Genomic DNA, 72089 nt, shown 5'->3' on the forward strand with positions numbered 1-72089 from the left:
CCTGCCTATGTTGGCTGTTTGCAATATCAAGAGTTGCCTTGGAGCTGTGACCCAGCAATATCTTACAGGCTAGATGCGCTCGTTCACCCACAGCATATAGCTTTAAACAACATGAGGCAAAGGAGGCTGTTGTAGTCTACATTTATTTTCTGCTCTGGCCTCCTGAGCAGTTTGCAAACCAAAACGAGCTGTGTGAGCAAGCAATCTGATTAAAGGCACAGGCAGCTAAAAGAGATTGGGATTAGGGATATCAGGGCTTGTCAGAAGGTAGGCAGAGGGCCTTTGGGTAACTTCTGCTGTCTGTCTCCAAGAAGTGACCATACTGGACTCTTCCACAATGTTTCTGTGTGTTCATAGACCAGGCTAGACCCATCACAGCCCAGAAGTGAGACAGTTCTGGGGAGCAGCGCAAGGGACTATGCACCAGTTCATCCCCTTGCAACACACTGCTATTGCGCTCCAGAGACTCTGCAGAATGATTCATGCACGAATGGAAATTGTTCTTGCTGCAGAGCATGTTGAGGGTACGGTGGGAGGCAGAGACCATTGATGCTGTCTTCATCAGGTAGCCCTCAGAGATACATCCTGCTGGATGTGGCAGCTCTGGGAGGTGTGCTACTGGTGACAGGGTCCCATACAGCACCCCAAGGAGCATCACAAACATCACAAACACCAGGCAGCCTGAGGCTCTCCATGTGAACATTTTATTTTGCTAATTTCCCAGGGTGTGTGGGGTGCGCTGTAAGACCTAGATAATCTGGACAGCCAAGAAACCTGGCTACAAAAGCTTCCCTTTAGCAATGTGGTTTTAGTGCAGCTTGAGCAGCTGAGGGCAAAAAGAGACATGATCTATATGTGTGGAGCTGGATTTACCTAGCTCTGCTGCATAAAGCTTGAACAGCATTGCTAGTTCTTTTTTTCATGGGTTAGGAGCTGCCAAACATCTTTATTTTGCTAGTGATATTAAGAAGGTTGCTGGTTTTCCCCAGCCCTGCAGATCCCATAGATACAGTACCACTGGTCAGATGCATTCACTGGAGGGATCAATGTTTTCACTTAAGAGGTTGATGTATGTGTCCTCTATTCATCAGGTGGAATTAGGAAGGTCAAAGTAAAAAAGTTTTCTGATTGAGCACAATTGAAAGGCAGAATTGGGAGTTGCGCAGGACCATTGTCTTAAGATTTATCTGAGGGTGAGCTTTTAGTTTCGCTTTCATCTTTCCTTGTACACTCCTGCAAAATAGAAACCAGCAACCCCCCTGGAGTTATTCCTCTCTGTCTTAGGCAATTTTGAAGTTCTGGGGTAAAAAAAAATTGTCAGAAATATGGCTTTCAGCCAAATCTCACTGTACTTATGCTGAAGCAGTCCATTCCAAGACTGCACAAACTGTTTTTGACTGTTTTATTAGTACAGGTCAGCTTTGCTGTCACCCCATGACTCCAGTCTGCCTGGGTGCTGTGGTTGAGATGATCAGACTGTGCTTCAGCTGGAGGATGACTCAGAAACTAGTGCATGTGTCTTACAGCTGAGAGTCCAGCCAGGGGCGGGTCTTACAGGGAAATGAAACCAATTTGTGTGAACTCAAAAATTTTGAGTCTTTCCCTAGCCTTAGTGGCAGCACTTGTTTCTGACAAGGCACGGTACTCCCAAAGCAATGTTTGGGGTTAGAGGACAGAGGGGAGGCAGCAGGTACAGGACACCTTCTGCCTCCAGTACCCCATTTTTTTCTCAGGGTTACCTGAGAGGAAACAACAAAACAGAGGAGGCTGAAAAAACCCAGAAGCTGACAACATCTGAAGAGGAGGGAAGCAGCCAAGCGCTGGTCTACCAACAACAGCAAGAGGAATAGTAAGTAACAAGGAGCCCGACTAAGATGGTATTATGTGTATCAGGTGCCTATTCTCCACCTTACTCAAGGTGTGCACCTTCAAAGGTGGAAATACTTTATAGAGAACCTGTCAATGGGTACAAAAGCAGCATGTCCTCATTCTCTCAGAGCCACCTGTGATCAGCCTGAAGCCTACCTACAAATGACGCTTCCTACATGGGACCTGAGTTGTTCTGGCAGGCTTCCTGATAGCATGGCTTACACCTTGTGTAATAGCAGTGGGTGGTTCTATACGTTTGATATTGGCATAAATGGTGTCTGTTTCTCGGCATCTTTTTTCAAAGTGAAATTTCAAATCTGGTTCTAGTTCCATGTTTTCTGTCTCCTAATACTTCATCCTGGGAAGTCTAAAAATACTTCCTTTGGCTTAAGAGATGGATATAGGCTGCATTCCAGCACTAATCTGAATGCAATCTAGGACACAGAACAGTTTCCAATAACTTCATGCTGACAAAAGTAAACCCAAAGCTTTAGCCCTCAATTTCATTTTAGGCTTTATTGGGATCTATGCTCAGTCCATCTCTGGGGTTACAGTGACAATTCTTAGATAGCTTGTATAAGCTCTAGCTTGCAGATATAATACAAAATAAAACCTGAAAGTAGTGTGTGTGTATTTTATGCACATGCTTAATACAAATATGCTTAGCTGACCAAAGATAATTATTTACAGTCTTTTTTCCCCAAATGTCCTTTTCTGACCTGTTGTAACAGTGCATGTAATGCTATTATGATGTGTTGAGTTTGCTTAGCTTGCCTTTTTTCCCCCACCTTTCAAAGTGCAGCTGGAAACTGAAGGCTGTTTCAGTTTCCTTTCCCTTCTTTCTGGATGAAGAAGGTGGAGGCACGCTGTGAAAGACCTGTCAGGCTGCTGGTTGCAAGCAGCAATCAGCAGCTTTCCATTGTAACCTATGAATGCTTGCCTACTAGGTTGTAATGATACAGGGACTATTAAGAGCTGGGTAGCTTTGAAATCCGTCAGCAGATTTCTTTAATGACCAACTTTCAGGAGAGCAAACAACCATTCCTGAGCTACAGTTCATGTTTATTTTCTGCCACTTCCAAACATGAAAGACCCTGTGGCTTGCCTGCCATCATGCTGGCATATATTTACAGTAGAGTGAGAGCAGCCCTAGTTTGCTTATGTATTTGTGCTACTAGCATTTTTTTGTCTTGCTTTTTTGCCTTTTTTTTAGGGATGGTGGGTGGAGGTGGTGGTGGTGGATAGCGAGAATTTTCCCATTGGTATAACTTTGACCAGCTTTTGCCAGGGATGCAAACCCCCTAGTACAGGTTAGGTAAATACTTAATCAGTTAGCCTGAGCTCCCCACTGAATTTAAGGCTAGAGCAAATATATTCACACAGATTCCGACTGGATGATGGGATCCCCCCTGAAACTAAGTAAGTTTTTTTGGGAGAATAATTAAAAGCCCTCTTTCCTTTTTCATCTTTTTATGAAGCTTGCAGAGAGAAAGCTGTTGTGCATCTACTGCAAGGACTGCTTAATATTTTTGCTATGTGATATGAGATTCTCTCTGTCTTCATAAGGTAGTAACAAAGAATTATTCCTAAACCTGGAGTGTACAAATTAAAGTCTGCATTAGTATGTAGTTAATGAGGAGGACGGAGGAAAGAAAAGCATGTCATATGAGTGGAAAATGAATACTCAAAAAAAGAAGTGAACAAGATGGGTTTTCTACCTTTCCTCAAGAAGGGAGATGCTAGCAGTCAGTTTGAATGGGATGAAGCTTCTTAAACTGCCATTTCCTTAACTAATCCAGATTAAAGTGGTAGGTACTGTGTGAAATACTGAAGCAGACAAGGGGAGATCTTTATTCTTAAAACAAAAATTAATGGTTTCATTCATAGTTACTATCTTTATTCTGTTATGTCAAGTTACATTTCAAGAAAGGTCTCAGATTAAAATGTCATTTTAGCAATGATAAAGCTGACTCAGACTTTTATCCATCACTCTTTTTGAACATGATCTTTAAAACTAAACTACCAGGACACCCTCAGAATTGTCCAGGTTTTCAGGCTGTGAGATATCCAAAGGTTTGCTCCAACAGAATCGTTGGAGAGCTGAAGTCATAGGGTGTCAATATAAGAAAAAATGCACAGACTAGCATTAACCTAGAAGGCTTCCTGGAATATGTGTAGCAGAGGGAACATGAGGGGCCTAAGCAGGATACCTCTGTGCCAAGGAGTGGCTCTATTCCAGCATGTGTGTGTGCTTCTTGCTGTTTTTTGGAAACAGCCAACATATGGTTTTGCTGCCAGCAAAGTGTGAGTTGGAGTCTCTTTTGAAGCCTCTGTGTGAGTTGTTTCCATGCAAACTCTTAATCTCAGGCTGTGCTCCAGTGCAACTGGGAGTGGGAAAACACCTGAGCAGCATCTCAGGGTGGGATCAGGTGACCTTACATGTAAACTGGACACAGGAAATATGTTCGGGATGTGGCATGTTGCAGTCTCATCCACTGGCTGATATTCAAACTTGACTGTTAAAAAGTACAAGGCAAGCAACTGGTATTACAGGGTAATTTTTCTCTTGCTTTGGAAAAGCCCTTATATGATATGCTGAGGCTGACAAGTGAGAATAAAATGGTCCTAATTAAGAAAAATACTTGTTCAAATGCAAAATTGAAATCAAACTCTGCACATCCTCCTCCAGTTATATATAGGATGTGGTTTCAGGCCATGGAGAAAAAATCACCAGGATGACAAGCGCTTGAAACTGCTTATAATAATAAGCTTGCATTTGAGTTACTTCACTTTGTCTGCTAAGTGCCATGAAATTAACTTGTAGAAAGTGAAATCCCAAATTGTCCCAGTCCTTGTCTATTCAGAAACAAAAGTCTGTATAGAAGGAAAGGTGGAGGAAAGTGGGAAAATTAGGAAAAAACTATAGCTGGTGCCTGAAAAAGAAATTGCTGCCTCCATTGAGCAGTGTGTCCTTGGTGCCTTTAAAGCTGGAAAGAATAACATTGGTTCTGGTAAAATCCATTAAAAAAATGAAATTCAAAATAATAAAATCTGAAGATACATTGTCGTGCAGCTGGTACAGTCCCTCATCATTTTGTGTGAAAGGAGAGCAGAGTTACTAGAATGCTTGACTCACAAAATTGTATTATTTGACTGCCAGAGCCAAATCCATAAGTGCTTTCTTTCCTTCCTTTTCCAATCTTCATCATGAATTAAAAAAAAATATAATTAAATATATATATATAGTGTAGATATAGACCTCTCAATCTTTTGCTGATAGAATACACACAGTTCTTCTGAATTTTTTTTCTTTCATGATTTGAAATTTCTTTTTAAAAACACCAAATTAATCTATGAAACTGGAGGCAGGTGCTTAGCAAAAAGCTTGTTTTGCTCACTGCCCTGCCACCAGTGGGAGTGCTAGAAGGGTAATTTCAATTATCATAGAATCACAGAATGGTTTGGGTTGGAAGGGACCTTAAAGACCATCCAGTTCCAACTCCTCTGCCATGGACAGGGACACCTTCCACTAGACCAGGTTGCTCAAAGCCCCGTCCAATTATGGAGAATTTCTTTAGAGTTGAGCTCTCCCTTTGCTGTGCAGGAGAAATCTCCCAACTCTCTGTCTGTCAGGCTGATGTACTTAGAGCCCAGCAGGGCGAGGCAGAGATGCCGGGCTTCACTGTGGTCAGTAGCCAGCCTTATCTCCAGCCAAGTGTTTGGTGGCAGGGTCTATGTAAGAGGATAACTATGCATTAAGATATCCATTAGTCTGGATTGTGGGGGTTGGTGTGTTCCTCATCATGCTTGAGTGAGGGAAGTCCTTCTAACTCCTTTAGGAGGCTTTCTTGGAAGAGTTCGATTTGCACAAGCCCCGGCATGTTCCAATCTGTTCTGTGAATGTATCAGAGGGACTGCTGTTCAATTATCATTTTCATGCTTCTTATTTCATTTTCCATAATTAAATGTTAGACTGTCATAAGATACATTATCTCTAAACTGCTAGCATTGCATAGCAGTTCCATTTTATGCGATCCTAATTTGCTGATTATTTTTGTTTTAATACCTTTTGCAATTAATGTATTGGCTTATATTGTGGTGGACTTGGCAGTGTTAGGTTAACAGTTGAACTTGATGATCTTAAAGGTCTTTTCCAACCTAAACGATTCTGATTCTATGATTCTGTGTTCCCTTGCACAGCTTGATGTGGAGCTGTGGTGAGATGATGAACAAGGAATATATGGGAGGATACTGTGTTTGGGCAGGGGCGATACAAGGACAACAAATACTATGGTGCAGAGGCAGAGCAGAAGGAAATGTATTGTTGAAAAGAAAGCGAGGGAAGCAGAGGTGAACATGTCACTAGCTGAACTCTTAATTTTCATGTGATACAGCGCCTGACCTGCTCAGCTCTGCAGGGATGCTGGCCAGCCTGTCTTGCCACACAGACATGTCCACGGGTGCCCATGGGCACAGTTGATGGCCAGCCCAGTGCCCTGCCCACATGCTCCGCACCACTGGTGATTGCCAGGTGCCCCAGACGGCTTGGGCATACTGGCTGCATCCCTGGCACTGTGCTGCACTGAGGTAACTGAGCTGCTTTGAGACCCGGGGACACCATAAACATGGCTGTATCTGACTTCACAGGCTTTGCTGGGCCTGATTTTAGTCTACTACACTGCCACAGCCTCCCGTTGGCATAGTCTGCCCATGAGCTTATGCTGACTAGTGGCATGTTGGTGTTTTCAGGGAAGAGAGAAAGCTGTGCTGCGAGCCACGTCTGGGCTGAAAGCTACCCCTTGGCTGCCTAATTTGTTCCATCACTGTGGCAATTTCCTTGGGGCTTTAGAAGGTGGTTGACGTTGTCCAGAACAGGGTGCTGGCTGAAGCACCTGCTGTCATTCTTTCTGCTGTGCTGCTGCACACTGAGCTCAAACCAAGCTGCTGAATCTGAGCCCCATCTTGGAAATTTAGTTCTGAGTTTCAGTATTACTCCTTGGACCAAATTTTAACTTCAGAAATTTCTCTGCAAGCTTGTGGGTACTGGAGAATTAAGATTTTTCTGCCATCAGCAGAGCAGAACTGCAGGTCTGTGGCTTTCCTGCTTGTTTCTGACTCATACATTCTCCTGGGCCTCTCTTCTGCTGTTTTCCTTCTTGTTCTTTCCCCATGCAAGTTCACTTCTTCAGGATTTAACTCTTTGTCTTATCCTGAGGCATCACCATGGCAAAAATGTTGGCCATTTCAATGAAAGCAGAGGGACCAGATACAGAAGTCAGTTACCCTGGCTTAATAAGCTTCCAGACATCAGCTGAACTGTGGTAATTAAGTGCACTCCTAGCCTGTGGCAAGCACAGGACAAAATCCATGAACGTAGACTTTCGATGATAAACATTTTCTGCTAATGCAGTTTATTTTCTGCCTCTCGTGTTAAGAGCACACATGCAGCTAGGATGAATCAGACAGTGTATAATGTTAAGCCCCGGTAATTCACTTTTGTCTCTGAGCTGCAAATTGGTAAGATACTGCTGCTGATAAAGATGGAAAGCCAGAGCCCCAGGCCTGCACGCAAGGTTTGTAGACCCTCCCAGAGCTCTGCTTGTGGCACCGCTGGGGCACAGAGCGTATTGCTTGACTGAGGTCTCAGACTGTGGCTGTCAGTTGTCGTTAGCATCTGGCCATGTGTGCATTGTGAAATAGGGATACTTACAGGACAGTTGTCTGCTCACTGGGATTTGGCATCTTGTAGCCCTCTGATTTGGCACTTTCCGTGGTGCTTAGTAGCCTGTGGCTGCTCCATCAAGCATGGGAGCCTTGCTGAAAACAATACTTTGTGGTGACATGAACGTGATTGGTCTTAAAATAATCTCAAAGTTAAGGCTAGCGTATCTTTCAAGGAGATTTGACAATCATCTTTGGCAGTTTGGTCCCTTTTCTCTTTTAAATTCAGTCTTAACGTATTATTTAATGCAGTATTTCGCCTATATCTTCCCTTGAGTCCTTTCTCCAGACTGAACCTGCCCAGGTCCTTTCCCAAGCTTCAGTCATTTGTGTTGCTCTCCAACTACATTCTCCTTGGTTTCTGCCTCTTATACAGAGTGTATTGCCCAGCAGAGCGAAATATTTAGATTTCAGCTTTGTGGCATTCATGTGCCAATGCACTCACAGTATAAAACACAGTGGAACTGGAAATAGTTTATAACAGCCATTACTTCTGTAACTCTTTAAACTATTTCACACTTCATTTGGAAAGCTCTCCAGTGGTAGATGGCTGGAGCAGGCTTGAGGAAAAACTGAAGGGCACAACTCTGCAAAAAACATTATTGGTGAATTGCAGTTCTCGTGGTTTTTTTTCAATTTTAGAAATAAAATATTTTATACAAATGTGAAAGAAAGTAGAACAAAAGTTTCTATGGTCTATACTCTGAAAACATTGAAAAGGTGTCCTTGAGTGGTGCTAGTTAGGTGAGTAGAGTATACATGCAGGATTCAGAATTTAAAGATTGCAGACATAGTGTTCTCTGTGTTGCTGATCACTCAAACTGTAAACTCTCTTTTCAGATTTCTGGTGACTATTCACGTTTCTTCTGACTGAAGTGTTTCTATGTCTATTTATTTGTATGTATCATTACGTAGGTATTTATCTTCCCACTACTGTGGTATTTGATGGCTATCTGAAAAATCATTGGAAATTGCTTTTTGTTTTATTTCAATATATATGCATTCTCTGATTGGATTATAACCTTCTTACTCTTGTTAGTATCTGTTCAGTCTGTGTAATTAGTCAACACATTCGCATTTTCTGTGGAGAAAATAAACCAAAAAAAGTCTCATCAAGTTTAATATGATCTATGAAGGTAAAAGACTATTTGCTTCTCTTTTTTGAAGAGCTATAAGTTGTGTAAGATGTTCTCCCTGCTTCCTCCAGTGACTTCTGTATTTTTATTTATGAAAAAACCTTTCCTCAAAGATATACTTAAGTCATATAACAATAAGAATCGTTATTAGGGAACCTGGAAAGTTAAATTCTTTATCATCTTTTCTGGTTGTGGATTTTGAAGCACTTTGTATATTGTTATAAAGTACAAAAAGTCTGCACAGCACTGATAGCTTCAAATCTTCACATTTCCTTAATTGCTACCCAGGTAAGTAGGATAATTTGCTCCAGACTTATGGCTACTGTGGCAACTCAGAAACTGACTGGAATATTAAATTGACAGGATGTAGTGGGTTTTATAGGCTTTACTGGATCAGAGGTTTTGTCTGAACAAAGAAATGACATGCAATATCCTGCAAACTGGCTAAAAACACAAGGTGAAAGCTGGTGGTGAGTTTTTGCAATAACTTTCTCTCCTTCAAAAAAAATATCTCAAGACAATAAGAGATACTAGGTGCAGATTTTAAATTTATCATTAGAACTAGTAGGGCAGGTGGGGTGTCTCAGGCTACAGTTCATCTGGCTCCTCTCCTGCTGTAGGCTCGAAAAGCAAGGACCGGTTCATACCCTGACTTTCACCAACCGCACATGGAGTTTCTGTGTGCTTGCTCATCCTTCCCCCTGACCCAGTACCCAAAGCTACACTTTTACATATCTGTCTTTCTAGAGACCAAGGTGAACACTATATAGTTAGATAAACTCACTAATGCTTTTTTTTTTTTTTTTTCTTCCCCTGTTAACTTGGACTAAAGCAAAGCATGTAGTATAAGAACAAGGTAAAAGACAATCAAAAGTTGGTATCCTTTTCCTGCTTTCCCACCCCCACTGGAGACTTGACTTTTAACTTTGCCTTTATTTCAGTAACATGGAAACCAAACTGGCCTTTTAAGTAAGCATTCTTTTAACCACAATGACTCTTAAACTGCTCTCTGGAAAACAGAGCAGAGCTTTCCCTGGCGCCAAGTGTAGTGTCACCTCTACCCCTTTTGTAAACCGATTGATCTTTGCTATATTTTATGTGCCATCCTTCTGAGCTCCTGGGTAATGACCACAGTCAGATATCACAAGAGTGGCCTGACATGGCCTCCTGGACTCAGCTTTCCAGACAAAAAGCAGAAGCAGATAAAGGAAATGATTCATGGAAAAAGGGCTGGATTTGATACCGTGATTTCTCATACATGTGCAGACACACAGATGTCCCTGCTTTCTTTTTGATTCCTAATTTAAAAATCAACCAAACACACACTGTTTGAAGTCATAAAACTACATCTGATGATATAAAAACTCTTCTGCCCTCTAGTGCTGTGAAGCAGTGGGATGTCGGAGATGCACTGATGTTTTCTTGGGGGGGGGAAATACATAGCCTTGCAACTCTACTATTCCAGCCATTTTTTTTTCACTGACAAAGGGAGGGGAATATAAAAAGTGCTTAATTTTTGTGTATGAGAGAAATATGACCTTAATATCTGAAACAGCCAAGAAAAACTACTTTAAAATGTCTTGAAACCAATAAACTGTACAGCAGCTTGTCAAAGGCAGTTTGGGATAAATTATAAATGCTACTACTTGGTCAAATAAAAAAAAACCAAAACCCTGAAAAAACATAAATGATGGGGAATGTTACACCATAAGCAAGGTGGGTTGTCAAAACTTCTTTTAAGTAACTGTTGCAGTTGAGCCATGAATGTCAGAGGGGCATTGCTGCTGTCTTAGCTCCTGCCTTTGAGAGTCAGGGATTTGGTGGAGAAGTGAAGAACAGTCTCACGGGCACCAGGGTATGCTGGCAGGAAGGGAAGGGATCATATTAAATGGCACCATTAAAGCTCGCAGCTCTATCTTTACTAGTTTAATATCATAAATTAATCCATATCCTCCTAGAATAAGTCTTCAAAAAGAAAGAGGTAATTGGATATAAATACTTTCCTTCCCAAACCCTGAATTACAGTGATATGGTAGAAGGCAGCTTTTTGCACTTTGATCTCTTTGCATGATTTTCATTCCCCTTTTTAGCTTAGTCTCAGGCCTCATTCTCTCATTACTTTTCGACAGCCAAACTGTGCTTTCTCTACTTCCTAGCTTGTCCTCTAGCCACCCCCTGTGGCCCTTTCTTCTTTTAAGAGGCTGAGCCTTCGCCCCTCATTATTCTTTGTTGTCTGCTCTTTTCCTTGGGCCTTCCCCACTATGAAGTCAGATGAAATATTTGTGCCCATGCGTGCACATAAACCCCTGCCGAATGCTGCAGAGAGGTGGGAGCTTGCGTTTCTGGTAAACCTGCAGCCCCATGGCTCAGCAGAGCTGAGCGGGAGCAGTGTAAACTCCTACCCGCATAATACACCGTGTAGATAACCCCCTTTGTTTTCTGCAAGTGGAACTGATGTGTTTTCATCACTCTTTTGATCACCTCGAGTCTCTTACATACTCTGAACCCTGTCCTGCCTCTTTGCCGTCATGTGAGATTGATAGCCCCTTGAGACAGCAACCGAGTTTTGAATTAAGTCTAACAAAACAGGGCTTTTGTCCTGATTCAGTGAGTCGCATCTTAGGCATGACAACAACATAAATACGCCCAAGGAATTCCTGGTGCCTGACAAAGGCAAGGCTGACAAGGAAACTGAGGCTCGGGCTGAAAGCAAGTTGCCTAGGTCCATCACAAACAGCATGATTTTGCACACTTCTTGGACAACTTTTGAACAGGCTGCCTAAATCCACAAGGTGTGGTGCCCTCAAGGTATGGGGTGGGACTGCCAGCACCAGTGCTCTTCCCAGTAGGCAATGGTCTTCCTCTGCTTGAGCAAGCTGCAGAAGTAGTTGTCTGCCGTACAGAACATTTTGGTTCAAGGAAGTGATTTGATTTGAAATGCATGAGATTTGAGGTCAGCGGTCTAAAATGAGACTTGAATAAGAAAAGTGATGGCGTATGCTAAAATTTTCTGAAAATTTTACCTTTGGTATTTCTAGCCAGCTCCAAATACAACAGGTATTTCTAGAGCATTTGCCAAAAATTCCTGAAGAGCTGAATCAAAATAAATACTGGGTTTGATATGAAGCTATTTGCTACAACAGCAGAAAACTGACCTCACTGATGAAGGCACCCCATTCTAATCCTGGTTTTCTGCAGACAGGAAAAATAAGACTTTTTCTTTCCTTTTAGTGTCCGCCCTTATGTCTTGATAACTCCAAACGAAACCAGAAGAAACCAGCTGCAGCAAAGTAAGTTGAGTTGTTTAATATAGTAATACATTATTTCTACTTGAATAAGTTTAGGATTTTGTGCACTTTATTGCCCTAGCAACTTTTATCCTCATTTTTACAGTGCTTTTATATGTGTAGCTGTGACAGTGAAGTCAGTGCTATGAGCATTCTCCATCATCATGTAGGCTTTTCTTAAGATTAATTTCTCATCTGGCTAAACTTCATGCAGAATAAGTCTTGTTCAGGAAAAGGTGCTGGAGCTGTTCAAACTGGTTTCTACAAGACTCGGCTGGAATTAGCTCTATCCCACTTTTACAGGGTTGAATTCAGATTGGAGAATCCAGCTTTGAATGTTCTCCAGGTTAGGGGGGGAAAGAAAAAAAAAAGGCAAGTAAAAAATATTTTTTTAAAATACTCCCATGTGGAGACTAAAGCGACTAGAACCACTGTTGGCTGTTGAATCTCTATTTAAGGATTGTAGGTGGCTCTTTTAATGAAGCTGGTAAAGATAATTTTAGACAGAAAATACATGTGGATATAAGTTCACTTTTGCTTGGCTTTGAGTCTTGCTGGTGAAAGTAGCTAAACAGGGACACCCTGAACCTCTACCAGAAAGATTAAGCATATGTTAAAAAGCAAAGTTACAGCAAGAGTTGGCTGTGAAAGAAATCCCGTATGCAGGGGTGACCAAGCACCGCAGTCCTAGACTCCTGAGTGTTTATTTGTGCAAGATATGAAAGCTGAAGGAGTGTCAGTCAGCACTCATCATGTTTTGAGCCCTCAAGGAAACAGTGCAGTTAAATCCTTTCTTCTCAAACATCGTGAGTTTGGTTGAAATGCTTCACCAGCAGGATGGTGTGGGGCTGGGTTTCCTTTGGTTGCAAGAAAGAAAATGAACTGCTCCTGAACTAAACCGTAATATTCTAGAAGGAGGAATAAAAGCAGATCATCTTAAAGCTGACTCTGACACTAACAGCAAAGGTGCTGCTACTCTAATAAAGATCTGTTTTCACTTTGTGCCACCAGCGTGCAAGGTCTGAAGCGTGCTAAATATTTCTCCCTTGGATACTGGCAGAAACAGGGCCTCACTGAATCCAGTCTCTACCTAAGTGTTTGTTTTAAAGGTGAAATAACAAGCTGGTCTCTCTCTTAGGCCCCTTGCACAGGAACTGGCTTTGTCTTGTTAGAGGAGAGCTGCTGGTGGTGTCAGATAGCTGTAGCCTGCCTTTAGAAAATATGGATCATGTTGGTTTTAGTAAGAGTGAAATGAGCTCCTAGAGCAACTGAAGCACCACTGTAATACACAGCTCCTCTTTTCATAGGCTTTGTTGGCCTGGCTATTGAAAGAAATTGTTGGGTTTTTTTCCTCTGTCAGTCGACTCAAGAGAGCATTTTAATCAACCAGCCATCCTAGAGCATATGGCCAGTGCCCCTGGCTATGTTGACTAGACTTCCACCAGCTAAACTGGGAACTTGCCACCCATCTCACATGTGGACACCTATGTTGAAGTGTCCTAATTTGAAGCTGAATCATGCATTCCTCCTGTTTTTATTTAGGGAGCATGTGGTCGGGAGGGAAAATTACTTACTTTTCATTTCCCTGCTGGGGAGCGTTACACCACAAGCATTTCCCTCCATGCAGCAATAACATCTCAATTGTAACAACTTCTGCTTTACCTGCAGGAGTAAACACTGTGGCATTTACCTACAGGTTCCCAGGCATTAAAAAGCAGTCTATTAGCAGTCCCTTAGCTGTTCTTAGTTTTGCTTTTGGGGTTGAATCCTAGGGTTTGCTCACCATACAGTCTCGAGTTAGTTAGGCAAAACGTTTGCCTTGTTAGTTGATCGTTGCAGTGGCTGTGTAACATCCTGGGGGATGTCTGCATCCCTTGAGAACAAGTTTGTCTGTTACTGGATGGTCTTCAGGGTTACATACAATTAGCGATACTGTCTGCTTTTTAGTATTGCCTCTAACTTCCATATATTTGTTTCTTTTTTGTACCTGCTCAGTTGCTAAGAAAGAGCTAGATGACCTGGAGCGGTGGAAGGAAGAGCACAGGCCAGGGCCAATTAAGTTGGTTCCACAGAGACTGGGTAAGACATGTAAATCAGCTGTTACTAATTGCAAAATTTTATTTTCCAGGACGTGAGACATTTTTCACTTTTTCTCACATGCTACTTAAAGAGATTCAGCATCAATAAGGGCTAACATGAGCCTACTGTATGTGCTCTGTGCTTCTTGATGGTGATGGCACTGAAGAAACAAAACATTTTTGCTCAAGAAATCTGTTGAGATCAGTGTAGAAAATCTATACTAACATTTGGGCAGAACAGGTGGATTATCCCTCCTGCTGGTGACATTGTCTGTGGCTGCCTCTGAGGGGGTGCACACTTGGCATTAGTGTGCAGATGGACAGCATGTGTTGGAGACCCTCCAGTTAACCATAAGAAAACTCCTCTGTGTTATGGGCCAGTACGGCTTTCCTGACGCTGCCACTTGAAGGGGCAAAAGTGATCCCTGCAGCTTCAGGCATGCAGGCTAAATGTGCATGAGGCTCTGTATAACAATTTTATAAAAATAACACGAGACAGGTAAATGAAAAACAGGATAAAAAGCTACAGGAACTGAAGTCATCCTGAACAAATGTGTTTGGTAAGATAACCAACTTATTTTCTAGACAGGTGCGAAAATCCGTAGGAGATCTCTTCAATTGTAACCACTATAAAACATTTAATTCAGTGCTATTTGGGTGTTAGTTAAAAAAAAAAAAAAAGACAAAAAACTCCCAACCCGCCCTCAGAAAATAGGACTGCAGGTTGTGCTGAAGCATGAGGAAGATTATTAGAAGTGCTTTTTAAGTACCAGTCTTCTACCTATCTCATTTTAGTATCTTTCTTTAATGTCTTTGGCACAAAAGGTAGGAGAAAGCTGGTGAAACTTACTGACAAGACAAAACTTGAAAGCATCATCCATATAGAACATGATAAGGGTACTGTGCAACAAAAATGGGATGACTTTGAATGACAAAATCCATTCTGACAAAGTGTATGAATATAGTGATGCCTTTATTAGTTTTGTAAATCTAAGGCTACTTTTCCTTCCCTTGGCTGTCATTGGAGAATTTGGGGTGCACAGTGCAGGCTATTGTCTGCCTTGACCCGGGAACTAATTTCTTTCTTTACTGTGCTACACAAGGTAAGTTTGAATTGGTGTCCTGTGTATACAAATAGATAGCAGGTGGGAGGTGGAGTAACTTAAACTGACTCCAACCCAGATTTGTTTTTGTGGTCAAGGTGATACCGGTCCCACATGTTTGTTTTGCCCTGCAGCTGGAGTTCCAGTTGTTTGCGGTGATGAACCTACCTTTGCAAGTTGGTGTAATGCCCTGAATTCCCACCATCATGAGCAGTTGTGTGGCCAGACATGCTCTTTGTGAGTTCATATGTACTAGCTGATTCTTGCCTGTGAGCAGTTCCTAGAAGATATGCTTCTTTCCCAAGAGGACCACAAAGTTTTTTGCTGAAGAAAGTGAAATCTGAAAACAGAAATTTGGTGTGTGGTGTCCATGCAGAACGTCTTCAGGTTGGCTACATGACTGGGGATGTGGTGGCAAACCGGCAGTGACTGAGTGTGGGGAGTCTTAACTTCTTCTGGTCCCATTGCATTTAAAAAAATTCTTGGGAAGGAAGCAAATTAAGAAAAAAAAAAAGGGGGAGGGGCAAGAAAAAGCTGAAAGAATTCAAGGAGGTTTTATGAGCTCTTCAGTCACTGTCTAGATGCCACTTAGAAAGACTTCTGGAGACTGAGACACATGCACTATGTTCAGTGCATCTGAAAAGAGGGAAGGTGCAAAGATTATTAGATTTTATCATTCCCACAGGAATAAATTTGGAACAGAAGAGAGCCCAAGGAAGGAGAAAAAAAATATAAGTGGCTTCTCTAATTTCACAAATAAGTTACTCATTAAGATAAAAAGGTATCCTATGTTATTTTCTCAGAGTGATTTTAAGAGACTACACATCGAATCTAAATCACCAGAGAATTCTTAAAGTTGAAGTTTCTTAACTCTCATGCTTTCCATAGGGAAATTAATATTGTGGATTTCAACTCTGTAATAGTTGACTGGCAAACTTACAGGTACCACAGAAGGATGAGAACAATGAAAGGTTCAAGTGCTGCCCTCCTCCACAGTACATGCAGCAAAGTACAGTGAAGACAAAAATGTTAAATGTTGCCAATAAAAGGCTAGAAAGAAAGAAAAATCAAGCATCCAGAAGGTTTCAAAATGTGTTTAGTAGCAATTTTATTTCCCAGACCTGGGAGGAGACACTCTACAACACCAGCTGTATGGTTATTGCTGCTGTACACTTGTTGCTTGTATACTGTATGGCTGATCTTTCTTGAGAGTAATGTTATGGAGTTATTTGTGTGCATATAAATGTTGCCATGTAGAGGGATGAAGCTGGGTTAATGAACGTTGATAATATACAGCTGTGAGCTGGCTTCAGGGGCGGTGGGTTGGCTGATGTGGATAAGGTGCAGCTGTGGCTGGTTCCTGCTAAGTAGTTAAATAGCTCTAAGGGGTATGGAAGAGGAGCTCTGGATGAAGAGAGACCTGGAGGAAGCAGAGGGAGGAGAGAGAGTGTTCCCTGAGTGTAGGAGAGGAGAGAATTCCCTGGATGGAGGAGAGACAAGAAGGATGTAGCAGAGGCAAGAAGCAGGGTGGACTGGCCTGAAGAGTATGAAGAAAGAGCATGAACAGTAGATGAACTGTTGAAACCTTGTGGGGGATTGGTGGTGTGCTAACTACTTATTGAAGTTAACCTGGTATAGGATGGTAAAAGCCTTGTTGCAGCTGGCTAGTTTTGATAGTGCTGCAACATTGCCACACTTGGAGAACTGATCTTCCATTCCCTGAACCTCACAAAAGCACCTAAAAATTAGTTAACTTCCATTAGTAAGCAGAGAAAGCCGCTTTTGGTAAAGAGCGATCCCTCCTGGAAGACCTAGTATAGTTGTCTTATGTTTCAGACACCTCGGGTAGCACAGGTTGGTCCAGCTGCCACTGTAGAGCTAACAGCCACATAGTGGAGAACCTCTCAGAAAACCATAGGTGAAAATGCAGATCTCATCATCAGAATGTCGTGGTGGGCTTTTTGCAGCAACTGAGGGAATGAATTATTGGCTTTCCCAAAGCAAGAAAATACTTTGGAAAACAGTAGAGAAGAATAATAGAATCAAGCCCATTCCCTTCATCCCTTAAGACTTTTATTGCCACTTTCTCTGTGTGGCTGGTTTTTTTGTTTGTGGGTTGGTTGTTTGGTTTTAATTGAAGAATGAACATTATGTCCAGAGCTTTGGATGCTCTCAAAAGAGAGCCTGTGCTTTTGGAAAGGGCACCTTCTGCTACCTGGATGTGAATGTGAGGTCTGTGGGAAAAGGCTTTGATGCCTATTTCAGAAAGGGAATTCTTGCTTGAGCCTTAAGACATGACTTTAAAAGATACTAAAGATAGCATCCTATTAGAGTTGGCAGACTCCAAGCTCCTAAATTTGATTAAAGTGAAACTTTTTGGCAATAAAATTTCTGACTTTGTATGCGTGTTGGTGACAAACTGAACAAAGGTGGGAAGAGCTGGATCTGAAAAAGGAGACTCACCTGCAAAGCACGACTGGTTTTCTGAAAATGGAATGGTGTCTCAGTAAACTGATCATATACTGTAGGGCATATTTGCTGGTAGAGTGATGATGATACAGTGGATGCTCTGTACATAACAAGCTAGTGCTTTTGATGGATGGATGAAATGATTCAAAAGGTCTCCTATCTGTTCTCTTTAATGTCAGACAGCTACTGTAATTATGAAAAATTTCCTGTATATGCATACATCCAATCTGTTACATTGCTTTGTTCTGAAATGACTCGCATTTGAACTTAAAATGCTCATGCAAAATGCAATTTCTATGTTGGTTTTTTTTCAAGGTGGAAAAGAATCAGAGGCTCAAACAAGGCAAAAACAGCAAATGATGCTCATGCAATCTAAATACCAGCAAAAGGTCAGGAGAAATAAATTTGTTTATTTTAAGAATTTAAAAAAAGCTTTTCATGAAGCGTTTCATATGACTATAAAATGAACTCACAGCTGCTTGACAAAAGAAAGTCATGAAACCTGAAGGAAGCAGCAGAAAACTAGAAACAAATGTATTGCACCAAAGAAAATGAGAAATCTAGCTATAAATATGTAGCAACCCATATCACAGATCATATCTAAAATGATAACAGTACAGTTGTAAAGCCACTTACATGCCTCGCTGTATCTTCCAGCATGCTGCCTACAGTTCGACTAATTGATCAATGTACTACCCCATCCAGTGCTTATATAGAAATGTTGTTCGTGTTATAAAAGGTATAAATGCTTGTAAGTTATGAATCCGCTCTGTGATTGCTTGCATGGATGCCCATTTATCAGTCCCAGATTTCTCAGTCTCCTTAAAGCCAGTATTGGAGTAGCTGGTGCACAGCCTGCTTTATTCAGTGTCTCATTTTAAGAAAAAATTCTGGAAACTTTCCTCAAACACACTTCAGATTTGAAAGATGGGCAGTACAGGAGTTAAGTTGCCTTGTGTGTTCTTTGTATGCATACATATATAAAATAATTTTTTATGTTTATATCATACAGCACAAGAGAGAAGAGTATGTAAAAGCAAAAAAGGCCGCTGAAGAAGCTGAAATCCTCAAAAAGAAAGCAATTCAGAGAGAAAAGGTAAATACGGTTACTGCAGAGTTGGAGCCACATAAAAAAAAATTATTGTCTTGATGCTTGATTTTGCTGAACTATGTGGAACAGGCTAGTTATATCAAACAGTAGCCCTGGATTGGATCAGGGAGTTAGGAAATCCATCCCTCCTCCTGTTGGTAGCTGGCTGAAGGATGCCTGACCTGGTGTTCTTTGGGGCTTGAGCATTCCTTTGGCTCTTCAGCAACTCCAGCCTTTCAGTTGCATCCATCCTGAAGAGTTAGCAGAAAGGGAGAATGCTGGGGTCATGATTAGTGTTACAAATACAGGCTATATAGTTCACTTCGGCATGAGCTTTTTCTGTAAGATGGGACTGTGGCAGATGGCACAAAGACTTTATAGAAATCCATAATTGCTTGCTGTATACATGGGAAGAATACAAGAAAATCCAGCCTGTCATGGTTGAAATGGCATCCAAATTATGAACAGGTCAGTGTAGTCTTATCTGCCTTGTGCTGAGTGCACCCTGAAATTCAGATGTCCCTCCAGTCCCTCTGGGGCTTGCACACCCAGGTATATTGCTAGCATGAAAAATCACTTTTCCTTCTAATATTCACCATATATTGATGCCAATGATAGCTCACTTTGAAATCATTGGGTTTATTTTGTGTGCATTTGTTTTTTCTAGTTATTCTCACAAAATATCTTCTTGTCCTGGGTGCTGCATAAACCTTTGTTAAAGTTCATTCATGTCTCCTTGGTGGTAACCAAGTAGCACTTGCCTAAGAATGTGATGTGGAATTTAAAGGAGAAATGAAAAGAGGGGGAGAATGATACCGATGTGTACAGTAATAGTGAGAGAAAGGGAGATTTCAAGTCTGCAGTTTTTTTCTCCACAACAGTAAAAATTATCTTCTGCACGGAAGCTGAATGCTGAGAGTTAATTAAAAAAGCATCACTACTTGATGGTGTACAAGGGCATGCATGAACAAAAATAGCCTTAATTGCCTCTAGGTAAGGGTTAGTCTGCTCCCAGTCTTTCAGTGGTTAGCATTACTCTTTCAGGATAAGTCCATACACAATAGCTCACAGCGGCAATAAATACTATCATGTGGAAATGTCATTAACAGTTACCAGATCATGGATAGCTCCAGAAGTAGTGATGATAGCAATGGTAAAAAGAGGATTAATTATATTTTATTTGCCTATTAAATATATGTTGTTTGCCCGTGGGCATTGGACAGGAAAAATGTTGCTATCATTTATAGTTACACCTAGAAAATATATTGATGTATCAGTTTTGTTTTCATGCTCTTTACTTTCCTTACTTTCACTCCCGCAGATTATAAAATCTTTATAGATGTTGTACATAGTAAAACTGTAACTATCAGTTTCTTCTAAAGGAGTATGCAACATTGTGGCAAACATCTTTTCCAAACAGACTGTTTAATTTGAATAAATAAACATAGACCCACAAAGCAAATAAACAAAACAGAGGAGCATGAAAGAGAACTCTTAATTTGAATTTGTTTATTTGGATTCTCTTCCACAATAGTGATTGAGCTGATGAAGATTTCTGCTTGGAAGATGTTTATATGTTAAAAATTCAACTCTGTGTTTAAGAAAAGCATGCTGGAAAGCTACTACAAGGTGTCAATTTGGCTATGTCACCCTGCCTGCAGATGAAAGGTTTCTGAGATCTGAGAATGACAGGAAAGGGATCCTAAAGAACTGGTACTGTATGACCAACCTTGGGCCCTGCCTGATTACTGCAGGAGAGGAACTTTTTTAAAAAAGTGATTTGTAGACAACTGCACCTGCAGGGCATCAGCTGAGAGCATGTCTTTCAGCAGATTCACAAACCTTCTGTTCTTGCACACTAGTCCTTCTTTTGCTCAAGGTTATTATTCATTCAATAAAAACCAAATTGTGTGACAGGCTGAAAGGAAATAATGGCTAGCCAGCTTTATCAGCAGGGGCCCTGAAACTTCTGCAGCTGGAGAGCTGCTTTGCCAACAAACATGAATGGTGAAGCCCTGCAGACTAATGCACAGTGACTAGGTCAGGTGCTGGTACTCAGCTCAGTTCTTTCTTGATTGTAAGGTTGGTGTACTGTAAGCCAGTGGTGCTTATGAGCATAGGATCTGTTTATGTTGGTGCTTTAATGCTGGTTTTGCAGAGAAAAGCAGTATCCACTCTCCTGTTACCTTTGTGACCAAGAGAAAACTGGGTGTCTGCCAAGGCAGTACCCAAATGTGGAAGATCTGCTTTACCATTTGTATGAGTCCACCTGACTGTCTCTGTCATTCTTTAATTAACCATGAGGTTAGGTGCTGGAATACCTTGTGCTTGGCATCTACCTTGTCTCTCTTCAGCTCCCAGAAAGAGGAAAGATGGACCCCTCCCCCTCATTCTGTGTTCCACAGGACCAGTTTGTGTGAACTGGTATGCAAGTCTCCATGGTACCAGTGAATGAGAGTTGGGATCCTGTGTGCTTTGTGTGAGACAGCTTGTTCTGGGACTGCTTTGCTTTGTTCATGGGATAACCCTGGGCTGCATGAGTTTGGCTGTTCTCCTAAGCTAGTGATCTCTGAGTGGTCACTGAAATAATTTTGGAGAGACTTGGTAACATTAGCAAGGAAGTCCCTATTTCTGCATTTGTCCCTAGTGCTGAGATGCACGTCTCATCTGCAGAAGGTGTGGGAGTAGCACCATTATTATTTGCTCATTAGTAGCAGGCATCTGCGGTTCGGTGTCCTTTCTGCAGCCCTTCACATGAAAGATTTTGACCAGACCAAACCATAACTTCCTGTGTGTCTTTGGGGTGGAAGGACCATCAAAGTTCCCAAGAAAAAAAGAAGTGGCTGATATTTGGCTTTTTTTTTTTTTAAGCTTTCTGCATTTGTGCTGTACACAAAATAGCATAACTTCAGTGTACTGGATATTTATGTTTCCTGTCATTCAGTCTCTGTTCCTATTGCCCTGCCTTTAGCCTTTCCTTGTATATTCTAAATCTTGACTAAACATTAAAAGATTTGAAAGATTTGAAGTGAAAAGGCTTAGTGTAATTCTATTGCATGCAACTTTCTTTTGCATTATGTGGTAACAGTCCTGCCATCTTTAGAAACTCTCCTATTTACAATAAGCTGTAATTTTGTTTTATTCTTTATCAGATCATGTGCTCTTTAATTTGACTGTGTTAATCAGCATGAATGGCCTTTTTTGGGAATTTGTTAAAACCAGGCACTTTACAGACCTTCTGCTGATGCTTTTCAACATGTTTACCTTCAGTATCACAGCTGTTCCACTCTTGGCTTTGTTTATGAAGACCATGCCAAATGTGGAGTGCTTTGGCAATGTCTATTGATAGATTGTCATTACTTAGAGAATGTCCCAGTCCCGTTGCCTGTCATTTGTATGTGTCCTAAGCAGGAGTCCCAGGGTAAACCTCCAGAGCAGAAAATAGTCACACCAGCCACAAGTAAGTATTTCAATATGCTGGTATACTTTTCAGGCACTGTTCTGGTGGTAGAACAGCTGTAGGATTTTTTTCTTCTTTTTTATCTGCTGGGAGATGGGGGTGATATTGAAGGACTGTATTTATAAAAGTTAGTATCAGTGTGTTGTTCTAGCTAGGAGCTAGACCACAGCAAATCCGGTGATCTTTGAATTTGAACTTTTGGGAGCCTTGCAGTATGATGGTGGATCCCATGTCAAATGCTTTTTGAGAGGTAAAGGCATCAGCGTGTAGTGCTGAGCAGTGGAGGTGAAAAGCCTGGGAGCTATTACTGGTGTCTTGAGGGTATCAGCGTCACCTTTGACAAAAATAGATGCCATCAGATTTCCTTTCTTCCTCTTTCCTTTCTTTCCCTGTAAATTGTTACGTTGCACAGGTGAATGGGAGTCTTCTCCCTGAAAAATCATCTGTCTCTGGGTGGAGGTGTTAGAAGCAAACAAGATATCCCTTGAACACTATCAAAATTTACCTGTACTGTGGGGTGATATTCCTTACTTTAGTTTGATTATTTTTTTTTAATTGCATCAGTACTTCATACATTCTACCACTGTCTCAGCATGTCAGATGACTGAGCAATGGGACATCTTATTCAGAGATTTGTCTTCCTCCTTTTGTTTATTTTTCCATTGCCTTTCTCCAAATAACTTCTAAGTCATTTGCCTTCCAACAGTTTATAGCATTATACTACACAGTGGCTCTTTTCCTATCTGCAGACATCTGACAGGATTTTTTTTTTCTCTTAATTCAATACATGCTGTGGACGAATTTGCACTTGTTTTGCAAATTTCTTCCAGGCAGTCATTCTTTATCCAATTAAAAAATACCCACCCTGAAATCACTGAAGGCAAAGTAATTGAGTAACTGCCAGCAGAATTGTAATTCTTCTGAAACGTTATTGACTGCAGCGCAGGAAGAAAATTATTGGGGTGGGGGTTACAACCCTGTTCTTAACACTGCTTTCCCTCTTACACCCCCGCCTCCCACCTATTCTACCTGACCTTGCACAATACCTCCACCCAGGTGCAGTGTCCTATCCCTCACCTGGGCTCTGACCAAACGGGCCATTCCCACCCACAGCTCCCTTCTCACCTCTGCAAGGTATTGTCTGGAATTTCCCAGGCACTTCGTTTCGAGCAATGTCTAGTTGCTGGGTTACCAAATATTACTTTTTTTCATTTTGAGGGTGGGCGATGAGCAGAGTGACAGTCTGAAGTTGCAGTTTGCTCAACATGCTAGTCGTCGTGAACCTCGGGTGGGAGCTGCTGTTGGAGCATCCCCCCACCAACTGCAGTGTGGGAGCTTGTGCTTAAAATATAGCAGGGCTGAAATCCCAGTTTGGCACTTCTGTGCTTTTAATACACTGAACTGCCTTTTGACTGCTCTTCACACTGAACCTGCCTACAGCCTGTGTGTCAAAAAAACCCATTTGGCTAGTCTTTGACTGGAATTTAGCTTGAGGTACATATTGCTGTTGCTTCTCTAGTTTCTGATTTAGTTTCATGTTTTATTCTACTTGAATTTTGGGGGTGGGGCAGCATAGGTGATCCTTCTACTGGAAACTATGTGCATTTTTATGTTAAAAGGCTTCATCACTTGTGTGGTATCCAGATTTCCAGAGGAGTTTTGTGTGTCGAGGGTTTGGTTGACTTGCACTGGGCTTGGTAACTGAGGTAGAATAGCATTGATTAAGCACAAATGTTTCCCACTTCCATCCATCTCAAGACGTGTTCAGCTGGCCAGTACCTAATGCTCCTGAAGGCCACAGATCTACGTGCAGAGCTACAGGTACTCCTGTCACTGTGCTTTCAATGCTACAGGACTATCCCCTGCTTCGGTGCGGTGATTCACGCCCTCTGCCTTCCTGCTAGGACCAGTGTTGCAGTAGTTGTACCAAGAGCTGGTCCCAGCAGTGCCATGACATGGGAGCTGTGAAGGCTCGTGAGACCCTGTGTGAGGATAGACCGGTCTGCCAGCAGCACAGTGGCATTTTCTATTTCAGATATCTCTTGACTGGGAGCTATTTGGTCATGGCTAAAGACTTTCAAATTTGAGATTGGGTCACTTCTGTACTCACCTGCTGCTATAGTTGTTTGAAAAACCAGATTACTGAAATACCTGAATTGAAGTAATCAATGTTTGTTTCTTGCATACTGCAAATCTCAAGTATGTTTTCTTGTTTTGAATGCTGTAGGCAGAGAGACTTGAAGTTAAAAAAAGGCAACAAGAAATACAAAGAGGAGAGATGTTCCTTGAAGATCAATATTAGTAAGTAAAAATTGAAACTTATTACCTAAAATTCCTCATCTGCTTGTCCTTCTGCTTTGGGATTTTGTTGGGTTTTGGTTTTTGTTTTGCTTTGTTGGTTTTTTTTTTTTTTTTTTAATTTGTTTGCTTTTGTCTGGTTTGGGGCTCAGAAAAGCTTTGGCTTCTGTTGCTGTTCTTTCACTTTTTGACATGAAACTTTTGACTTCAGGGCAAGAGGCAATGGGCACAGACTGAAACATGGGAGATTCCTCCTGAACATCAGGAAACACTTCTTTTTCTTTTTAATCTAAGGGTGACTGAGCATGGGCACAGGTCACCCAGGGAGGCTGTGAGGTCTCCATCCTTGGAGATATTAAAAAGCTATGGGTAACTAGCTCTAGGTGGCCCTGCCTGAGCAGGGGGTTGGACAAGATGACCTCCAGAGGTCCCTTCCAACATCAACCACTCTGTGATACTGTGAAATATTTGAACCCTCCTCCATGCCTTATTCTGTGAGAAACTGGATTCAGTAGATTTCTCTTAGCTTCTGAAAACATAAATTTTAAAATGAAAACTGTGAATCATAGAATGACTTTGTGCTTTCTTTCTGTAACTAAATCAATATGTGATCGTTCAATCCAAGACTACTTATTGAAACAGGATCTAAATTACATCTCCACCCATTTATTTTAGTGACTAGTAAAGAAACTAACCCACACAGAAATAATGAGGGCTTCCTATATTTAGCACAGTCCTACAGCTTAAATGTAGAGATCTGCTGTGAAGACCTGTTTCCCAAGAATCCCTCCTTAATGTCAGATTTAGATATGGCTTAACTCCCGACATAATTAATTCCATTGGCAGTGAAGTTCCTGCCTTGCCAGTTCACTCTACCCCATTTATTTATTTTTAACTGATACAAACCAATTCTATCACATAATTAACACACAATGCTGTTTAGTCACCTTTACCTTTTTTTATCTTTGGCTCCTGAAATTACTCACCTGTGTTCTTAGCATGATTGATTGCTCCTTCCTCCTCTGTGACCTTTAAAGAGGTCACTTTTGTCCCATGCTAGTAGCTCCAGTTCCTTCATCATTTGCCCAGTCTCTGTTCTCTAATGTATAGACATTTTAGTGCTTTCTCACTGATCTCAGCCGTGTCTTTTTCCTTTCAGTTCTTCCCATTTAGCTTTAGATACACCTCTTGCTTTAAATACATTGCCAATGTTTGTCTCTAGATACTGGTATTTTCCCTGCTGTTTGTCCTCTGTTGGTCCTGGTGTGGATTTCTCACACGCACACCCTGATTCCTCAGGATTTCTGAAGACCCTGCGCAACTTTAGATCTCTGCTTGTTTCTGACAGACTAGACACCTTCAAGCTCTTCAAGCCTAACTAAACAAGAACCTTTTCAGTGCAGGGTCCTCAGTTATGGGACTTTTTTTTTTTTTCCCCAAGGGCATTGACAGGGTTCTTATCTTCCTATTTAATCTGGGGTTTTTTGTTTTAAGGCTTATTCAGTTATGAACAGAGACATATTGCTTCCTTTCTCTCACCTTCCCTGTCTGTACCTTTTTTTTTTTTTTTTTTTGGCTTAGGGTGAAATGAATTCTGCTAATCAGCACTTTTTCCATTAAAAGTAAGCTTGGTTCTGTCAAAAGCAGGCCCAAACCCTCTGAAACACCTTCATGTGGGCAAGTAATTTGGTTCCCATGGGGTGCAGGAGCTGAGGCTGAGAAGGAGACTGGCTTGCAGCCATTCTGTCCACTGATCTAGGAAAGCCTGGTGAGCATTCAGCAAGTGTCGTCTTAGGTAACCAAACTGACTGATGCAGCTGAGGGTAAAGATGAACTGTCGAGCTCCATTGCTCAAGATCATGTTCAACTATCAGAAGATTATTTGTATGTACTGTGTATTGAACATACCACCAGGAGGGCCCTGTAGATACTGCGCTTAGAGGAAATGACCAGAAAACTACCTACATTGAATTTTGGTTAAGCAAAAACATCCTGTGCTGTACAGAGTAGCACTAGTGCCTTCCCTGGTCCAAAGGAATCCCTTGGTGGGCAGAGGAAGACGAGTCTTTACCACTGGATGTTGTTGAGGTTGCATTGCTAAGATACATTGACACTATGGAGCACAACATCCAGGAGTAATGGAAAGATAGTGGGTGACATCTCAGATCTCGTAAAGTAACTCCACTGAAGTACTGCCAGTTATTAGAGACATGTTTGTGTAAAAGTGCTTGGTATTTAAAGATGTGCTTTTGCCTATTATGCAAAAACGAGTGACTCGCTGCTTCCATCATCTAAGACCCTATGTCTAGAGGTGAAGAGAACAAATATGAGGTTGTACTCCTTTCCTCGCTGTCTCTGCTAGAGTATTTTGACCTTCCCTGCTTGCTGGGAGAGGCGGGGAGGAAGGTCATGCGCTGCATATAAAGCAAGGACCTCTGCAAAGTCATGGCCTTTGGAGCCATTTCAAAAGATAAGCTGCCTGGTTATTCTGTCCTCTGTAAGCATCTGTAGCTGCAACATCAGTTTTCCCGAGATCGATGTGTACCAACAGTCTCATTAGCTGAGAAACCTTTTAAAATTGATCACCGCCTCTAGTTGTATCAGCCTCCACAGGTACAGCCCAATCAGTACCTCTCTTGTATGAAGTGCCGCTTCTATTTGATAAGTAAGGACACTGAAGATTTGCATCTCATTAACATATTCTGACAATAAAGTATGATGCTACCCAGAAGTTCATTGTTCTGATTAAATTCCTGTCACTATTAAAACCAAGAACTTCTCGCTGACTGAAATCCCCTTTCATAGGGTGTAACATGAAGTAAGTGAATGCCAAAAAGAAAAAGTTGTCTGCAACCTTGTCCGCTGCCTGCAGCATACAGTTATTTGCTATCTATTGAAAGCCTTGTTATCTTCTGTGCGTACAGCTGGCCCTTGAAAGTCAACTGTATCTGTTATAGTTACTTGAGTATACATCTGTGTCTTATGAGAATGGGGTCTAGATATGCATGCAGGGTGCTGTGGAAAAGTCTGCGAGCTTCTCTTTTTTGGGATCAGCAGCTCCTCTGAACCAGGTGGACTCAAGCTCTATTAGGTGACTAAAATGGACAGTACTCGCAAGGCATCTCCTAAAGTAGCTGAGTAGAAAAACCCTGAAGAGCACACAGGAGCAGACTTTGGGCTGGGGGAGTTGCTGCATGGCAGGATTGATATGGATTGTAGTAACGGAGGAGATGCAATTGAAGGATTTATTGGTGATGTGTTGCCACGGTTCTGCCTCTGAAGATGTCAGATCTAGAAGATAATGACATATGCACGTTTCTACCAGAAACTACTTACACATGAAATGGAGTCCTTCCTTCTGAGTAACGGTGTCTTGGATACATTTTACATTGGTGTCCTGTGGTAGAAGCTGTGTTTCTGTCAAGAGTGCATTAAAAGGGAATGAATGCTTGCGTAGTTCATACTTTGCAATTGCTAATCCTTGTAAGGTAAAGACTGAGTGTCCATCTTTCCAAATGGGAATGAAGAAGAGGTTAGATGGGTAGCCCAGGACTCTTAAGGACATCCCTCTTTAGGACATAAAACCTGTTATTTAAACAGTTGTGAGGGATGGCTACCTCATGACTTGCTTTTCTCTGTGGCTTGCTGTGCAGGCTGTATGATTCTGTACCTGATCTGTAGTGTTTCCCACCATATGATTTTAGCCCAGCTCTCTAGTAAGGTGCTTTTATTTAATTTGGATTTGACTTCCCAGAAACTGTAGTGTTGGATGTGGTCCACTGCTTTTCTAATAGTCATCTACCTATTTATGTAATGGGAAAAGCAGTCTAGAACACAGGGTTACTTTTTAATAGTACATGATGGATGTTGTATCACTTCATCCTTCCCCTTGTTACATACTCGTGCCTCTGTTTTTGTGAAGGTTGTACTCCTGTAAAAATTCCTGGCACTGCTGCACTAGGGTACATGTGTGCACTCAATATATTCTGTTCAGAATTTGGAACTGGAAACGGAATTTGCCAGAGTGTCTCTGAGTGCATATTCCAAACACAATGCAGGAGGTTCACCAAACCAAGCTGATGTACATTTGCCTGCCAACTCAGTTTTCTCAAAAGTCATAAAATGTAAGAAAATAAAACCTGAATCAAAACAGAATTTTTATTTATTTATCTATTTTTACAGGATAAATGCTAGTGTCCTTGCCAGTTTTCAGTCCCCTATGATGTGTGGTTCAAACAGCAGTCTGGTAACAAATTTTCCCCACAGAAGTGCAAATGTAAACCTGACCAGACTTTTAACATAGCTTGCTAGAGAGAATGAAAGAGGACTCACACAAAAAGGGTTTGCAGCCTTGAGAATCTTTTGTTTGCTTCTTTTCACCACAATGGTCTTCATTTTGTTCATTTGCTCCTGATTATTTTAAGCATTGTCAATTATTTAGCTAACAGGCAGAAAACTAGGCTTTTATAGACATCCAAAGGGACTCTCTTGAGTGTAATAATGAAGGCAGTTTATTGAACGCCTGTGAGGTTGCTTTCTAATTGTATGCATTAATCTGCCCATGCAAGCTGGCTGAAAATATAGAAGCAGATTGCACATGCAGATGGAGCGCACAGAATGGAAGATCTATGCAATAGACTTATACAAAACTGCACTTCCCTTAAAACTGGATTTATGCTTATTACTTTAGATAATAAATTAAACTTACATCTAAGATAACTTCCAAGAATATTGGATGAGTTGGTGGGAGGAAAAAATACCTTAGCTGTATTATTTTATCTAGTCAGGAAAACAAAAAAAGCAAGTTGGTAGTTGGTTGACAGAAAGATTAGTTTTGGGTGTGGATAGGGAATGATGAAAATAATTCTGCTGAGAAAGTTGCCTTTTTTTAAAAAAAATAATATTTCTATACTTGAAGCTTTATACCTAATATGAACTACTGCCGCGTTTTTTGTTCTTATCCTCAAGAACAAGAACTTGTCAGGCAAGAAAGCCTATCAGCCAAAGATAGTACAGTTTTGATCACTATCATTAGATTTGTCCAAGTCCTCCTTAGTATGCTTGTACATTACTTCCAGTGAAGTCTGTGAATGCTGCGTTAAGCTTGGTGTGTGGCTACCAAAACAATCTGTGCTGGAAAGCAAGCGAGCTAAATACCCAGAGGATGGCCTTTCTTCCCAGTAAAGGGCATTGCAGAAGAGCCATCAACATCATACAGGCATTTCACATTGTAATTTTTCACATTATAGCTTCCAGCAAAAGATAAATCCCACACCCACATGCACACCAAAAAATGGATGTTAGTTCATGCTGAGAACTTTGCACATGGCTGGTGTTTGTTTTTATTTTTACACAAAAGTGGACTCTGTCCTGCTGGTGTGGGTTAGAGTTGACATATAGGAGAACCAGAACCCATGTAGAGTTGAGGGCACGTTTGTTGCTGACAAATGGAGATGTTTTTACTGCCTTGCCCCTTATCATGGCCCAGCTGTAGGAAACATGGCAGTTACTTGTAGCCTTCTGAACTTCTTTAAATCTTGTAAACTTATTGCTGTGGTAAATCTCTGCAAAGAAGAGGGGATGTGAGAGGGTGCATGTATACCAGCAAAAGCCATTGGTGGCTCCACTCGGGCTACTCGCAACTTTCTTAATGGCTTAGTTTTGAAATACGTACCTTTGGTGGGATTATTTCCACAAATGGTATTACTGGCCTCCCAGCTTCATTCCCACTTTAGCAACTGATTTTCATTAGTGAAAATCCCAACTATACCTCCCTTTGAGTCTCTTTCTCCATCTCCCAAGGTGGAATCTATGGGAAACCTCCATAAATGGACAGCAGTCTCATCAACCTTTGTGACAGCTTCTGTAATTTCTTCTATTTTAACATTTGATGTTTGTTAGGCCACATGATAGAGGAGCAACAGCGGCCCTAGTACCAGCCAGCCTGGCTTGTGTGTCATAGCAAGTGCCTGACCAGGATGCATATGGCAATGCATAAAGCAGAGCCCTCACTGAGGAAGGAACAAGGGCATCAGTAAGAACACACCCACCATGGACCTTACTGAAACAAAGGGCAGCTTTTCTTATGGGTGGGCTTTGGTAGTGTTAATCAACTGATCTTAATTTCTGCAAAAGCCAGGGAAGTTGTTATGCTTCGCCAATTAAGTAAGCTGAAGTGGGGAGCAGTGTAGATATGCTTGCTGGTGCCGCAAAAAGATGCGTCTTGAAGGAAATTCAGTTTTAGTTTTTGGTTTTGTTTTTGAGAGGGGGAATCCTGCTATTGTTTAAAAACCATTGTGAAACTTCTGGGCAGATGTGTGAAAATAACATTATGTATGCATTATGCATGGGTTTTAGTTTTTTAGCTTAATTGGAAGGAATGTTGAAATATAACTTTAGCATTGCTTGCTGGCAATGACTTTGGAAGCTGATGTGTCCATGTCATTCAGCACTGGGTGCTACTGTTGTCTTAATGACTACTCATGTTGTCTCCTCTCTGAAATGGCTGTAATGATTTACTTGGCTTGGGATTCTTTATTTTTATTTTATATTACTGTTTTTTAATGGCTCTTAGCATACTTGCGAACATTCATTAGAGCAGAATTGTAATGCTGGAGATGCTGCTGATGCAGCTTGGGAAAACAAGGCGTTCAGGAGCTGTCTTGTTTTCAGTAGTAATAAGAGTGGCCATTATCTTTTAAAAAATGTCAAGAGAAATAAATAGATTTATGATATATGCAAAAGTATTGTGCTGCCTTTTTTTTCAAAAGCACTGGCATAAAAGCCAGTATATTTTTCTGTGTCCTGGCATTTCAATATCCATCAATTAGAGCAAAAGAATTACCTGCCACTGGTTTCATTGGGAAGAAGTAATGAACATTACAAAAAACCTTTTTAATTTATGCATTTTTAATATTAGTCTGTAAAACAGACTTAAAGCCAAGAACTTTATATATAGGCCAAAAATTTATTTTCTTTACATCTTTGGTCTGAGGAATACAATCTCAAATTAAAAGCTTAGCAAGCAGTGCTGTGTGACTTGGGTGGAGGAAGATGCTGTGGCCAGAGCCCATATCCTTATTCACGTCCCTAAGGATGAGTCCTTTTCAGTACTGGCTCTTCTGTTGGCTTTATAGATGTCACAGGAGTTAAGACCAAATGACACACAAAATTAAAGACCTCTGCACAGGATTTTAGATCTCGGGTCCTGCAACAAGATCAGTTGTGGGTCTTCGTATCTTCCACAGTTACATGCTTGAGTCAACTGTGGAGCTTTCTGCTTCTTGGCTGTCAAGGCTGGTGACCCTGTTGGAGCTTCGGAACTCCTACCTCGGTCATAGGAACCTAGGCTCACTCCAGCTTTTATATCTACCCCCTTGCCTCACCCCAGTGGGAATTTGGGCAGCACACACAATACAGCATCCCAAACAATAAGAAATGTGTGTGGATTCCCTGATCTAGAAGTAACTCGTGAGTGCAGGGTGCCAACTCTAAATCCCTAAATTGCACCATTGTCAGTGGAACACGTAGCAAATTCATGTTTCTGCATTTTACGTGTCCTTGTTGAGCTTCAAGTATATGCTTTTATGTAACAGCTTTGAAGAAAGGACTCACTCTGAAGAACAGTTGTGAAATGTAAAGCCGTATCTCTGAGGACCCTCACAGAAAGCATCTGCAATGTGGACTGATTTCCACAGTCATGCACTGTCCCTTCCTAGCACGTTACTCAATGTTCCTGGCAGCAGAGTCAGTATTTTCCCATGACAGCATTAAAGAGTTTTTCAGCCCCCAAATCCAGTATTGTGCTTCACTCCCCCACAGTTGCGTCTGTGCTAATAAATTAAACACTGTCACTTACTTTCCCTTCTGAGGCCAACAGACCTGAGACCGCCTGCTTCCATTGCTAGCAAACTTTTTCACCTCCAAAAATGGGGCTGTTACATCCACTGTGCCTGTTGGGAGTCACCTGTGGTTGATACTCTTTCCCAGACAGCAGCCAGAAGCTATTTGGAACAGGTCAAGACTATTGCAGGAACTGTTACCACAGTATAGATGGCTGAGTTCCTCTGCTGAGAGTATTGCCTGGTCCTACTAAACGTTCTGGTATGGGAGTAGCCTGTTTTAATTAGCAGAGCGAAAGGCTCATTGCCAATGGTGTAATGGGAAACAGGGCTACTGAGAAAGGCAAAATACCATCGTAAGATCACTCCAGTTTAACTAGTGTTTCTGAGTGGTTGTCTTCCCTTCCTCCTGATGCTTCGGGGTAGTCCGAGCTCAGGTTAGCAGCCTGTTAGGAGGGCGCCATCTGCTTGGTTCGTTTAAATATTGGATCTCCTTTTGCCTAGCTATTTTTGAAGGGTATCAGGATGCTGCTGTATTGAAATTAATTTCTTCAGCTCATGTTCTTCATTCCTTAATATTAATTAGTTTTAGAGGAACACATTTTATTAGCATCTTTGATTAGCCCTTGAAGTTCTAGCAAGCGAGTGAGATGTTGCTCCAACTGTCTGAATGTGGAACACCTATGGACACTTTGATATGCTGATTTCCTGCTGGAGATAATGCTTTCCTCTCTGGAACATTAATTGAACTGTCATCTCTCCCTTTCCCTGCAGCATGGCTTATGCTGTGCTCTGCATTGTTATGACTATAGGTTTAATATTATGAAAAATACCATTCAGACAATACTTTGACAGTCTGGCAACTCCAGATGTATTGCTGGGTTTCCACAGAGATGATGCACAACGAATTAACATATGTGACTGACTTGACTGAGTTTGTCTTTACTTGGGTTCAGAAATCTGAGTCCCTTTCTTGTGATAGAGACACTTTGTTAACGTATTAATTAGTTCATCTGGTGTAGTAGGTTTTTTCTGTATTCAAAGGTAGTGCACAGTCTTGCTGAGAAACTTTATTTGCTTCCACTTTTGTAACTGTCATTTCTAATACCAAATCTGAGTTAGCTTTTCACCTGTCAGTGTGCTGATCTGGGATATGCAGTGTCTTAACCCTCCACCCCATTTTTATGCAAATAATGAGAACTTCCTCATACTCCATGTCATTTTTTTGCCATCCATAAGGAATTAGGACATCCAGGTATACCCCCAAGTTGCCATATTTCTTTGCAGAGCTTTAACCTGCTCAAATATATTCTAGACTTTCTGCAGGAGTTCTTAGTCTTTCTGGTGTAGAAATAAATTATTTTAGCAATTTTAGCACGGGTAGAGAAACACAAAATCTGCAATTTAAAACTTCAAGTTCCGCAAATTATTCTGTGCAATCTCACCACTCAGCCACTCATCTTTCATGGAAAAAACTGTGTGTGCTTAGCACTTGGGTAAGAAGACTACTAATTTATTTAACCTTGATATACAGGTGCTTTGTAGAGCAGGGAATCTTATGTTTCACTTGGTTCTTTCTGTATTGTGCATTGGCTGAGGTCCATGTTAACTACCCGGGTAATAGAGGAAAGGGAGTGAACTGAGAATGCCGAGACTCAAAAAGCATGGCTTGCTACAGCTTGAGCAAGTACTCTGTACCCAAAGTGGTAACATGGTTTTGTATGGTGTAGAGTAGCAGAGAAGAACTTGTGAGTTCTTGTTATTTTTCCCCACTTCTCAATATAACCACTGACCAGCAGGACATGTTCCAAAAATGCATCTATTCACCATTTCAGATCATGGACTGAAAGATAAAAACACACTTGCTAGTCTGTTTCAGCAGTTAGTCATCATCATTCTTTGGCAGCCAAGGCTTTTTCTCCAAGGTTAAGTAGCTGTCTTTGGTAACAGCATCTTCTCCCCCACAGAGCTAGCTGGTTGCCCTCTTAGCAGAGTAAATTTTTGTGTTGAATGCCTCTTGAAGCACTCTTTCTGCTATCGCTTCAGTACTTTCATGCTTTCCAAAGCTGTATACAGAAATAAAATTGCCTCTTTCTTCTAACTCTATTCCTTTGAGTGAGCAAAGGCTTGAATAGATATGCCTGGGACTGCAAGTTAGGAACTGGTTTCTGAACACAGCACTGAATCTCCTATACTTAACATTTGTTTATGGTTGTTGCTTGTGACTTTGTTTAAGTGTGGTTGGTTGAAACTGTGAGCGAAATGACGCTACTTTGAAAATCTGGTTTGTAACGGATGTGATTGGAAAAATGAAATTGCCCTTTCCAGAATAAGAAGTGACAATGTTGTGCAATTCTGCTTCAACTAAAGGCAGGCATTTTTTTTTTTTTTTCAATGCTACAAAATGCTTCAAAATCTTTCTGCTTGATTAGGTAACCTGTTGTAAGGCTGCATTTATTAATCATGAAGGAAAAATCCTTAAAATAATATTTTAAATTACTTATCTGAGATTTATAGATCTGGTAGAAGGATTTCCAACGATTCGGTGAAGCAGTTGCATCCTGATGAAATCCAGTGGTATGCAATTCGGTGGTTTAGGAGCTTTACAGTAAGGAAAGAAAGCATAGCCACTGTAGACCCCAAACATGCAAATGACAGCAATTGCTTAAAAATTCCTCCCCGCAAATATCTTATCTATGATATAGGTTCTGTATCCTCTGTCCCATTTCATTCTGTCTGTCTCTATAACCTTTTGTTCCACCTGTGATGGTTTTCAGCAGTCACATGATAAAATGTCTAGGCTAGATTCCAAGGGTGGAATAAAAAGCTGTATTTATTTTTATGGAAGCACTAACAATTCTATTTGGATTGGATTTCTTCATAGCAAAACCAATGAATTATTGAACAGATTGGACTTGGGTTTGCCAAAGAGTGATTCCTGTCAGATTGCTGATCGTGGCCCAGAATCTACAGCATGGGTAAGCAAAACCATGGCATGTGCTATATTTTCTGTCAGCTTTCCAGGTGCTGTCAATAGTGTAACAGCAGAATATTCTAATTGAGCTTAATTGCCTAGACATAACTGAGTGAGTATCAAGGAGTCTTTCTGGGTGAGTGAGTGAGATTGCCTACATTGTCTCTTAAAAACCAGCAGAATACCCTACATAGTTGGGGACTGCCTTTATTATTCACAGATCTCTCTCTGATAAATGAGAGCCAGATTTATATTCTAAGGTCAGAGCAGAATCTTAAATTTGCTCTGTACCCATCCGCTGGTGGCAAGCTTTTATGAAATCTCAACTAGTTCATGTCAGCAGATGCTTTACTACATTGAAATCTAGTCAGAAGAGAAGCTTATTTCTCACTGCATCCTAAAAGTGATTCCATAGACTGCTTGGGGACTTTGTCCCAGTTTAAATGAGCCTGGTAAGTATCAATGTAATTATGAAACAGATAAAGTATTGCATAAGTTTCGTTATTTTAATGGCCTCAAAAAGGCTTTTTCGCATACGATTAGTCTCTTTGTGTCTAAACTAAGCTTTCCTGCTGATGTAAAAGCTTGCAGTGAGGAATACTAACCCTGAGACAGAAGTATTTCTCCTTGAGGGAGGTTTGTAATTGGGGGAAGTGAGAGAGCAGGCAGCCAAGTGGACAGAAATTGTCGTTACAGGCAATAGTCCTTAGTCAGCAGAAACTTGGAAGTATTCAATCTGGGCAGCCCTCTTGTATACAACCTTGAACACCAACAGCTGAGTAAAGGGAGGAAAAGATTTACCACCATATTTCCTCAGAAGCCTTGGAAATGTGCAAGGACCTGGCATTATAGCAATTGCTGCAAACAGAATATACAACAGCTCTGTCTTGCCTCTAGTATCTCTTCCTGGTTTTCATTACATGAAAAGGGAAGGTGATACTGAAAATCAGTTCCTTTCCCCTTTGATTCCTCAGGTCATTTTGTGTCTCTGAAAACCCTAAAGAAATCCTAGCGTATGTAGGCGGATATATAGCTTGAAGGAGCCAACTTCTGCCCAGCATTGCAGGAGGGTGGCTTTCAGACTTGTCTTGTAGTCCTGAGCAGACAAGAGAGATGAAAGGCTACGGGAAGGGAGAAAAGATGTCTTGAAACCACTTCTACCTCCCTCTTGAAGCACCTGATACTCCAAACAGTGGGAAGCTTGTTTTTTGATAGGGATAACCCAGCTCTGCAGCCTTTTGTATGGTGTGGGCATTGAACTGCGAAGACAAGTGAGCTCATGTCCCCAGGGCTGACGTGGATTTTGGTGTGGTGTCTTCATATCTATACAGAAGTGGGTAGATGCCTAAAGGAACACTGAATTTCGTCAGGGGAACATGTCCTACTTTTAGCCTTTGCCTTCTACCTCACCTACCTATGTGTGCCTTTCTTGTTCCAGTTTTTGCGGGGTTTCTTAATCAGTTATGCCAAATTATATACCATGTTCATCTTTGGCTTCACTAGTATCCAAGCAGATAAAATACATCGTTTAGCCATACTGTTCTTTAATAGTAGCTGATACTATACGTGACTTTTGCATGGCAGCATTTTTATAGCTTTATGAATCAATTAATAACTTCCTTATAATGCACTATGCAGTTAGCAAAATGTCTTCCCAACCAACTTGTGTAAGGTATGGTCTATAGGCATATGCACAACCTCTGTACTCTGTGTGAGGAATCTGAAACACATAACCAATGAGTTGTTATCTAAATAAACTTGGTGTAGTACCAAAATGCTAAACCAGTGGGAAAAATTGAACTCTAATTTTGATGTTATCTTGGACCTGCCCTTTGTCTGGAGTAATTAAAAGATTTAGGAACAATGTATTTGAATAGTGAAATGTGATAAACTTAGGTGCTTGACATGCATGCTAAAAGGGAGGCATATATATATGTGTGTGTGTGTCTGTGATTTTTTAAGTTTAAGATTTGTGTTCTAAGAGAGGTGTGGAACGATGTAATGTTGATCAAATTTTTTTCCCTCACATAATTTCCTTGATAATGATATTAATTTAGCACACCTGGTTCAAATATCAGTGTCAAACGTTACTTGAGGTGCATGAACAAATTTAACGTCTTTGGAGTGACTCTGTCATTGGTGACTTTTTCAGCCTGCTTATTTAATCAAGCTCATAATTAATTTTAATCCTGTCTTTCAAAGTGTTACCAATCCTGTGTAGATTTTTATTGTCTTCCAACTTGATTAACATACACTTCACACAATTCTCCAAGCCATTACAGAGAGTAATGAATAATATTGGACCCAGAATGAGTCTCCCTGGACATATGTAACAACTCCTCCCAGCTCAAAATTGAGCTATTAATAATTGCTTTCTCTATTCAGTCTTTTTAGCAAATTATGTGCCTGTTGTTTTAATGGTGTCGTTCTGCATGCATATATCAAGTTTTGAGAACATTGTGTAGACCTGCAACAAATTCCTCACTAAAGTCAAAGCTGCACACTTGTATTAAATTACACTGGCTCATTTTTTAGTGTGCTACACTATGTCCCTGCTCAAAGGCTTTACAGTCTAAGTTCCTGTGTATAAGATTCTAAGGATCCTGTAAGATCCTAGCGGTAGGTTGTCTTTTTTAAACAACTACTACTTGTGAAAGACCAGGGCTAGTTATTGTAACAAAACCAGAGTTGAATACATTATTCATGATGCATAGTTCAGATTTTTAGTTCTCTTGGCTGCCCCACAAATAGTACAGCAGGTTTGATCTCTCAGCTTCTGTAGCCCTACCTCCACAAATGCCTTTCCACAAATAATCCTGGGTTCCTCTCTGTTACCAGACCTCCGTTCTGCTTTGTTATCTCACTAATATTTTCAGTACTTTTATTTCTTCCCAGAGTACCCTATCACACTACCATACATCCTGACGGTGTTTTCTGACTGCTCAGGGTATCCTGAGCATATGTATGTGTGACACCGGCACATGGGACAGCACGTGCTGTGGCTGCCTTGTGACGTGCCAGTGGACATTCAACCAAACTGAGACTGAGAAGCTTTAGGCCACTTCTTGTTTAAATTCTGTTCTTGAGGCCAATCTGGTTTTATAAGTAACTGGAATTATTCATCTGTTTCTGTTTTGTTAATTACCTGTATAATGATTTGGGAATAAGGTTTGGGACTTTGCCCCCCCCCCCTCCCCACACCAATATGTTTATATTCTCTGCTGAACAATAGGTAAGAAGCCATACTTATAAGCAAGCTCTTCGAGAGGACGAAAAAAGAAGATTAGAGGAGATGAAGCAAGCACAACGGAGGAAGGTAATTATACATCAACAGTTTGCATATTGTAGCATTTTTGCATGCTGTGAAACCAATTAAATACATTGATTACTTGTAACCTACGCACAGAGTTTCTCTTTCGCAAAAGTGATTCAGTCACTGTATTCAAATATTGTGGGAGAGATGAGCCAAGCTGTAAAATGTGGGCAGGGACTTACTTACCTTCTGGGTTCAAGGTTATTTGCATCTGGATGACTGGCTCCTGTTCACCTCTCCATTTGAATAATTGTGCAGAGCATTTTCTGACCATGGCACACGATTTCATAGGCTAAGGAAACCAGTTTCCTCTCTTTCAGGCAGAAGTAATCTTACTGAGATATTCATGATGGACTCGGACTCTGAGTAGTCTCTTTCTAGAGAGCTGAGGCCTGTGTTCCCTGACTCCCGAATGGGGTTGCGGAAGCACTCAGATTTGCTGTTAAGCTTGTATGCCGCTCTGTTCCCTTGCTAACCACCTAAATGAAGAGTTTTGAATTGTCTAAAAAGCAAGCATGCTACAACTGCAGGTTTGAACTTCATCTTCAGCATGCGTGGCATGCATTGCCTGAAATGTGTCTGAACCACTGTAGTCCCTCTGGCGTAGATTTGGGTACCGTATCCACATAAAGTTCGTCTACACAAGGTGATGGTGCTGTGCCAAGTTATCTGACTTGGCTCCAGGTCTGACTGTGCAAGTATGGGGAGGGCAGCATTTGAAAATCGTATTAGCAAATAATTCAAAAACATATGAAAAAATACTGAGGCTTTTGCCATGCCTCTGCTGTTACTACCATCCAAGTTAATGTTCAACTGCTTCCCCAGTAGCAGAATCTTAGCATGAGAAATTCCAAGCGGTGAGATTCTACTAGAGCTGGACAAGTGACTGAGCCCCTCTCATGGATATCTTTTGTTAAATATTGGCAATAACTGTCCTTGTTTCATAGTGTTCTAGCAACCAGGGTGCTGGAAATAAAAGGTGGGGGAAAAGAGTGGCTTTTAATTACTTCCCCATCAGGTGTGTGCTTAATCCCAGGAACTGTACAGAGGAAAATTTTTTGAAAGCCAGTCCTGATGGGTGTAAGTCTGGTAGCTGCTGTATTCTTTACATTGATTCTTCCATAGAGAAAATAACTACAGATGTGAAATAACATGCCCCTACTGTATGAGTTTGGTTTAAGGAACTCATTTAGAGCTTTAGGCTCTACCAATTTCCACAACTTGCTGAGAAGCTGTTGGCTGCTTCTAAGACTGCTCTTGCTCGGTGCACAGTTCCAAGTGCTCCTTGCCTTCACAGTTGCTGCTACCTATTGCACAGAGTAATGCACTACTTATAAACTTACTGTATATAATATGTATTTTAAAGGCTCCAATAATTGTCCCTCAGATATATGTTGGCGCGTTTCTCTCTTCAAACTATTTAATAAAATAACTGTGAATTCTGTCTTGTGTGTACCTTCTAGCACAGTGTAGTTATAAAACATGTAGGTATTGTCAGTTCCCTTTTTTTTTTTTTTTCAAAACAGGTTTTAGTGTGTATTGCTTGATTTAGAAATTTTCAGTACGCTTTGAACACCGCATCATATAGACACAATATATTTCAGACGTTACTCCAAGAGAGGACTCAGCATATTGGAAAGTCAGATACTGCGTTTTAATTTTCAGGTTGAATAGTTATTTAAAACACTGAAAATTAAGGTTGGCTTTTTTATTTCTTAATCCTGTTTCTTCTTTTAGGGCTAGACAAATATTGATACACAACACATTCACAGTTATTGATTTTCTTCATACATTTATTGCATAGTTTTTATTTAATGTTCCACTTAAATTGATTTTTTTTTAAAAAAAAAAAACAAAACAACTTCTGTGGTTCCATTCAGTTATTGAAGCTTTTATCTAACTGCATCATTTTATTTTAGTTCCTATTCCTACGGCTGCTTAGTTGCTATGGAAAATATGAAAGATGGGTCTGTTCCCATCCCTTCCCCCTCGGCCTGCAAGCCAAATTTTCTTTGCAGAAAAATCTGCATCTCCAATTCTTGGGTGCATTGCAGGAAGAAAGAGCCAGGCAAACAAGCAGACATGCAGAGCAGAGTCGTACAGCCTGCGCTTCCTTTGCAGTCCTGGTTGAAATTGCATAAGCAAACTCTCCTCTGAGAAGAATTTCCTTTATAAAGCTTAATAGCATAAGGATGGTAGGCTACTGCAACACTGAGAGCTTGCACAGACTTTTACCATTTGGTACCAACAGGTACCATTTGCCCTTCCCTCACCCTTGGGGGGAGCCCCAGGGAGCTGGGGGTGACATGCCATGCCACATACCCTTGTTCTTATCTTCTCCTCATGCTTCATGGAGGCAGGAGGCAAAGGGCATGTCTTCATACCCTGTGGGTGCGATGACTATGTCTGCTCCTGCAAAGTGACTTCATCTGTATTCCTCCTTGGACCCACAGGGGAATTCAAACCCATGGGTGGGGGCAAGGGAAAGCAGAATCCTGTCTGGCATACTTTTTCAAATTTAGGACTGTGAATGTCTGAATCCTGTAACTTCCCACCTTTTAAGGCACAAACAAAACTCATCCAGTGCAATGCTGAACAGAAAAATGAACGCAGATTTTAACATCATGCTGTCACATAAATCAAATGCTGTTGAGAGAAGTTCTGGGAATGAACTTGTCTCATGGCTCTAGCTGGAGGTAACACCATGTGGAATTAATTGGGTTTGCAACATAGGTTTGTTAATTAAAAGTTTGTTGGTTGTTTAGATATTTGTTTTGTTTTGTTTTTTCTCTTATCATTCCCAGGCTGAATTAATGGAATTTAAACAAAAGCAGGAGGAGGAAGCCAGGACAAGAGCACGTCAAAAGGAACAGAGGAGGTATGATGCAAAAATGCAGAACACACTTTAATTAAATTCCTATCTGGAAATGGTCTCAAAATTGCAGGCATTCATGATTTAGAAGATGATTGCAATGAGGATCCCTGACCTTGTTTCTGGTTTAACTTTGCCTTCAAATGAGACACTAACACCCATCATTACAACTGTTTACTGTAATGCAGTGTGACCCAGAGTACCTTTTTCACTTTACCCTATCGGCACAGGATATAGGGTAGAAACTATTAGTAATTTCATGGGTAACTACTAGTACAGTAGCTTCAGCTGGGAAACATTTTATCTATCTATCTTTTATTTATTTACTCAATCTTGCTTTATTTTAGAATGTGCTACTTTGTCAATGCCACGTTTTGTGGTTGGCTGTCACTGAAGTTAACAGGCAGAGATAAACGTGGGATTCGATATTGACACAGATCGAAGCTGCAGTGCAGCAAGGCCTTCTGCAGCTGTATTGCTTCGCACCCCAGGGCTGTGCCCCACTGCTGTGCCCTCTCTGTGCTCAGCAGATCTAATCTTGCACTTCTGTCACTTAACTGGTTTTCCATTATCTTGAAGCACAGCTTTATTGTCAGCTTTGTTTTGTGCTGGTAAAAAGAAGCAACATTTAGGCTCAAAAATAAAACCACCATTTGTGGGGTTTTTTGTATCATTAAGGTAATATATATAAAAAAAATAGTTCTTTAGGCAACCACGCTCCATACTGTTTTCATTTCTTATTTTTCTGTAGCAAAGATATTGAGATAATTACCCATAGAAGTTAATGAAGGATTTTTGATTCAGTCCATCTCATGTCCCTAGATAGAAATAATCCAGCATCTTGCATTTTACATCATTCTTACAAATAGCATTGTAAAACATTAAAACAACAGTCATGTCTAAGCATGTGTGTCAGTCCTAAGCATTAATAGGGAGAAAAAAGAAACAGTTTTCAGGAGGTTTGAAAAAACTTAGAAGAGATTGAGGAAAAGTACATTTGTATTTGTGCATGCTTTCCAGATTGATAGAGCAGTACAAAGAAATGCTAGAGTTGATTTCAGAGCTGTATGGTAGGGAAAGTTGTCAGCTACACAAATTGTCTCTATTAGTAACAAGCTTAAGTGGTTTTATTCATTGACGTTAGGAAATTAGTACTTCTGGAAACTCTCCTTGTGTACTGAAAGCTGAAAGACTACCTAAGGTGAATTGCCAAAATAGCAATACCTCCCCGATAAGATGGGTGGTGGTATGCAGGTCGTCTTTCTACAGATAATTTTGGTGCATTTCTCACAGCAGCTGAGCTATGCCTTTTAATCACAACGGGCTGATCCCTGGATAATAGTGAATTGAAAATTAAATCCACCCTATGTCATGCCTGTCCATGGCTATGCAGCACAGATTTGAAAAACAGAGGAAGGTGGGTATTAAACTGCCAATAGGGAAAGCCACTCAAAGTATGCTAAATTTCAAATGTTTGTGAACTCCTCAGCTACCTTCACTCATTATTCATTTTTTGTTGTGTTTTAAGGGTAAATAATGCTTTCCTGGACCGACTCCAGAGCAAAATGCAACCTGATAGACTCCACCAACCTGGATATTCTGAGAATCTGAACTACCTCAGTAACAGCATCTGGGTAAGTTTTTGGATACAGAACATGAAAGCAAAGAGATTGTTTAAAAGTTTACTTTTCCCCCAGATTCTGTTATGTGTCTATGTACATTTAGCCTGCCTGGCAGAACTCACAGTCCTGGCTGGCTGTCTACAATAGTTTTTAAGAAGAAATCCTGTCTTAAATATAAGCTATTCAAATGGGAGAAGGGAGGAACAGCTGCTCTTGCAGCAAAACTCAGTGGCTTTGCATGCAAGGTGCGTACTGCAAGGAACTACATCCAAGGTACTTCTTAAGTTCAGAACAAGGGTAGTGAAATCGTAAGGGATTTTTTAAGTCTATAAATGAAGGATGTTTGGAAATGCTGTAAACTTTTTAATACCATATTGAAATTGGAGGCGGAAAATCCCATGAAAGGTACAGCAGTTTATTTTTTACCTGTATAAAATAATGGCAAAGAAGACTCAACTGCATCCAATTTAAAATACAGGGTTTGTAAGGATTGTCTGAAGAAAAGATACTTTGACTGTAGCTTCTTAAACATCCACTAATTTTTTTGAGCTGTCCTAATGAGGCATTAATGTTATTTAGAACTACATTATTCAGTGTAAAAAAAGTAAAATTGTGTAGTATTCCCATCATGGAAATCTCCATTAGGTTGACTTTCCATTGCTGAGAGGACTCTAGTGGAGAAATGGAAGATTTACAAAGAATGAGCAGCAAAAGGATGAGTCTAAGAGAATTTAGTGAATGTGTCAGTGTAGAAAAATATGTTTAGTTAATAAACCAGAAAAGCTTGAACTGATTAGTTGACTGTCTGGTGAGGGTGTGTATGTTGGCAGATGAATGCCTGGAAGCCTCGGGTTCAATCAATCAAGGCATGATTAAGCAGCAGATATTCTTGCTGCTGGATTTTTCTATATACTGGAAGTGAAAAAAGAGTGTCTCCATCACTACAAGCTTTGGGCAAGCCCTGGGCCATGGCAGAAGGCTTGGGAACCTTGGACTGATTCTCTTGGTCTTGCTGAGAGAAGGCAGGGTCTGCCAGCTCAACCTCCTGTAAGGCCTGTGGGCAGCTGCTTGGGGAACCAGCTGGTTAGAGGCTTTACTGGTAACGCCTATATTACATGCCAGGCAATCCAGGAAGCCAAACTGCAGATGTTCAGGATAATAGAAGAGTGTGAGCAAGAGGGCACTCTGCATGGCAGACCTGAATCATCTCCTGAAGGATGGCATGTCTGCAGATAGTGGAATTAGAGACTTCAGGTAGGACAGAGGGGCAAAAGGTAAAGCCTGCTAGATGGTTAACAAAGGCAGCAAGGGTGGAAAATACAGTTTTTATTTCACTTTGTGTCCTTTACCCCAATTTGTAAACTGTTTCCTAATAAACTCAAAAGAAAATGTGTGACGCAGCCAAGATCCCCAATATCTAAACTTCAGAGTGCCTGCTGTCACCACTGAAAACCTTGCCATTGTCTCATTGTCTGCAGAGGCGGGGGGTGGGGAGGTGGAAGGGGTGGGGTGTTGCCTTTAGCCAGGTGCCATATGTCCTCTTCCACAGGACAGGTGCTGGTACCACTAAATAAGCGCACTCAGCCTAGGCACAGTTTTAACAACAAACAACTCTGATGTACGCAGCCAATCTGTGCTTTTTAATATATTTATATATATTCAAAGAATGCATCAACACAAATGTAATAAAACCCTGCATGTAGAAGTGATAAATTTCTTACTCTGATGTTTACTTAATGGCTCCCAAGGAGCCTGCCTTCTGTTGGGTAATGCTAGATTATCGATTCTCCATTATGCTACGATGTGAGATTTGAAGACTAAACAAAACGGGGAAAGAATAAACTATGAAAGAATACGCCATCATGGAAAGGAATTAAAAATGAGTATTGTTAACAAGAGCAAGAAAGAAAAATATCTCTCAAAAGACAGGCTGGAGGCTGCAACCTCAGTGTCTTTGATTATACCAAGATTATTCCCTCTTCCCTTGGGATTTTAAGCAAAAAGAATCGAACTCCAGGTGGGGCTTACAAGTCATGTAGTCTGCAGCATGGTGGTTTACATTACAAGGGAGCTTACTGAAGCACATCAGATGGTATACTAAGATTAAAAGAAACTAAAAAGGTTCCCAAAGTTAAGACCTGCAGATAATTTTTGAGCCTGCTCCATCTGTGCAGTGGCACTGAAGAGGAAATATTTGTTCTCTTTCCTGCTTTTATTTTTTCCCCCTGTTTGAACTCTTCACAGTCACAATGGCTTCACACTTAACAGAACCTGAACATCTCACTGTGCTGTCAGTATACCTGCTGGATTTTTCACTATTATTTCTATTAGCCTGGTTTCTTAAGGAAATGAAGTTTCTATGATCACACTGGCTGTCTACATGTAATAAGGTTTTCAACCTGCTGGCCAACCATAGCCAAAATTGAAAGGGAGTGTAAGCCTCAAAGATATTTAAGATTCTGTGTGTTTCCTGAAAAGCAATGGCTGGCAGAGGAGAGACCCCAAAACAGTGCCGCATTCTGATGGGCGGTGGGAAGGACCCACTCTGTGCGTTGTTTGTCTGCAGCCCTATGGCCGATCAGCATGGGCACAGCTCCAGAGCAGCTGCAGCTCTGCCCTGTTTTCCTGGGGGTAACATGGGTTAAAAAGGGGACATGGATATCACAGGGGACATGGAGAGAAGGGAGGGAAGGCAAATTCGTTGTGTGCGTTCAGTCAGTGGGTAGGAGATCGGTTGCATTGCCCAGTTATCCCCTCATCAATAGGAAACTGGTTTTCATTAATTCGTCTGCCATCTGACATCTTGTGTTTTTATTAGGAATATTTGTAAGCTGTTATTTCAAGAAAGGTCTTTGTGAAATTAATCTTTTCTTCCTTTTTGGTTATAAGTGCCAGGGCACTCGCTAGGTGCTTGTGTGGTTTTCTGTTTTAATGGGAAGACAAATTAATGAATTTCCACTTCTGTCTGTGAGCTACCGCACCCTTGAGAGAGCATTGAGTCTTGTTGTATGCTGTCAAGAAAGTTTTGATGTCCTGTGTGCTGCTATTGTCTCTAACATAAGGATAAACCTTTTAGGGTAGGAGGGTAAAGAAAGTTGTCGTTTTGATGTCAAAGTTTAATCAATAAGATTTAATCCTTAGTCAGCTGGGACCTATGACTAAGACAGTATCTGTTCACTGTAATGCAATGAATGGTCAGTTTTATTTAAATATTAAACCGCTCCTATTTTTTACAAAAGAGTAACTTTAAAACAGGTGCATATTTTTATATTCACAGCATTGTGATATTTGCCTGTGTTCAAGTACGAAGGGATCTGCAGAGGCCAAGTGCTAGTGCATGGCAAGCCTGTAACAGAGCTCCTGGGGGGTTTTTGCATGGAAATGGAGCACTGTCAAGGACCCTTTTGTCTATTCTATCAATGGCGAAAGGTCACATGGTCAACATATGAAATTTATATGTCTGCTCTTCTTTAACAGAGTACTAGTTGTCTTGCTGAAACTCTTTAAGCTGTAGTAAACCCAGAATCTAGAAGGCAACATGACATATTACATCAACCTGTTTCGTGTCTCCGTTACAGCTGGTGTCGTGCATGAGAATGAGAAATGCTCTCTCAGATGCTGACTCTGCCCTTTCAGTGGATGCACAATTGTAGATGTTCATTGTGGGAAGCAACTGTGCCCTGAATACCAGGTGCAGTGGGACAGGAAACCCCAATCGCTTCCTTTCCCATATGCAGAACAGAGACTCAATGGAGGCTGGATAAATCTGTTTTAAGGAAACATGGTTTATGGATAAAACTATTTTAAATAAACATGGTTTGTGGGTTAGCTCTTGGTTTAGTTCTTGTAGCTACTTTTAGATGGATAAAGTTGCACTGAAAATGCTGCCTTCCCAGGACAAAGAAAAATCTTTCTTTTTAACATGGGAATATTGAGAATAGAAAATTTATATAAGAATATCGCAGAGTGCAATCCACAATGGTTACATTTGTTTTAACAAAGAATGTGGTTTCCTAACTTAGCTTTAACCTGGTCAGTCAATGCACAATCTGAGTTGGAAAGTTTATTAATTTTTGTTCCTAAAAGAGGTGAGTTTGGGTTTTGTTTTTGTGGGGTTTTGTGGGGTTTTTTTGTAAGGTGCTTGTCTATTTCTGCCAGAAGAATGGCAGAAAAGAAACTACTCGGCAGAAGTATCAGCATTGATATGGGGACCTCAGATGAATAGGTCCAGGCATGCTGTAGCTGAGTTTCATGACTTACCTCTGACAAGGCAGTCAAACAGCATATGCAGATGTGTTCTGCCTGGCTTGACTTTGAGCTCAATCATTCTTTCCTTTGAAAATCACATCCTAAAAGAGAATAGCGGGAGTCTGGGGAGGAACGGAAGAAGCTTTTCACTCTTTCAAATTGTGAGTTCAAGAAAGGATTGAAGCATCTGAAGACACATTTTTTCCAGCAAAACCAAAATATGTTTATCTCCTGAGTTGATACGTCCTCCTATTCATATTGAGTTCAGATTGAAGAAATATTTATTGCTAGAACTGGAATCTTGCAGAAGGGTTTACTTGTTATTTTAAGTGAAGTTTCAAAAGACAGGAAAGGGCACCAAGTAATCAAGAAAGTTCCACACAACTGGATAACCATAATTCTTTTATAAATATGTGATTGTACTGTACATCGTACTGTACTAATGCATTTTTTTTTCTTTCATCCAGGAGTCAAATGACTTGGAATAAAGGAGGAGAAAGGTAAGAACAATGAATTTGTTCATTCTTTTTAGTACCAATGCTGGTGTTAATTTAGCTTCGTATTTGACATTTCATTATAACAGCTTATGTCATTTAATTATCAAGTAATGAGAGGGGATATTAAAACAAATGCTTTCCAGCTCTGTGTTTGGGGCCATGCAATGGCACATACCTGTTCTAAAAGACATTCTTTTGTGAAGAACTGCAGAACGTGTATTTCAAGTCAGAGAAAGTTCTGATGGCATGGAAGGCATCTGCTGGGGGTGCCTTGATATTTAGGCTAAAACTCTGATACATCCACATTCTCTGTGTCATGGACTATGAGTGGATAAACCTGGGCAGCTGAGGAGTATGGATGGAAATGCAGGAGGTGACTTTGCAAGCTTTCACTGATCCTAAGTGAAAGAGGATAACTTTGTTGTGGGCTGTGTTCTTACTGCTATTTCCCGTGAGCAAAAAGGGACACTGTTGTCAGTGGAGGCTGTCAGTAAAACACCACTGTTGAATCAGAGACATCAGGCCCCCTATGTTCAAATGACCATTTTGTAAGGCTCACTGCACCTATGGGAAAGGGGTTCCCAACCCTAACTCTGATTTCCAATATAAAGATTTGTGCAGAGCCTTTGCTTCCAGACTTGGACACTTCTGAAGCAGGTTCAGGCACTGACACGCATTATTCTTGCCTTAGGAGATGACTTTGACACAACTCATGTTTTTTGAGAAGCAGGATTTTATAAAGAGGAATTAAAAAAACCCAAACTTCAGTAAGTCCCTTGCTTTCAACCCTTCTCCCACAAATGCAGGTATTCTTCTATGACTTTCTTCCTCATTTTTCTGCTCCAATAATTATTTTAGTATTTTTGCAGCAGAGTTGTATTCTGAAGATGGTATCTAAATAATATTGTTGGCCTCCCATGAGTCATCTTTTCAATTTAATGAGGAGTAAATTTGTTATTAAAAATTAACTCAAATTCACTAAAGAAATGACAACAAGTAAATAAAGGCAGTTCCCCACAGAGGAGGAAATAGCCGTCTTTTGCAGCCCACGATACTCTTAGGTTTGGTAAACCGTCAGCAGCTGAAGGAGTTCAATGTATTGGATCCTTTGTTGTTTTTCACAATTTCTACAATACCAATAATATATTTACAGTTGAACTGTATAAGACCTATGGATGGGTGCACTTTTCTAAGCCTTATTTTGCTGTTGTTTTGAAAACACATTTCAGCTTGCTACATGAATATATTGTTCAAAGAGTTATTAATCTAATAGGACAACTAATTAGGACATTTTGTGAATGAAATTTACAAAAAGATAGGAATCTCTTCATGAAGGGTTTACATAATTACAAGCTAAAACCTGTCAGAAGAAAAGGGAGACTATTTTTCAGTGGACATAATCCTAGAGAAGTTGACTTTGATTTTTGTTTTTGCTGCAAAAGATAATTTTTAATTCTGTTTTCTCCCTCTTGTTACAGGGTACTGGAGAAATATTCACTTTTATCTGGCCTAGGCCAAATGACCTTGTAAAAGCTCTGAGAAAACGCTCTTTTATCATTGTGATTTTTTTTCTTACTCTGACTTCAGCTTCACACCCACTTCATGAGCAATCTGCAGAGACTGGTTTCTAGCTGTCATTATTCACGCATATTTGAAGCAGCTGATTATGGAAGTCCTATTTAATTTTTAATAAGAGAATGTGTCATTTTTTTTCATAAATTGTTTTGCCTCTTGCAGAATGTAATTATCCCAGTCTTTGGGATCTCAGAAAAAGAAGACATTAGTGGCTGTAGAAGCTGCAGTAATATCAGTGTTTACTTGCTGCTCTATACCCAGCCAAAAATGTCTCAGAGATTTGAACTAAAGAAGCAGGTAGAGGTGGGGTTTTTTGGGATGGGAAGGAGAAGTGTTGCTGATTTGGGGTTGTTTGTTTGGGGGTTTGGTTTTGTTTTGTTTTGGTGGGGATTTTGTGGAATTATTTTGCTATTGTATTTAACAGCAGACACTCAAGAAGAAATATGTGTATTGTAAACATGATCTTTTAAATACGTTCTTAGAAAACTACAACACAGGAAAGAAAGAAAACTTGAGATAACACTGAAATGTATTTGATCTCTCCTGCATCTTTTGTGATATATACCAGTTTCTCACTTAGCCTGTTTTACCTTAGAAATTTCTGTTACATGAGTGGGGGAAGCTACTACAAGGTTAGCTTTAGATTCTTGCTTTTGTTTGTCCCTCTAGTCTAATGGAATTTAATTTATATCCCCCTCTTTCTGCAGACAAAAACATTTTAATGCTTTCCATAGCCAGTTGTATGACCAAGATACTTCTAACAGAAAAGAAGGGTCTACATTATGTGTTACATAAACCACGTAGACAAGAAAAAGTATCTGCAGCATTTACAAGTACATCTTAGGTGAAGTTCAAGGTTTGCTGAGCAGGTTTTTTCAGTGTGCAGGCATGCCACAATATTTTTCCATCACCCTTGAAATATGGCAACTTTGTAATGGATCACCTGAAGTTTTCTTTTGAGCCACGGATGTTGCTGCGTTTGCTTTCCCCTCTGGGACTTTCTGCAGTTGCCCTTGGCTCTCTTTGCCTCAAGGAATTATTCAAATATCTCATACTACTGTCTAGCTGATGTTCATAGGAAATACTGGAGATCTTGGTAATGCTCTGCGGTTTAGCCTTTTGTTAAGTGTCTGGCACTGGGAAGATTCCTGGGGAAGGCTTTTGCACACCTACACAAGGGCACTGCATTGCAAGTGGTACTTGGCTGTGCTGTCGGACTGCTGCTCTGGAAATTAAAGTCACATCTCCCTTCAAGAACTCCCTTACCCAGCCTCCTTTAGTAGATAGCAGGGCTGGGGCTAAATGTCTGCAGAGTGGAATATATGTATATGCATGCTAATATATTTTTTAAAGGAAATGTTTTTGCTTTAATTAAATCCTTGTATTGTACTCTATTCAGACGAAGACTTGTAGGTGGTCTTCTTGAAGCAGTGAACCTGCAGCCTTTCTATACTTGATGTACGATACCCCTAGACCCTGCTGAGAAAGGCTGAGTGGGAGGGGAAGTCACCATGGTCACTGACAAGTTAAAATTCAGTGTAATCATGTTGCTGTGTTTCAATATCCAAAAAAAAAGAAGAACTTCTTATTAACCTACTACTTTCATGATCAGGAACAGTGATGGCAAGTCACCTTGAGTAACCCCTTCCATTAAGCTTGTCTGCTTTCTTTTGGCTGTCTTCAAAGATGAAATTCGATCACAATCTTCAAAGTGCTTCTCCTTATCAAGTATTTCAATCTCTTATTTGAAATGCTCTCTACAAACTATTTCAGACATTAGCTATTCCAGCCCTTTTTAATGGCAAAGTATCTGAATTTTTCCTCCTATCTTTCTGAACAGAACAAACAAATCTATATGAACAGTAGCCCAGGAAGCATCTTTGAGAGCCGTGGCCTGCAACGGAGATGATAAGAAGTTATATGCATCCACAAATTGATGTTAGCAGGATGTCTGGAAAAATGCTGTTCTTATGCTGTTGGAAAGCTTCCAGTATCTCAGAATTACCCACCTCTCCACACACACATATCCTGCCAAAACTTTTAAGCTTGAAAGCAAAGGGATGTCATGACATGGCCTGAAATGGGGTTATAATGAAATGAACTGGTGATGGACTGGGAAAATGGCTTCATGTCTGTGGAGAGTTAGGAATTGATAGCTGGGTGTGTTTTCTATCTACCAGTTATGAGTAAAGGATTTCAAATACAAATAGGTTCCTCTAGGTATAACTTAACACTGAAAAAAAATAATCTATTATGCAGTGGCCTAAAACCAGATTTTATTACTATGTGACGGTAAATGGAGGTTCATTTTTTTTTGTTTTGAAAATTGTTATCTCAGTATAATCTGCACTAATGATCTCGTCCCATTTCAGAAACAAACCTTCCAAGAGGGAGTGGCATGGGGCTGGAAGTTGCAAGAGGAAACCCCTTGGGTTTTCATTGCTGAGACAAATTCATTTTAGCAAACTGACTAAACCATTATGATCAGCTGTTCTGAATGCCAATACAACGTGACAGCAAGATTCCTATGTTTAGATTTTATGGTCTGCCTAAATCAGAAATTACCTTCCTACAAAGAAACACAATGTTCATCTAAGGATGTACAAGATTCCTTCTCCGTTGTGTACCTAAAAGTTGATCCCATGGTTTATCCCTGCTTTTAAAAGTATCTGCCTGACTCCTAGTTCAAACTTGCCAAGTTTCAGGTAGCTGTTACTGAATTTTCTTAGCCACTTGCCTGGTAAATTAAAGAATTTTCTGCCCTTGGGACTGTTTTTTTTCAGTGTGGTTATTTGGACAGTTTCGCTCAATTTGCAGTCCTTGTTCAGCTTGTATTCATAAAAGTATCCCAGATTACAGAAACCCTTAGATGCAATAGGATTTGGTATATGTATGTCTTCTATTTTGTATGTCCCCCACTGAGGCAGAATATTATTAACTACTAGAAAGGGAGCTAATCCATAGTTTATATTTTATGATACTCATCCATGTTCATGCCTCTGCTTCAAGAAATCCAAATCCCCATCTCCTGTCTTGGAGAACATCTTAACACTGGGCTCTTTAGGGCAGTTCTCAGGACCCAGGCTGTGATGGCTCTTCTGCTTTACATAAAAAAAAAAGAAATTCATGTGAAGTGAGAAGGCATATGACTTTATCTAGCCCAAGAGCTTTATGTTCCTTCTGTGGCCCATGCCATGACTCTGCTCCCTGTCACAGTGTTCCCTAAGGGCTCCTTCACATAGCACACTCACTCCTTTACACTCCAGATATTTGTTTTCTCTAGTCCTGCTCCTGGAGTACTCCTGGAGTCTGACAGAAATCCCTTTTGCTCCCTCTGCTAAGCATTCCTCTTCCTTTCCCTTCAGTCATGCCCATGCCCCCTTTCTTGTTAAATCCCTCTGCTTCACAAGCTGAATTGAATCAGGTGCCAGTAATCCATGGATTCTTCTTCAGCACTCTGGACTTCTTCATCAACTGACTTTCTCTGCTATATCTTATTAAAGAACAAATGGACAAAATAGTATTGTTATTTGCTGCTTCAGCTTATCTTTTTTTCTTTTGCAGTCATTTCTGTCTTCTTTCTGAGAGGTGAGTGTGTTTTCCTGACTCCTCTCTATGCCCCTCATTTATCCTATCCTTTCCCATCCTGGTATGTGGCTACATTAGGGAAGAGCATTGCCAAGGAGGTGCCATTGCCACCTCAAGGGAAGTGATCCTTCCCCTTGCTCAGCACTGGTGAGACATATCTGGATTGCTGGATCCAGCTCTGGACTTCCCAGTACAGGAAAGACATGGACATGCTGCAGTGAGTCCAGCAAAAAGATGATGAGGGTGCTGGATCATCTTTGGTATAAGGACAGACTGAGAAAGCTGGGAGTGTTCAGCCTGGACAATATAAGGCTCAGAGGGATCTTATCCATGTGGTTAAATATTGGAAGATGGAGAGTAAAGGAGATGGAGCCAGGCTCTTTTTGATGCCCATTGACAGAACAAGAGGCAATAGGCACAAGTTAAAATACAGAAAATGCTGTGTAAATACACACATCCCCTTTTGTTGTGCCGTGAAGGTGTTCGGACATTGGCACAGGTTGCCCAGAGAGGCTGCTGAGTCCCTATCCTCAGAGATATCCAAACCCAAACTGGACGGCACTGAGCAGCATGCTGTAGGTGGCCCTGTTCTGAGCAGGGAGGTTGTACTAGATCTCGATGATCTCCAGATGGTGCCTGTGAACCTTACCTGTCCTGCAGTGATATCCTAATCTGTCCATAGCTATTTTCATCTGCTATCACTCATTTCTTTCTTCAGCCTGCATTTTCCACTTTTAGCTCACAATCCAAGAGCTGTTGTTTCATCCTGCAGACATAAATAAAAATTTTTGTGCCCCAACTAATTTTAACTGCTTCCAACCCTCCTTTTTTTTTTTTTTTTTTTTTTTTTTTTTTAGTTGTGTGGCTTGACAGTAAGTCTATACTCTTTATTTTTTTAAGTAGTTTAAATCAATATCCCAAATTATTTCTTTATGTTTAAATATTGGAGTCAACCCTTTGTCTTCACCCTCCTTTCTAGCAACAGCCAGTCCTGGTCCTCCTGGGTTCTGACCATGGTGGCTCGCCTCCAGCTCTCTGCTGGCTCCCTCAGACAGCTCTGGATAGCTCTGCAGGACCCTGGACGCCAGCTTCAGTGCTCACTTCCCTCCTTTGCTTCTGGAGGAGGAACCTGTAAGGGTGTCATGTTATCTGGAATAAACGCTTTCTCTTGTCTTGTTTAAAGGCGTCACCTCAGTCCCAGGAGTCATGGGCAGATGCTGACACTGTTAGCGGGGGAGGGAGAGGTGGGCATTCGCTGTGACTGGGGCTGGGTAGAAATGCAAGCTTGAAGATGAGAGAAAATTCACTTGAGCTTTGTCAGTCTTTCATTAAGACTTTCCAAATTTCAAACCATTCTAGGGATCTCATCTGAACTCTCTCCAGTCTGCTCTCATTAAAATAGGGTGGGTTTTTTTTCATGCCAACATTAATTCATTTTTTATTTCACTTACAACCCACGTTCCCAGTTCCTAGCTGTGTGATCTTTGCACCTAGCTCTTTAATTAAAAGAAAGGGAGCCCAGATTTTCCTACTGTCTGGACCTCTCTCTAGAAGCTATCTTTATCTCTCATTCAGTTAGTGCCAGCCACTGCCTTTACCACCAATTTCTCTTAACCTCCCTCTCAGTCCATGAACTCCCCTGAACTATATTTGGATAAGAAAACTCTACCAGAAATGTTATTTTGAAAGACTATTCCCATTTAGGATTTTCTTTAAAAATCTCTGTAGTAGATTTTTAATTTGCTTACCTTCACTTTGAAGTTTGAATAGTGGGGTTTTTAAAGTGACAAAGTCATACGGCCATATATAACTCTGCTATTTTAACAAAAGCACATTTTGTCAGACACTGGTAACCCCACCAAAAATGCAACTTATTTATCTGTAAAGTTTTATCTTTCATTAAACCACTTTGTTGGGTATTAATTATGCTGTTCACCCTTAATTCTTGATTAAGCAAATCCTATTTTCCTTTCCTGAGATTTTGCCTGTGTAAGCATTAGATTGGTAGACTTATAGTTACATTTTCAGCACATTATGTTTCAGAAATATTGAGAAAAAAAAAATGTTCTTGTCTTCTCTGTAAAATCTTTGGGACAGTCACCCTATCCCAGAGAACTTGCCCAGTATCCTACTTTGAACACAGCAGTTTAACAATCTCATCTGTCAATACGTCTACAGTCAATGGTCCGAGTTTTCAGCTTTGTTGATATTTAGTAATCCCCTGCTTTACTAAAGGAACATGTTTCCCTATTTTAATCTGGAAATAGTCATCTGTCTGTTTCCCAAAAGTAAATAAGAATTTATTTTATTACCAGAAGTGGGGATTTTTGCACTTTTGCCTCCTGTTTGGCACAGTGTTTGTTATTGAACTAATCTGTGGGGGTGTATGAGTTTCCTTGCTGGTGCTCCTTGTCCTAGATACTTTGGTCTCTGCCTGAGGTGGGGCGTTTCCCTGGAGGTAGGCATGAAGTAGCAGTAGTCTCCAAAATCATAGAATCTATCATAGAATCATAGAAATTGTTTCAGTTGGAAGGGACCTTGAAAGGTCATCTAGTCCAACTCCCCTGCAGCGAGCAGGAACATCTTCAACTAGATCAGGGTGCTCGGAGCCCTTTCAGCCTGACCTTGAATGTTTCCAGGGATGGGGCATCTACCACCTCTCTGGGCAATCTGTGCTAGTGTTTCATCCCTCATTGTAAAAAACTTTCTTCTTTACACCTAATCTAAATCTACCTTCTTTTAGTTTAAAACCATTACCCCTTGTCATGCCACTAGAGGACCTACTAAAAAGTTTGTCCCAACTTTCTTATAAGCCCTCTTAAAGTATTGAAGGGATGCTATAAGGTCTCCCTGGAGCCTTCTCTTAACCAGGCTGAACAACCCCAACTCTCTCAGTGTTTCTTCGTAGGAGAGGTGCTCCAGCCCTCTGATCGTTTTTGTTCCCAGATGTTCCCAGAGGCTCTGTTTTCACAAGCCATGGCACATGACTGGTGACCACTGGAGAAGCAGCATGTCCCATTTTTGTAAAATTTTATCCTCAGAGCAGATAAGCTTTTAGTAGCCACCCTCCATATTTACTCCAACAAGGAAAAGGTTGTCTTGGAGTACGAAGGTGAAAACAAAGTTATAAAAAGAAGAAAATAACAAATTCAGTCTTCTTGTATCCCTGACACCAAATCTCTCATCTAACTGTCACTTCAAAGCTTTGTTTGAGTAATACTATGGCCCAGCAGCCAAGAAGAAGCCAGCCAGGTCTACTCTTCATTACTGCCCTCTCAGTTACAGCCAAAAGTTTTCTGGTTTGTTCAATTGCATTTGTTCAATGTACAATTTCCTCCTTAATGGACAGTACCTTATGCTATTTCACTTTTGCTCTGCTTTTGTAGAGAGACTCTGTTGCTATTGAGTCTCCCTTTCTCTCTCTCTCTCTCTCTCTGCTTGTTGGAATGCTTGTATCCTGGTTTGTATTTGTTTTGTTGATCTCCACAATTGAATTGCTTCCTCCTTCTTCATAGAGAGTCTGGGAAACAGATGTGTTGTTGTGGCAGATCGTGAAGGTCAGCAATTGCTGTCCCAGCGAAGCAGAGACTAGAGGCTTCAGTCCTAGAAATTGGACTACTCTTTATTCACATAGCTAATCCAACCCCATTTAAATAAATCAAAAAGCCTTTTTATAATGAACTAATTTGTACCTTTCACTGGAGGTTAAGGTAAGTGGATTGCAACTGGAAAGCTGTAATACATGAGGTTGTTTCTTAGGGAGATTTCACCTATTTCACCCAATCTCTTTTTAACCTGAACAAATTGGCAAAAAAACCCCACCCAAATAACAAAACCCCAAAGCCAAAGCACAAAACTAAACCAAAACAAAATAAAATTAACTCTTTTTTATTTATTTATTTTCATTTCCTTCAGAGAGAAGGAATTACTGAACTTGATAGGATTTTTTTTTTATTAGCCTTTATTTTACGTGACTTCAGAAATTCTGCAGTACCTTGTCACACTGGATCAATTCTGACAAATTCTGCTCTCTTGAACTTTTATGTTTTCTATATGTGAGATCAAAACTCAAAGTGCCAATTACTTTACTTTTTAAATCAATGTCTCTGTTGGCTCTCCTTAAAAAAAAAAACAAAAAAAACCTGTATGAAGCAGTGATTTATTCTGCTTTCTCTGTTTAATCTGGGAAAGTTCGTTGATTGCTCTTTGTACCCTGGCAATTGTCTCCAGCACAAGGCAATGGGAAATATTGGAACTGAAATAGTTTAAACTGATAAGAAAGAAGAAACCCAACCATAAAGATGAAATAATATAATAAACAGATTCAATGTAGTTATTGCCTTACAAGTTGCAGCTCCTTTTGACTTCAAGTGGAATAGCCAGCACAGGGGCCTCCTGCAGGTTAGCTCTCTGGAATCAAAAAATGGGCATGCAAAATGGACAGCTTTTAAGACTTGGGAGTGGACTCATGAACAAGTACTGAAAACAAATGGTACTATGTTAGCATTTTGCAAAATCTATGATTCATAGACAATATCTTTCTTACTGTTTCTATCTTCAGTTTAACATAAGTAATTGTAAACTTTATAGTGGTCTTTTCATGTTGTGAGGCAGAATAAACTGAAAAGGTAGATGGAATACAAATACAAAAAAAAGGAGGTGGTACAAACAGACCACACATTGGGTTTGTAGCTTGCATGTGTGGAGGAGAAGCAGACACTAATTGGTCCTGCAGGAACAGTTTACTTTCTGTTTCAAGGAGTGTCTTTACCTAGGGAAGAACTCAGTTTTCTGAACTGTCTGGAGAGCAGACCTGTGGAGGCATCTGGTAGGGGATTTTTGGATTTTTGACACCTAAGACGAATCAGTCTGTCAGGATGTCTGTCTTTGCTGGAAAGTTATGGAAAGAACACAAATGATCACCACAGACTATGTTCCTAATTTTTCAGTGACATGAATCCCATCTATAGCAGCCCAAGCACCAAGAAAAGTGATTTACTTGCAGCGTATTCCCATAATTGCAACTATATGGATAGTCCTGGAGCCTTTTTGAAAAATTGCTTTCACAAATAAACACAAGGGTTTTCCATGAGGTTACAGGACTCCACACTTCACTCTGTCAGTTATCACAAATAGGTCTTTCAGGCAAATGTAGGGATCACAGTTTAAAATGGAGGCCTTGGCACTCATTGATATCTATTAGCTGAAATTATATGTTGATATTTGTGGCAGGATAACCTTAAGAGTTGTTGAAGGGTCAGCTGAGATTAGAAGCCTGTTGTGAGAGCACACAGCGCTGAGCATTGCTGCTCACCGAGAGGCCCAAAGGGGCTTTGTTTAAACAGGCAAGGCAGAGGGGAGAGGGAAAATGAGTATAATACATGAACAGAGTGATGGCTGGCGAACAGCAAGTGAACTCTGAGGCACATTTTTTAATTATTTAATCCTTCCGAAGTTTGTTAGAGAGGGTTAACTACAAAAAGGAAATATGGGAAGGGGAACCTGGGGTGGAAGGGGAGTGGTTAGTGTAGGGCAGAAGAGAGCAGAAGAGCCTGTAGCTGAAGTGAAGCAGTTGTGGAGACAGCATGTGAGCAGCCAGCCAGCTTAAAATCTTTTGTAGTCCCAGGAAGGTGGCATCTCCCTAGAACTGCCTTCCGTTGAGCCGCATGGCTTGAGGGGTAGAAAGAAATTACTCTGCAGACAAAATGCATGGAGAGAAATAACTCTCAGGGTATCACAGTTATGCTGGAGATGGAGGGGCACCACCCAATAGCTCTGGAGTAGGATTACCAGGAGGGAGCTCTGGCTACAGCTAGCTGGTATCTGTTTCGTCCCTTTCTATGGCCCGCAGAGTTGCCTCTGCCATTGATGGGCTTTCATTCACACCCCAACTAGGAGGCACCAAGGCAGGGTCAGGCCTTGAGAAGATGATGCATTATGGCTTCACCGTTGCTGAAAAACCTTTTTATCCCTCAGCTACCTTACTTCACTTGGCTGCTGTTTGTCAGGCATACATTTGAAGGGGATGACAACACCCATAAATACCTAGTACCAGTACTGAGGTTTATGTCACTTGATACACTATTTCATCCTAAAGGCAATATAGACCACACAGACATCTATGATACCTTGACTCTGACAGCATTTTGAATAAATATGTATGGTCAGATCATAAAGAGGGGTAAATCAGTGTAGCCTCAGTGAAATTGGGTCCTTTAAACTGCACATGAATTACATATCTCGGTGTGAGTCACCCTGAGCAGCTGAGTCCCATGCATTGAGAAGGGGCCACACAGCTGGCTCCAGGCAGGCTGGGGGGATTTGCAGAACACCCCCTATGGCAGATTGGACTGGCAACAGACTTAATCCTGGGAATCCTTTCAGCAAGCTGCAGCCTATTGCTACCACACCTCCTTGCACCTCCTAAGCACACCAACTGTGCATCGGCTGTGGGTGCCAAAGCAACGCAGTCATGCACATCAGTAAAGGAGTTATTGGAGAAACCCGGCAGGGCCAGCGATATGCCAAGCCACCGCTTGATCTCAGTTACAGCTGAAGCCCACAGATGAAGGCAGAAGCAGCTCACTGTGTTTAATTGCAAAAGGACATTAACTGCAGAGCGGCGAGGCCAAAGATTTGGCTGCTATGTTCAACCCTTCCACATGTCAGGGAAAAAGGCCAGCAGTACTATGTGCTAATAGCTCCCAGTAGTGACGAGTTAGTCTTTTCCTTGGACACTTCCTTGCTAATGGATCTCTGAAGTGTTTTCCTGCTATAATAAGGTACAGTTAACCTGTCAAAGGTGGACCTCTGTGCCAAAGCCTATTCAGACAGGTTCTACATATATTTTGTTCAGTGATTTCCCCAAGTTCCCAGCAAATAGTTAATCGTTCATTCACCAAAGGTTGCATTCCTCAAATGTTAAGGGGACAGTAAAACCCTACCATAAGCTTTTGAAACGATCTTCTGTGCTGAGCATCCAGCAGTCTCACTTTCTCTGTTACCTGGCCTGGCATGTGTACAGATCAGACCCAGCCTGTTCTGGGGTGCCCATGTCTGTTGCTAGGAACAGATTGTGCTGGAATTTATTAATCCACTTTGCTCAGTTTTTTCACTCTGGCTGGCACTGCAGTCTTAGTTGTGTTCACTTAGTACTTCCACTTCTTATTGAATGATGATTACAACTGAGCAGCAGGGACCAGTGAGTCATCAAGGGCGTAAATTTCAGGCTCTGTTTAAATTTTAAAAAGGCGGTAAATGCATGATATATGAACTGCTAAAATCTACAGTTAGGAAATCAGTATGCTATAAACACGATTTATTTTCAATATATTAAAATTTTTTTGAGTATTCCACAGATAAGTGTCACAAGGGGCTGTATTCTTATTGTGCTGTAATTAAAATGAATGTTTCAAAAATGCCTGCCCCGAGGCTGACAATAATGACAGTGGAAACAGGTGAGGAAAATAAAAGTTAATGAAACTGGACCAGAGTTAAGAGATGTCACAAAACTGACTTTATTCCATATGTGCACAAGTTCCATTTAGAAATACTTAATAGTGAGCACATAACTATTATTACACTCATAAATTAATCTTTGCTGACAGTGAATAGTTCATTATTGGTTACTCAGGAGTCAGAGTTTAACACCAAGCACACAGCTTGGCAAAACCTTTCAGCTCAGGGACAACAATCTTCAAAAGATGACAGTGACAAATACCCTACACATTTAATCCAAAATGATGCATCTCTGTGATCTTTTGAGGGGCACTTCAAAAGAGCTTTCCAGTCAAGCACAGTCCTGGATGCCCCATAGGGATCCCCCCATAGCAGGGCAGGCTGTGCATTCAAGTGTGCCTATGACATAGGCATTAAGTCTGTTGCCAGCCAAGTCTGCCATCAGGGTGGCTGGAGGGCATCCATATGTGTGGGAACCGAGCAAGTCAGGGAGCACCGTATGTTCCTGCCTGCTCTTTAAAAAAAAAAACACCAAACAAAAACAACAACAAAAAGTGTTGATCTACTCTTTGGGCAGGGATTAGCTTTTAGTATTAAATCTTAGCTTGATCACCAGCACCAGAAAAGGCCCTAGTTGTCTTTGTTGTAGGGCTCCACAGAAATGCAAGAATGCAGCAGAATACAGAATGCTTAACCTAAGCTGGCACATGGAGCAATTCTGGCTTAAAACTGTGAAAGAGAGGCACTGGATTTATGACCAAGGAAACCGGTCTAAAACATCTTTGTGTTGGAATAAAGCAGCCAGCTAGGAACAATGCCAGAAGAGATTTTAAAAATAATTTCAAAAAAACCAACAACACAAACCAAACATAAAATCTCAATTGATTAGTTACAGTAATTATATTACCTGAAATAATAAAATGAGAAGATTCTTGTGTTCTATGATCTAAATAAAATGCATCTAAGAAACAAGTGCACTTCCAGCCAAGTAATAGCATGAGAAGGTAATCAGGAAGAGGTGTATTGAACGTATCAAGGAAGTCCAGAAAGGAAACAAAGACCTGCAAGTCACAAGAAGGTAAAGGAAAGAGAAAGGAGCCAACATGAACAGCTAGATAGAGATGGAAATTAAGTGCTAGTCAAGCCTTTAATAGCAAGATCTATGAGCAGGATTGAGGTGTGATGCACGGCTCAGAGCTATTGCAAGTCTTTCTTCCACATCCTTGGGAGATAAAACATCATTCCTAGGGGCATTTTTGCAGGAAGTCTTGTAAAAACAATTGCGCTAAAAAGAAGTTGGTCAAAAAGCCTATATACTTTCACAAGGCATTTATCCATCTTGTTTTACTGACTTATACCATCAACTAGCAAAAGTGCAATTGTTTACTAAGTGCTGTGATATGGTTTTAAAATGCTATCAAAAGCTTTACAAACTCTGCTGATTCCTATATGACTTACAGGAGGACAAATGTCAAAGAATAAAGGAAGAAGGAAATACCTGGAAGACATAGAACTAGCGTTGTATTGGTAGCAAAGGACTGGTAGCCAAGTACACTATTGAAAGCATATTACTAGGCTGAGACGATGAAGGAGAGGGATTTTTCTCTATGTAAAAAAACTTAAATGTCCTCGTCTACTTTTACTAGTATGTCAATCCATATACCAACTGTATCGCAGAATAATAAGGTACAAGCTACAGGTCTCACTAGTTTTAATGAATTGTGATGACATCCACAAATCCCAGTCTGATGACATAAATTATCCTCATTCCTTCGTCCATAACAGAAATACATGCATAAAAGGAAGGATATGGAGTTGATTTGATATTTCCAAGTAAAGCGACAGTGCAGGCAAAAGTGAGAACTATAAGGCATGAAGTAGATAATATACCACCAGGAAAACAAAAGACAAATGCCTTATCCTTACCATGAAAAAGAAAAAGGTAGAAGAAAAGAGCTCACTCGATTAACATTACTACAGCAAGGTGAAATTCAAGACAATAAGCTTTTTCTATAACGACCCTGGGGAGCAAAGGAACTCTTAACTGATGGCTGCCTATTGCATACATATTACTCTGACTGTGGACAATACTTCTGTCTCAGCTAAATTATTCCATGGAAACAGCAAACTGTTCCCCTGACCTGTCACTTGAAGAATTTTTCATCATTATGGGCATTTTTTTTTTTTTATGCTATGATTTATAATGGTTTCAATAGAAAATGTAAATTTCATTTTTCTACTTCCTCAAAATCTTAATTTTCCATCTCTTTCTAACTAGTCCACAGATAGGATTCATCTGCTTCTAAAACTAAAACACATCCATCTGTCATAGTTACCCTTGGCTTCTTTTGGTGTAGTAAAAAAGGGATCTCTGTTGGGTGATGAATCTTATTGTAAGATATGTTTCTAATGTAGATCACTTTAAATGATTTTTGGAGGCCCACCTCTCTTTATTGGGTACAGAAGGAGTGACCTGGGATTAGTTCGGCTTTAGTTGCACTGCTGCACAGTGAAAGCAGGCTGACTGGGATCCCCTGAAAATCATGAGACCTTGATACTCCTGTGTGGGTTGTGGGTCTATGGAGCATGATGGAACTGCGTCAGAAATGGATAGGTAGCACCTAGGTGTCCAGATGCTTCTCTTCCTATCAGGTCCTCTGCTTTGTTATTAGTGAGACCAAGCTGATGACTCTAAATTACTATCTGTGAAGGTTACACCAGACTGCAGGGAACCTGCCTTCGTGAAAACCAAGAATCCTGCCAGGGGCTGGTAACAGAAATGCTGCAAAAAAAAATCATACAATAGGTAATAATAACAAAGACTAACAAGGATGTTGCTTGAGAAATGGTGTGCACTCAAATGTGTGCTTTTGTTAGGTTGGCTGGGATGCAATGGATATATAATATTAACAAGGGAGTTTGCCTAATCAGATCAGATTTGTAGAGCGGAACTGTTATTGCTGAGGAACCTGGACCCACACTGTCCTTATTTTCGGTAGTTTGACTACAGACTAACTCTGCAGAATGAAGACCCATTAGTGACTGGAACATGCTGAAGGCACCACAGAAGTCCTTCCTATACTTTAGCTTCATCAGGAGAGAACATGGTCCAAGACTATTCCGAAATGTGAGCCCAGGTGTGGTGACTGGCATGCTAAGGAGGTTTGCTTCAACTGTACACTGCTGATTTAGATTAAAATACTGGTGTAGATGCACCCAAAATTTCAGTTCCATTGAAAATCTCAAGACCTTGAAGAAAATGTTCATGCAGAGTCAGAAAGAAAAGCCAAAGCACTTCCTTCTCTTTCCCTTTTCTACAGTGCTTTATTTCAGAAACACTGGGAATAATTTGTTTTTCTTATGCTGATCCATGTGCTCCCTAGATCTAAGGGAGCAGAAAAGCAAGGCTTCTCTACTGACAGTGCACAGAGGACTCCTTGGTTTGGGAACTCTTAAGGCAGCTTGCCTGTGAATATGGTCATCAGACAAGTCTCAGCTGTAAGTTTCATCACATGCAATGTGTGTGTCCCCACCATGTCCTTTTGAGTTATTGAATCAGTATTTTTGTTAACGTGTTGAAAATTCTCAGATTGTTTATTTAAATGCTGCTAAATGTAAAGTTGTACCTCTAGAAGTAAAGAACAGAGCCCAAACAGACTAAGTGATTGTCTTACAAAGCAATAACTTTGAGAAGACCTTGGATATCTTGTTTGATATCCTTGTTGGATAAACAGCTAACCATTATCTCCTAGCAGTTAACTCCTAACTCCTGAGGAGTTCAGGGGAAAGGTGCTATGTTATAAAGATATGAAGTTTGAAAAATGCATTTTGGCATGACAGGCTGAAATGTACCATCTTCATTGAGAAGTTGAGGTGATGACTTGCTCAAATTCAACAAGATGCATTCATTACAAGGAGAAAGTATAGGAGAACCATTGAGCAAAGTGTAGGAAAGAGCCAAGGACTGAATGTCAAGAAAACTGGCTAAAACCACTGGAGCCTGTCAGGGCCAGAAAAGGGATATCCATGTGGAAAAAAAATGAGAAAGACACCAAATATTGCAAGTTAAGAAGTTTTAACCTATTTCCAAGACACTATCTCTAAGGGACAAAGTGTTCTCAGGAAAGAGATTTTTCTGTGTAGCCTTCCTCCAAGGTGCTAGCAGGTTTTAGACTTTTTGCCTGTAAATCACTGTCTCAGAGTGATGCCTGTTGGAGTAATGCTGAAGAAGCAAGCGGCCAGACAAATTAGTGACCTCTCCATCATTCCAAGTCATTAAGCAAAGCTAGATGACTTTCTAAAAAAATGCTTTCTTATTCCCCTGAGGGAGGCAAGTTTGGTATTAACATTTGCATTACAATGTACATTAACATTACAAAAAAGGTGTTGGGGCTAATGTGAACAAATTCCTGTATTAAAGCTCTTATAATGTGGCAGTGCCAGCTGGGAGAATTTGAGCTATGGCTAATACATTCCCAGTTCTCAGTGTGACCATGTGCTTAAAATTGTGACCCCACAGGTTGAAAAACGTAACCCTAGTTCAGCTGCGAGTGTGCAGTATTGATAGAGGAGCACATTTTTCAGTGTAATCCTATGGTTTTTGCTGTTATACAGGAACTCACATAATCCTGTGTCCCTTAAAATTAGGAATTATTCCTGTATGGAGAACCGAGCTGTGTTTGCCACATTTCTGGATGATTGTTAATGTGGAAAAGATAGGCATATGAATTGCAAAAGAGCAGGTGAACTAATCCATAGCTACTCTTTGATCTATGCTCCTCACCTTCCAAATTCCTGCCTTCCTGTAATATAACCATGGCAGGGAAATGTTGGGATGATCCCAAATTCAGGTATTTTAATTAACTCCCTGGTATTGACTTATGGACTGGGGGTACCTCTCCTTCTCTGCTGAAGTTAGTGCAGGTCTATGCACCATGAGCACTGCCATAGAAAGAATAAACATCATTAATAAACTCTGTAGACAGTCAGATATTCTTCTATTTTCAGCCTTGCTGAAATATGTGGCACTCCCCCTCTGGTGCTGTGCAAGTAAGTAACATTAATGTGTGCAATCTGTATCTAAAACTTCATTAGGGTTTGAGTTTGAACTACCTCATTTTCACATCTCAAAACAAGGCTGAAAGACTTAGCAAGAGAATTTTCTTCCTTCCTTCTTCTTTCTTTCTTTCTTTCTTTCTTTCTTTTTCTTTCTTTCTTTCTTTCTTTCTTTTCTTTCTTTCTTTCTTTTTCTTTTTCTTTCTTTCTTTCTTTCTTTTTCTTTCTTTCTTTCTTTCTTTCTTTTCTTTCTTTCTTTTTCTTTCTTTCTTTCTTTCTTTTCTTTCTTTCTTTTTCTTTCTTTCTTTCTTTCTTTCTTTCTTTCTTTCTTTCTTTCTTTCTTTCTTTCTTTCTCTCTTTCTCTCCTTCTTTCCTTCCTTCCTTCTTTTCCTTCTTTCCTTCTTTTCTTCTTTCTTGTTACATTTAATTCCTTTCTCTTCCTTGCTTTGTGTGTGCACAGACCGATTCCACCTGCTCTCCTTATGTTAGTAAACCCACTGACACAATGAGACCACCTTTGAGGAAGCATTGCCTGCTGTGGGACTCCTGGCGCAAAGCAAAGCAAATTTGACATCATTTCAATAATTTTATGACATTACAGCTGCTCTCCTCCGTGCTGTTTTTGTGTCTCCACGAGTTTATAACTCCCTTCCTCGATGATCCTTGCTGGAGAGCTGACTGCCATCTAGTGATCCCTTAACCACCTTGTTCCCTATTGTCGCTTTGCAATATGCTTGTCTTAACAGCTCCAATTTTTTAGTTTATAGCCTGCCCTCTTTCTCTTTTTCCCTGGTGTTATGAGCAATATCAATTATAAAGCTTTGAAACACAGCCTACCAATCCCAGCAAAGGACAAACTAAATGTGATATTAAGTCATAATTTTAGTCCACATAATTTTTTTCTCCATCTGTATTTTATAGAAGGGATATTGGATTTCTGTGTTTCACTATAACCTTGCTGTCAAATAAAATCCTTCGGCAAGGGAGAAGGTTGTTTAACCCACCTGCAATGAACCATTGATTATGGTTGAATGTATTTAGCACGTTAATATGCCCATCTACCCCGGTACATGCTGTCCGTGCTTTTTGGCTGTTTCTCAAGTGACTTGGTGCAGCTGCCTGTGTGTTGAGGGAGCAGACAGAGCTCAACTGTTTCCAGCACCATGCCAAGAAAACCTGCTTGGAGCAAACCCTAATGACTCTGTGCTGCAAAAGGAAGTATCCTCACTGCACAAGCCCTTAAATACCAGCCACCCCCCAGCAGGTACTTCCCCCAGCAGCAACAAAATGAGACACTGTATGTAGAAACATGGTCCTTTTTTCCGAGTTGTTTAGTCACCTAGTCCAAATTAGATGCAAACTGTCTTTAATTCATTAACATCTGAGGAGGGCTCGGAGGAGGTAAAGCCTCTATAACGGCTGAGAATCATGATAATTAATTTCTGAGTCCAATCCAATTAAAAAATAACTTCAAAGGGACTTTAAGCAGGGAAATCTGAGATGTAAGTTATTTGAAATATGAGATATTAAACTCTCTTCCCATGCCGTCCTCGATATTCCCATTTAAGCAAGGGAAGGTCTTTCAGTCTCTTTGTCTGTGTGTCCATTTGGAAATGGGCAGAGGATGAGGATGGCAAATTAAATATTTTACAGTGGCAGGCAAACAGCATGCTCTCCAAATTGACAGGTAACCAGTCTGCATAAATAAAAATAAACAAATTTTTAAAAAGCCACACAAAAACCCCAAAAACCATGAGACTAGTGTTGAGCTGGCAAATTTTTCCATGCATCAAAACAGCAATTGTATTAAAAAGACAGGTGTTCAAAAGCACTAAGAAATCTGTATGATTTATTCAGTGTGTTTAGGGAATTCCAGACATATGTTGGTCCTAGAAGAGCTGAAAGCCTAAGTTTTCAGTAAGCAGACAAAGAAGGGACAGTTTGTCTGAAGACCACAAGGACTCTAGAAGAGTATATAGTATCTAGAAGAGCAAATAGTATCAAGGCATTATGAATACATTTGCTACAGGCACAAGCATCACTCATACCCTAGTACAAACCAGACAAAGCTGCAGTGCAATATACCTGGCGTAGCCACACTGAGCTTCCAAGTCAGCTTCATAGGTCTAGGACTGATGTAAACAACATAACTAGATTTTAAAATTACTGAGGTGAGATCCATCATTTCTTTTCTCTTAGAGCAAATGACTTCCCAGAAGAAATGAAGGCACAAGCGCAGACAGATACTAGGAAATAGTACACCTAGCAGGGATTTTACAAATGGCCTGGAATCACTTTGAGCCTCTACCATTGCTGTCTTGATGATCAAAACTAGTTGCTACTGTCTCCCTGCCTCAGTCTTCTCATCTGGGCAAGGGGATCATCGTGGCAGCTTTGTCAAGCACCTCAAGACCTATCAAGGTACAACACTATTGAAAAAGAGTTTCCTGCAACAGGGCGTACTCCAGGTATGCCTGTAACAAGGTCAGCGCTGGCACTGCGGGCCATGGTCATGTCCCTAGCTGAGTTTCAAACTGCCTTCAAAACTCCTTCCCAAAGGCCAGGCAAATGGGGTGAGCAGTACACCTCTCATTTCGCCAGCAGCACCGGCACTGTTAGTTTGAGGCCAGTTTGGCTACAAAAGCCAAAGTCATGGAATTATGCTACAAAGGCAGCACCCTTTTGTGCCAGGCATTCGCATGGCTGGCAGAAGTCCTTCACACCTAGCGATCTGCTGCTAAACATAGCAAGCACTGGAGATGTTTCAATCCGGCTGTAGCGGCAGGTGGCTTTGCAATAATTAGTCACATTCTCCTCTCTTCACAGAAATCAATTCATTTTCGCATGATGTCTGCATGTCTGTCTCATTGACTAGTGACACGCAGCACAGCCCGCAGAAGCCACTCCTGGTCCAATGAAAGCCTCAGTTAACGTGCAGGGAAATATGCTGTGAAAATTGCCTACCCAAGCAAAGTGCCTGAGCAGAACAGAAAGTGAAGTCCCCAGGAGACAGCCTGTCATGTCTGTGACCCCGTCCACTTGTAATGGGCTATGGCCAAGCTGCAAAACTAAACGCTGCAGGGATCTGCCCAAGGCAAGCGCCCACAGGAAAGTGCGAGCCCCAGCAACCCAAAGGGTTATGTTCTCAGGAGCTGGGATCTCTCACATGTGAGGCTCAGGGCTCACCCCAGTCAGAGCTGAAGTGAGACCTTGTCCCAGTGCAACCTGAGAGATTGGTGGCAGCCTTTTTGCAAAAAAAACAGCTGTCCTTGAGGGATGAAGCCTGGCTCAGCAGAAGTCATTAGCAGCATTGACTTCATCAGGAGCAATACTTCACACAACAGCAGACAGTGTGGTGAAGGACCATCCAGCTTGCACATTGGGCTAATTAAAGGACTGCTACTCTGCCAGCTGGACAATCAATGTCTTTTGTATTATTATGCAAACTAATCATTTGCTGGACACCTTTATGAAGGAAAACAGCTCTCAAGGCCTTTAGATTAAAAAAAAAGAACAAACAACAAAACCTTTGACGGATGCAGAGAATAGTTTTCCTGGGTTAATACAGCATCAGAATTTGAGAAGTCTTGAGAATGTTGGTTTCCACATGTTTGAGTGAAGGAATTAATTCCTTCCAAACAACACGCAGTATTCCACTGGGCTGCTGAGAAAGCACCAGGAATTGAACTGTAACATCAGTTGTTTCATGTTGCTTCCAGTGATGACAAAGCACTTTTCTCCTATTGTAAGTGAACATTTTATAACTCACTTGTCTTATTTGGGCCGTAAAAGGTTTGCCTTGAGGTGTTTATTATTTACTCAATACTTAATTGCCGTGCCAGACTGCATTCACAGGAAAACACATACCAATTTTTGTTATTAATTGGGTTGGTTTGTTTTTCCTTAAGAAGCAAGCAAACAAAACATTTCCTGTTGCGTTTCAGTTATCCATTGATCCTTAGGCAAAAATAGAGAAAAAATTCAGTTAATATTGCTGTGATGTAATACACATACATTTTTACTGTGGAATTGTTTTCGTCCATTTATGTTTCTGATTGGCTACTCGGGCAGAAGGAAATGAAGACATAAAGAACAAGTTGCTGTACATGTTATTTCATTTCTGGAGGAATGACAATGGAAATGTGTGGGCTGGGGGGCCCATACGTTCATCTCCCTTAGTATCCACAAGTGAAATGAACTGCCACATGCAGCTGCCCTCGCCTTCCACAGCTTATTTCACTGTAACATTTCACTAAAACACAGTATTAAGAGGAAACCCCAAACCTCGACCAGTGTTGCTTTGAACAGCTTCAGCGTGTTTCTGGTTTTTTATTACACAGATGACAGCTCCCTGCTTTATCTCTCCAGCCATTCCTTTTAAGTCTGCCTGACTATCATATCACCCAGCACCAAGTGGGCAGCAGCGTGTATGTACTCTTACTGCTTAGAAACTGGTCTGAAATGTCCCCCTAAGCCAGGGTGTATCTGAACAGTCATGTTCTTGAGTAGTCCTTGCAGGTCATTGAGCAGGAGCAGGTGGCTAACTAACCACAGTACGACCATGCTGTGAGAAATCAAATCTATTCCCTGATCAGCACTTCTGCTTTCTTTTGCTTAATTTCCTTTTTTTTTTTTTTTTGTTTTTGGGGGGGGGGGGGGTACAGGAACAACCAATTAGCAAGAGAGAGTAGAAAGAAAATAAGTCACTTAAAATACCCCATAACACTAAAAAGTACAGATTTAAAATTCAGTTTGATAACTAGCTCATTTATTCTTTGCAGACACCTTCGCTTTTTTCTGCAGTGAAAGAGAACATTTTCTTTTCATGGCCACTGGGATGCCAGCAGGGGGTTGACTTCAATGAAAGCTACATTTAGCTGTAAATTTAGATGTGGTGCCAAACTGTCATGATTAAGGAATTATATTATGTTGGGTCTTGAAAGGTGAACAGAAATATTATTAAGAAAAAATGGCATTGTGCTACATAGTGAGGCAAAACGTCCTCATATGTATTTTTAGCAGACACTTCAGTCATTTTTTTCCTAAGTATGAATTTTTCTCCCTTAATGGGTTCATTGCATTGCTGGTCCATTGCTGGTCTACTGTATGGGGCCAGCCCAAAGACTCCCGTAGTCCCCAGGACTCCATCTCTTCTCATCAGGAGGTACTGGACAGGACTGGCTGTGAGCTGTCCCAGAGGTTCCCACACAAGGGAATCAGCAGAATTCCTGACAACTGCTGAAGAGCAAAACCTGCTGACAGGAACAGAGGAATTTTTTTTTTTTTTTCTCCTGAAGTTCAAAACACCAATTTTAAAGCATCTTTATTCTAAAAGACAGCTTCTCTTTTTTGGGGGGAAGAGCATATATACATATATATAAATATACATAAAATAAAAATTCACATATTTTTGAAAGAGGCAAAATCCCCAGTCATATTTCAGGAATCTATTGGGGTTTTGTCAATATAGACTAAAAGTTAAAAATAATCTGAGTTTTAGTGTAGAAAGCTATTGTCTGTCAGAGATACTGACTGGATGGCTGAAGAGCAGTATATTAACCTGTAAAGTATATGCCTTAATCTTTTGATTGGTTAAGATATGTTACAGTGTGTCTAGTATATATGTATAGTACATATGGAGTAGATTATTGTTATGTACACAGCTTCAAATATTTATATATAAATTTATTTATACAAAAGACATATTTATGTATTAAAATATGCTGACATAAATAAACTATGCTAATATATAATAGAAATTAACATGTGTATATACAATATATTCAAATATGTCTATGTGTTTAAATATAAATATATGAATGTTTCTATATATTGTGATATGTTATCTATATATCATGCGTATTAAAGTGGAGGGAATTGGATAGTGTTGGTGCTACCATGTGCCTCTCACTTTGTGTTTATTATCCTGAATCCAGCTGTTTTAGTGTTGTCATTATCTTTATTATTATCACTGCTGCACTTTTGGATACGACTGATGACCCAGAATGAGAGGCAGCAGGACATTTGTCATGGGCAGAAGATTCTCAGGCTGGGGAGTCTTGCTTTAGTTAATGTATTGCTAGCCAAGACAATGACCTGTGTATTGAGAAAAAGAAGAAAAATATTAGATTTTTAAAACTTACAGAAACATCTATCTCCCTGCTTCAAATGTCAAACACAGCCACAGTCCCTCTAGATGTTACTGCCCCCGCATGGGTTGCTCATGGCCACGGTCCCTCAGGGATGCCCCTGCCCGGCATTGATCACCCATGGCCTCGGTTCCTCATGGGTGTCTACCCTTCGTAGCATTGATTGTCCTTTCATTTCCCATGAGCGTGTCCCCGGCCCTAGCTACTGCTGGTTTCTTTCTCAAATTTGTGTGAGTAAGGGCACTCTGTGTTTCACTGACTGGATGGTGGTGGAGAATTGTCACGCGATAGTTTCGCCATCATCGTTTTCACGTGTCTCAGGGCAGGCTGCAGCTGATTTCAGCAGGCACGCTGTGGTCCGTGACCTTGCCCAGCACTGGCACCTT

General features: G+C 40.7%; 1 protein-coding gene across 4 annotated transcripts; it reads left to right on the forward strand.

Moving 5' to 3' along the window:
- Positions 1-1382: 1382 nt before the first annotated feature.
- EPSTI1 (epithelial stromal interaction 1) lies at positions 1383-49985 on the forward strand. Of its 4 annotated transcripts, XR_008820354.1 has the most exons (13): positions 1385-1849; positions 11958-12016; positions 14009-14092; positions 17979-18052; positions 18676-18759; positions 24441-24514; positions 35237-35330; positions 38559-38642; positions 41444-41517; positions 43040-43145; positions 46712-46824; positions 47849-47881; positions 49357-49985. XR_008820354.1 is itself a non-coding variant. In XM_056329484.1 (12 exons), the coding sequence occupies exons 1-11, from the start codon at positions 1656-1658 to the stop codon at positions 47867-47869; spliced, it is 948 nt and encodes a 315-aa protein (XP_056185459.1). In that variant the 5' UTR covers positions 1386-1655; the 3' UTR covers positions 47870-47881; positions 48570-49280. The 4 variants fall into 4 exon arrangements, 2 of the variants coding, with proteins under 2 accessions (XP_056185459.1, XP_056185458.1); XR_008820355.1 differs by lacking the exon at positions 14009-14092 and having other exon boundaries at positions 1383-1849; XM_056329484.1 differs by lacking the exons at positions 46712-46824; positions 49357-49985 and adding an exon at positions 48570-49280 and having other exon boundaries at positions 1386-1849.
- The last annotated feature ends 22104 nt before the right edge of the window (positions 49986-72089 follow it).

This window comes from Falco biarmicus, chromosome 2 (assembly GCF_023638135.1).
Source record: "Falco biarmicus isolate bFalBia1 chromosome 2, bFalBia1.pri, whole genome shotgun sequence".
Lineage (NCBI taxonomy): Eukaryota > Metazoa > Chordata > Aves > Falconiformes > Falconidae > Falco > Falco biarmicus.

Bases quoted from the DNA above. Each gene is read 5' to 3' on its own strand.
- EPSTI1 (XM_056329484.1), top strand. From the start codon at position 1,656: ATGTTTGGGGTTAGAGGACAGAGGGGAGGCAGCAGGTACAGGACACCT. The intron at 18,760-24,440 runs GTAAATACGGTT...TGAATGCTGTAG, and splicing joins AAGCAATTCAGAGAGAAAAG to GCAGAGAGACTTGAAGTTAA. The intron at 35,331-38,558 runs GTAAGCAAAACC...GCTGAACAATAG, and splicing joins GCCCAGAATCTACAGCATGG to GTAAGAAGCCATACTTATAA.